Source organism: Nicotiana tabacum, chromosome 12 (genome assembly GCF_000715075.1).
Source record: "Nicotiana tabacum cultivar K326 chromosome 12, ASM71507v2, whole genome shotgun sequence".
Classification (NCBI taxonomy): domain Eukaryota; kingdom Viridiplantae; phylum Streptophyta; class Magnoliopsida; order Solanales; family Solanaceae; genus Nicotiana; species Nicotiana tabacum.
In genome coordinates this window covers 93,011,861-93,083,949 of record NC_134091.1, presented here as the reverse complement: position 1 = coordinate 93,083,949, position 72,089 = coordinate 93,011,861, and the positions used below count along the sequence as shown (strand labels likewise).

Below are 72,089 nucleotides of genomic sequence, written 5' to 3'. Positions count from 1 at the left end.
TCAATACGCAAACAGAGGACTTTTCTATACGAAATCTAATAGTTCGGGGGAAGTTTAGGCTCTTTTCCGTTTAAGAAATTACATTAGCATTCACTTTATTTTTCACAAAGAAAAATTCAAAAAGAGGGAAGTTATACCATTGGACACGTTGAATTATGACTCATTCTTGTACCCAACCAAACCTTAGGAACAATGGATCATGACTTTTTGTCACGTCCCGAACTACTCTTAGACGTGATTGTCACCAAGCTAATACCACCTATCATGCAAACCCCTTTCTCATTCGTTTAACCGTTTACATGACACTGAGAAAAAAATAAGAGCAAGTCTAAAAATATTATTAATAATTAAAGACTAAATAGTTATCAATCAATACCCTAGTCAATCGATACAAAACCAACAATCACTCAAATAATAAAACTCTATCCCAAATCCCACACTAAGACCACGGAGCATCTAATAGAGTAATGTTAGTTTAACTGACGGGTATGCAAACCCCAAAGAAAAGGAAATAACTAACACGAACTAGATAAAGCTGAAACAAGGCTTCCACGAACAATGCGGTGGCTCACCTCAGCAATAGGATCCACTCGAACGAACTCGTCAGCCACTAGCTCTATCTCCTGCAACGGTATCTGCATAGAGATGCAGGTAAGGAGTGAGTTATACGTAAATATAAACCAGTAAGATCATCGACCCATCACTTTGTATACCTCTGGAACAAATGTTAGAAAATATAAATACACCACCACAAGAACAATATACTAAACACAATAATTATACAATAACACAATATATAGGTACCAACAGAGTTAACAGCAATTAACTAACAAGAACACACATATCTCAACTCACTACACACGAAGGACTTGTCATAACTGCAATGAAAGAAATTAACCAACGCCTCTATAAGTTCACAGCGGTACCACAATGCCTCAAATATGTAACGGAGCATACACAATGCTCACTGAAGTATACACAATGGCCCAAATATATCAAGAAGCATACACAATACTCGGGTGATGTACAAAGGCATACATCCCAACATCATGGCTCACAACCGTATCAAACTATCAAATCCAACCTGATGGCTCACAGTCGTATCACATCATCAAACCCAACATCATGGCTCGCAGCCGTATAACACCATCAAACAACTTATAAATTAATATTTAGTATCTTTCATAAAATAATATATTTGCGGCTAGTTAAAGACCACCGATTCTGCCAAGCGCGTGTTTGTCCCAATACATGGACCATGAAGATAAAACATATTTTCAAAACGGACTTTAGAAAAACAAGCATCAAAACTTAAAGTCTCACTTAACTCGCTAACGGGAAGTTTCTCCAATCTTGCAACGTCTAAAACACCAATCAAACGACCACAATCTATGTAAATATTAATTAACAATGTCAATTATGACAATTGGAATTATCTTACACTTCTCATACAAAATTCAATAATTGGCTCACTAACTATTCAACTAATCGTATAATCACTCACATATGTAAAACTCGTTAACTTAAAAGGTTCCTAAGTATACTGGACTTTACGTTTTGTTAATAAACTCGTACCTATACTTGACTTGAAACATTCAAGTCTATCTACATGAATATGTATGTAACTAATCTAACACTAAGGGGTCATTTTGTAGGGCGTATAAGAATAATGCTAAATAAGGTATATTAGTAATGTAGGGGTTAATAATGCATGGGTTAGTAATGCAAGCATTAGTTATACGTAGATTATTTCTTATGCATTGTTTGGTGTGGTGTATTAAAAATTAAAATGCATTGTATAATTTTTAAGAAATTTAATTGTTTACAAAAATGCCCTCCATATTCTTTAACTTAAGAGACTTTAAGGATAATTTTGGCTTTAACCATGCTAATGCATGCATTAATAACCTTTGTATTGCTAATGCCATAGTTTTCTATGCATTAGTTATACATAGGATAATACCAAATAGAGTGTATAACTAATGTTTGTATTAGTTATACATAGGTTGAAAAAATATATCAAACAAAGCATTACTAATACACAAAGGTAATGCATCATTATTTTCTCTAACACGCTCTACGAAACGACCTCTAAGTGTAGATTTCTAACACGATTCCCTGTGCAAATCAGTTAACTCCAAAGTGCAATCTTAAAGAGCTTTTGCATAGTAGCAAGGTTTTTATTATTAAATTCCATTTATACGTACTCCCAAGGCCTCACAAGTATAAAATATTGCCATGATCACTTTGTTCCAACTCAATTCTTGTATCATTGTAAATGAATTCAGAGAAAGAACTTTTTCTTTTATTATTATTATTAGTAGTAGTAGTAGTAGTATTGTTACTTTGTTATCAGAATGGGAGCTCCATAAAATTAAAAAAACTTATACCTGCTTTGCTGCCGAAAGATACAATACTATACACTGTTTGTTAAAGGCATAACGTGATAGATGAAATATCAAAAAAGTTGCTGACTCTTTACATGCATAACTGAAGCATCTTCACCCAATTTTTATATTTTCTTGACGGTTATTTCTCCTTAGTTTAATCCAAATATATAGTTATTGGTATGAATTTAACAATATACCTTGTCAATTCCACCAAAGACCCTTTATAGCCTTTTCTTCCTACTTGCGTGCGTCGGCAATTACTTGAAGCCCTTTTCTCTCTTCTTTAGGTATTTTGCTTCTCTGTCAGAACTAAGAGATCAATTTTTACTTATTTACTCTACTCCAAACCTGGCAGCAACGTAAAATGGCCTTGGCCCAAATCTTTCGCGCCTATTATTCCAAAACTATTATATTGCTCACTAGCATGAGTAATTATAAATTATGCCCACTAACTATTTAATTAGTACACTATCTTATATATTATATTATATTTTATTCCACTAGCTTAGTATTTGATCCAATAGTTATAAATAAAATTAATTCTCCAAACTCACAGTTCAAGGAGTGTATAAATGCATTTCGGGTTATTACACTTTTCTATTGATTTAACTCTTTTTTACCGGCTCAAGTTTGATGCAGCTTGTCTATTTGCCAGGTCTTTTTTTAGTCTCCGACAAGTCATCTCGATCTTGATAGAATGTCATTAAGGATATATTAGGAATACTAAAGTTAAAGAGTGTTGCAGTTATTTTTTATGTGAGACATTAAGTTTATTAGAGTTGAATACTTTTTTTAGTTAGCAACTTACGAAAAATTGAATGCATGTATTTTCTATATGAACATTTGCGTGCTATCTAAAGCATTTTCCATAAAGCTTCAAAATTATTAATTATTGTATATGTATACGGTCGAATCGGGCATACCCGATTGCATTGGCACGGGAGTTGCCTCGAGGATAACCTCATAATAGATCGGGCTCGACCTCGAAGATAGAACATCAAGCCTGGAGATCGAAGTATTAATTGAGATCGAGGCCAGCAACAATCGAGATCAAGCATGACTGATTTCGAGTAAGGTATAATAACGGAATGGCGAGATATCAGTAACCGGTCGAAGATCGCGGCAAAAATCCCGGAACAGATCATATCAAAGCGGTTATTAGTGCCAATCATGGTATCTACTTCCGTTATTAGAATTGTACCTTATTTAGGATTCCTCTATTATATAAAGAGGGATCCCATTCACTTGTGGGGGACAATAATTATTCACTGATAAGAGTATACACATACGCTGCTTTCTTTGTTTTACTTACTATTCATCGTTGTTTGTTCCATCCTCTACTGTTCTTATTAACTAACCTCGAGACGATCTCGAATCGAGGTCGAGGCATAGTTTGCACACATGTTTGATTTATTTTATTGTCCAATTTATCTATTTAATTCGTTGTTTATCAATTGGTACTGGTTTAAATCGCATATCCTTAAAACTACAATATAAGTTTAATTGTTACTCAATTTTTAGGGAAAACAGTTTGGCACCCACCGTGGGGCTAAGGATAATAGTGATTGTTCAGTACCGATTCTGGTAAAACACATTATTTTACGCTTGTTCTTGTCAAGTATCTTTTCTTTCAGGTTAAAATATGTCAAACTCACAAAACGCATCTACACACGGTGACAATGGCCTCGGATTCCACGGTGAAAACCAAAATTTGATTGCTCCAGGAGTCGAGGTGCCACAGGCTAATCTCAGGGGAGCACCGGTTGCCAACCCAGTCGATGTCAGTTCGCATGTTGCTCTAAACGCGGACCTAGGTGCAAATCATGATGGGAGTGTACGCAGAGAAGGACGATCTAGTGGCCAAGGAACATAGGGCAGAGGAGACAAAGGAGTCAGTCTCCAAGTGATATTCGAGATGCTTCAGGCTCAGCAAGCCGTTATTGCTCAGTTACAAAATCAACATAGAGCTCCAAATAGGGTCGAGCCAGAAATTACTCGTCGTACCGAGCCAGTACCGGAAAGGTCGAATGGTAACGAATCGGGGACTGATCTTGCGGTAATGAAAATGCTCGAGGAGCTCACCAAAAGAATTGAATCAGGCGAGAAGAGAATCGAAGCCAACGATAAAAAAATGGAGACATACAACTCTCGGGGGCACCGCCAATCTTGAAAGGGATGGATTCGAAGAAGTTTGTACAAAAGTTATTTCTTCCAAGTGCGGCTCCGAAGTCTATTCCAAAGAAGTTTCATGTGCCAGAAATACCCAAATATAATGGGACCACCGATCCCAACGAGCATGTTACTTCATATACATGTGTCATCAAGGGTAACGATTTAGAAGATGATGAAATCGAATTTGTGCTGTTGAAATAATTCAGAGAGACCCTTTCGAAGGGAGCAATGATTTGGTATCACAACCTGCCACCAAATTCCATCGACTCATTTGCCATGTTAGCAGATTCTTTCGTAAAGGTACACTCCAGGCCATAAAGGTCGCAACGAGGAAATCGAACCTTTTCAAGGTAAGACAAAGGGATAATAAAATGTTGAGGGAGTTCGTGTCCCAATTTTAAATGAAACGAATGGAGTTGCCACTGGTCACAGATGATTGGTCCGTTCAAGATTTCACCCAAGGGTTGAATGAGCGGAGTTCGATAGCATCACGTCAGTTGAAAGAAAATTTGATCGAGTATCTAGCTGTAACTTGGGAAGATGTGGACAATCGATATCAAGCAAAGATCAGGGTCGAGGACAACTAATTAGGAGCCCCTTCCGGTTCAGTACATTCAAACAGGTCGGCAGTTAAAAACCAGAGGGACATCGACACGGAGCCAAGGTCGACCAGAGACCGATACCAACCATATATCACAGATCGAAGGAACAATGGTTCAGGATGCAATTCCGCCCGGAACGATCGAAGAACTGATCGAGGATAGAATTCTCGGGGACTTATGAGCAAAAGTGGTTTTGACAAGTATGCCGATCCCACAGAGGCACCTCGGCTATCATAATATAACTTTAGCATCGATGCATCGAGCATTGTATTGGTAATCGGAAGGATCAGAGATACTAGGTGGCCCAGACCCATACAAACCTATCCTTCCTAAAGAAACCCAAATTTGATGTGCAAGTATCATGGCACGCATGGTCACAAGACCGACGATCTTGCGGTAATGAAAATGCTCAAGGAGCTCACCAAAAGAATTGAATCAGGCGAGAAGAGAATCGAAGCCAACGATAAAAAAAATGGAGACATACAACTCTCGGGGGCACCACCAATCTTGAAAGGGATGGATTCGAAGAAGTTTGTACAAAAGTCATTTCTTCCAAGTGCGGCTCCGAAGCCTATTCCAAAGAAGTTTCGTATGCCAGAAATACCCAAATATAATGGGACCACCGATCCCAACGAGCATGTTACTTCATATACATGTGTCATCAAGGGTAACGATTTAGAAGATGATGAAATCGAATTTGTGCTGTTGAAACAATTCAGAGAGACCCTTTCGAAGGGAGCAATGATTTGGTATCACAACCTGCCACCAAATTCCATCGACTCATTTGCCATGTTAGCAGATTCTTTCGTAAAGGCACACGCCGGGCCATAAAGGTCGCAACGAGGAAATCGGACCTTTTCAAGGTAAGACAAAGGGATAATGAAATGTTGAGGGAGTTCGTGTCCCAATTTTAAATGAAATGAATGGAGTTTCCACTGGTCACAGATGATTGGTCCGTTCAAGATTTCACCCAAGGGTTGAATGAGCAGAGTTCGATAGCATCACGTCAGTTGAAAGAAAATTTGATCGAGTATCTAGCTATAACTTGGGAAGATGTGGACAATCAATATCAATCAAAGATCAGGGTCGAGGACAACTAATTAGGAGCCCCTTCCGGTTCAGTACATTCAAACAGGTCGGCAGTTAAAAACCAGAGGGACATCAACACGGAGCCAAGGTCGACCAGAGACCGATACCAACCATATATCACAGATCGAAGGAACAATGGTTCAGGATGCAATTCCGCCCGGAACGATCGAAGAACTGATCGAGGACAGAATTCTCGGGGACTTATGAGCAAAAGTGGGTTTGACAAGTATGCCGATCCCACAGAGGCACCTCGGCTATCATAATATAACTTTAGCATCGATGCATCGAGCATTGTATTGGTAATCGGAAGGATCAGAGATACTAGGTGGCCCAGACCCATACAAACCTATCCTTCCTAAAGAAACCCAAATTTGATGTGCAAGTATCATGGCACGCATGGTCACAAGACCGACGATCTTGCGGTAATGAAAATGCTCAAGGAGCTCACCAAAAGAATTGAATCAGGCGAAGAAGAGAATCGAAGCCAACGATAAAAAAATGGAGACATACAACTCTCGGGGGCACCGCCAATCTTGAAAGGGATGGATTCGAAGAAGTTTGTACAAAAGTCATTTCTTCCAAGTGCGGCTCCGAAGCCTAATCCAAAGAAGTTTCGTATGCCAGAAATACCCAAATATAATGGGACCACCGATCCCAACGAGTATGTTACTTCATATACATGCGTCATCAAGGGTAACGATTTAGAAGATGATGAAATCGAATTTGTGCTGTTGAAACAATTCAGAGAGACCCTTTCGAAGGGAGCAATGATTTGGTATCACAACCTGCCACCAAATTCCATCGACTCATTTACCATGTTAGCAGATTCTTTCGTAAAGGCACACGCCGGGCCATAAAGGTCGCAACAAGGAAATCGGACCTTTTCAAGGTAAGACAAAGGGATAATTAAATGTTGAGGGAGTTCGTGTCCCAATTTTAAATGAAACGAATGGAGTTGCCACTGGTCACAGATGATTGGTCCGTTCAAGATTTCACCCAAGGGTTGAATGAGCGGAGTTCGATAGCATCACGTCATTTGAAAGAAAATTTGATCGAGTATCTAGCTGTAACTTGGGAAGATGTGGACAATCGATATCAATCAAAGATCAGGGTCGAGGACAACTAATTAGGAGCCCCTTCCGGTTCAGTACATTCAAATAGGTCGGCAGTTAAAAACCAGAGGGACATCGACACGGAGCCAAGGTCGACCAGAGACCGATACCAACCATATATCACAGATCGAGGGAACAATGGTTCAGGATGCAATTCCGCCCGGAATGATCGAAGAACTGATCGAGGACAGAATTCTCGGGGACTTATGAGCAAAAGTGGTTTTGACAAGTATGCCGATCCTACAGAGGCACCTCGGCTATCATAATATAACTTTAGCATCGATGCATCGAGCATTGTATTGGTAATCGGAAGGATCAGAGATACTAGGTGGCCCAGACCCATACAAACCTATCCTTCCTAAAGAAACCCAAATTTGATGTGCAAGTATCATGGCACGCATGGTCACCAGACCGACGATTGCAGGCAATTAATGGAGGAAGTAGACCGTCTATTCAATGAGGGCCACCTTTGAGAGTTCCTCAGCGATCGAGCCAAGAATCATTTCAGAGAAAGGGACGCCAACGGGAATAATGAACAGAAGAAACCCTAACATATCATTCATATCATCATCGGTGGAGTTGACATTCCACAGGGACCCATATTCAAATGCACTAAGGTATCAATCACTAGGAAAAAATGAACCTGAGATTATGTGCCTGAAGGCACTTTATCATTCAACAACGAAGAAGCAGAAGGCATTTCTCAGCCCCACAACGACGCTTTGGTAATTTCTATCTTATAAAATAAAGTTCAAGTTAAGCATGTTTTAGTGGATCCAGGTAGCTTAACGAATATCATCCGATCGAGGGTCGTGGAGCAGCTCGGCCTACAAAATCAAATCTTGCCCGCAACTCGGGTCTTAAACGGCTTCAATATGGCCAGTGAAACAACTAAAGGGGAGATTATTCTACCGGTGAACGTGGATGGAACCATTCAAGATACCAAGTTCCACGTAATCGAGGGCAACATGAGGTACAATGCCCTGCTGGGAAGGCCTTGGATCCATAATATGAGGGCAGTCCCTTCGACTCTCCATCAAATGATGAAATTCCCGACGTCAGACGGTGTAAAAACAGTATACGGGGAGCAGCATGTTACAAAGGAAATATTTCTGGTCGATGAGGTAACACCGATATCGACACTATCAACCTCGGAAAGGTCGAGCATCAAAGGTAAACAGGAAGTCAAATAGCAATCACAGCCACTAGCCTCGACCGAATCGGGGAAGCAGGAGATAGAAGAAGAAGAGGAGGATTTTCTGACCCCTCGAACTTTTATTGTTCCCGAAGATTCTGACGCCACTAAATCAACGGTCAAAGAGCTGGAATAGGTCATATTGATCGAGTACCTGCCTGAGCGAAAGGTATACCTGGGAACGGGATTAACCCCCGAACTCAGGAAAAAGCTTATTCAATTTCTTATTGATAACATAGATTATTTTGCTTGGTCCCATTTAGACATGACATGGATCCCACCGGAGATAACAACGCATCGGCTAAGCCTGGACCCTAGGTTCAAACCGGTGAGGTAAAAGAGAAGACCTCAGTCCGAGGTAAAGCACGCATTCATAAAGGATGAGGTAACTAAACTTCTCAAAATAGTGTTTATTCGGGAGGTGAAATATCCTGAATGGTTATCCAATGTAGTTGTAGTCCCTAAAAAAGGGAACAAACTTAGAATGTGTGTAGATTATAAGAATTTAAACAAGGCATGCCCCAAAGATTCTTTTCCACTGCCTAACATCGATCACATGATCGATGCCACAGCCGGCCACGAGCTCCTTACTTTTCTTGATGCATATTCCGGATACAATCAAATCCAAATGAACCCGGAGGACCGATAAAAGACTTCATTTATCACCAAGTATGGAACATATTATTATAATGTAATTCCCTTCAGGCTAAAAATAATACAGGAGCTACTTACCAACGCCTAGTAAATAAAATGTTCGAGGAACAAATAGGTAAATCAATGGAAGTTTATATTGATGACATGATAGTTATGTCCATGCGCGCAGAGGACCATTTGGCTCATTTGCAAGAAACGTTCAAGATTTTTTAAGAAAATACAACATGAAGCTTAACCCCGAAAAATATGCTTTCGGGATCGGTTCGGGCAAGTTTCTTGGTTTTATGGTATCGAATCGGGGGATCGAGATCAACTCCGATAAAATCAAGTCCATCGAAGACATCACCATCGTGGACAGTGTAAAATCCATGCAGAGGCTAACTGGACGGATAGCTGCCTTAGGCCGATTCATTTTGAGGTCGTCGGATCGAAGCCACAGATTTTTCTCTCTACTCAAAAAGAAGAACGATTTCGCCTGGACCTCGGAATGCCAACAGGTATTAGAGGAATTGAAGCGATACCTATCGAGCCCATCACTACTTCACACTCCAAAGGCAGATGAGAAACTTTACTTGTACTTGGCAGTATCAGAAATCGCGGTAAGTAGTGTCCTAGTTCGAGAAGAGAAAGGTACGCAATTTCCCGTTTATTATGTAAGTCGAACCTTAAGAGAAGCAAAAACTAGATATCCACACTTGGAGATATTGGCACTTGCACCGATAAGCGCCTCTAGAAAGTTAAGACCATACTTTCAATGTCACCCCATATGCATATTAACCACTTACCCACTTCATAATATTTTGCACAAGCCCGAACTATCGGGCCGATTGGCCAAATGGGTCGTCGAACTCAATGGGTACGATATCAAATATCAACCCCGTAAGGCCATCAAGTCTCAAATTTTAGTTGACTTCGTGGCTGATTTTACGCCAACTCTCGTACCCGAAGTTGAAAAGGAACTCTTGTTAAAATCGGGCATATAATTGGGGGGATGGACCCTCTTCAAAGACGGTGCTTTGAATGTGAAGGGGTCCGGTCTAGGCATCGTTTTGAAGCCACCCACGGGTAGCACTATTAGGCAATCTATCAAAACTTCTAGGGTGACTAACAATGAGGCCGAGTACGAGGCCATGATTGCAGGTCTCGAGCTAGCTAAAAGCTTGGGAGCAGAAGTCATTGAAGCCAAGTGTGACTCTTTACTGGTGGTGAACCAAGTAAACAAAACTTTCAAAGTTCGAGAGGATAGAATGGAAAGGTATTTAGACAAACTACAGGTAACTTTGTACCGTTTCAAGGAATGGACTTTGCAGCAAGTACCTCGAGAACAAAACAGTGAGGCCGATGCACTTGCAAATTTTGGGTCATCGATCGAGGAAGATAAGATTAGCCCGAGGACTGTCATTCAACTCTCGAGATCCGTGATCGAGGAAGGTCATGCCGAGATAAACTCTACAAGTTTAACCTGGGATTAGAGGAATAAATATATTGAATACTTTAAGAATGGAAAGCTCCCATCAGACCCTAAAGAATCGAGGGCCCTACAAACCAAAGCTGCTCGATTCACATTGGCTGAAGATGAAACATTATACAAAAGGACATTCGATGGACCATTGGTAGTATGCTTAGGACCAGGAGACACCGATTATGTTTTACGAGAGGTCCGTGAAGGCACTTGTGGGAACCACTCCGGTGCCGAATCACTAATTCACAAAATCATTAGAGCGGGATACTACTGGGATAGCATGGAAAAAGACACTAAGGAGTTTGTTCGAAAATATGATAAATGTCAAAGGTTTGCACCGATGATCCATCAGCCCGGAGAACAACTTCATTCAGTCCTATCCACATGGCCATTCATGAAATGGGGAATGGATATTGTCGGCCCTCTGCTATCGGCCCCAGGTAAAGCTAAGTTCATTTTATTTATGACTGACTATTTCTCTAAATGGGTTGAAGCATAGGCGTTCGGGAAAGTGAGAGATAAAGAGGTTATAGACTTCATCTGGGATCACATCGTATGTTGATTTGGGATACCCACCGAAATAGTGTATGACAATGGAAAATAATTTATCGGCAGCAAAGTGACGAAATTCCTCAAAGACCACAAAATAAAAAGGATATTATCAACATCGTATCACCCTAGTGGGAATGGACATGCCGAATTGACGAACAAGACTATCATACAAAACCTAAAGAAAAGGTTGAACGACACTAAGGGGAAATGGAGAGAAATTCTACCCGAAGTCCTTTGGGCATATCGAACAACATCAAAGTCCAGTACGGAGGCAACCCTGTTCTCCTTAGTATATGGCTCCGAAGCCTTGATTCCAGTCGAAGTCGGGGAACCCAGTGCCAGGTTTTGACATACAACAGAAGAGTCAAATCACGAGGCTATGAATACTAGCCTCGAATTATTGGATAAAATACGAGAAGCCGCACTCATTCGAATGGCTGCACAAAAGCAACGAATCTAAAGATACTACAATAGGAGAACCAACCTTCACCACTTCAGAGTTGGGGACTTAGTCCTGAGGAAAGTCACCATCAACACTCGAGATCCTAATGAAGGGAAGCTCGGCCCAAATTGGGAGGGACCCTACCAAGTCCTCGACATCGTCGGAAAGGGATCTTATAAGCTCAGTACGATGGACGGTGAACAACTACCAAATAATTAAAACATATCGCTTCTCAAGTAGTATTATTGCTAAGGTATGACTTTATCCCCTTTATTTATTTATATATTCGACACTAACTCACCGCAGGTGTTCGATCGAAGACATCGAGACCTCAGGTTTTAAAGCACGCGTTGCACTCTTTTTCTCTTAGATCGGTTTTTGTCCCAAGTGGATTTTTCCGGCAAGGTTTTTAACAATGCAACAATTATGTGCTACCTGAGGACAATTCAACAGTATCCGAGGCTTCTTTACAATCAACCTTGAATATTGGGAGGCATCACCCTCGGATGTTACACTTTCAAATGGGCTAAACGGTCGAATGAATGGTGTCCGTATAGATTAGTCGAGCCCCGATGACAAAACATGTACGCATGTATAAATTATACAAAGAAGCATTCTTTGTATATCAAACATCTTGTGTCTCAAAGAAAATTTTCTACTATACAAGCTCCCTACTTATTATTTTATGAGAAATGGCTCAAGGGACAAGTGCAAATATACCTCGTACACTCGGGGACTGCCGTCGACGATCGACATATTCGAGTAATCTAAACTCAAATTCATAAGACCTAAAAGAGGCACCCCTCGATCTATAGGCCAAGGACATCACTCTCGGGGACTAACACTTCAAACAAGATCGAAGTGTTATTGGGAAATAAGACCAAGAGGCATACCCAAAGGCTACAGCCAAATTAAGGCGGCTTGGAGATGTCCAAATCCCGCAATAAAAATAGGCCTTCGAATTTTTTGAAAAACCGGTTAAAAAAGGCTACCCTCGGCAAGTAATAAAAAGGGCTTCGATGAAATCATCCCTCGAAAAACCTTAAGAGGTATCAAATTATCTTAACACAAACGTGCTAAAGCACAAAAAGCAAAGGGGTTTCAATCGACATCGAACCCTCAAAAAACCCAATGGGTAAAGAATACATGTTAAGGCATAAATAAAGTTTTTACAAAGTCTTCTAAGCCGAAAAAAGGAAAAAATAGCCATCTTTTAGAGGCCATATCGGCCCAATCTAAAGAGCCTAAGGGCCAATACACTTAGAGTTCAAGATTTTGTTCTCACTCAATTCGGACCTAAGGGTTCCACTATTCCGAGCTCAAATAAAATTGACTTGAATATAGCTCGAGGATTCATCATTATTTGATATAAAACCTTAAGGGGTCTCTTACTGTGAGTTCGAAACTTACTCGAACTCGGCTATAAAAACAGTACAATTACGGCTTCGATCAAGCCATTCGAAATCAAACTCCCGAACATATTGTTGAGCTCGGGAACTCGCCCTCGCTTAACTAAAAAACCTAAGGGTTTGTTCTACTCTGCGTTGGAGCTATTGCTCACTCGATTATAATATCTACAACAACCCGATTGCAACAAAGTTTTCACAAGGCAAAGGCAAAACAAAATTTATCATAAATCAAAAATCGGAGACGAAACGGAAAGAAAAGGATTCTTTCATATATGCAAAGTATTTACAAAGACCACACAAGGTCTTACACAAAAAGAATCCTAAGTGCCTAGTCCGCCTCAGGAGCCGCATCTTCAGGAGCTTCATCTTCATCTCCTCCATTCTCGGATCCACTCGCAGAGTCTTCATCATCGGAAAGCGAAGCTCCAACCTCGTCCTCCAAAACATTCGCACTCTCGATATCAGCCGTGAGGTTGAAGCCATGAGCATGCATCTCCTCAAGAGTCTCTCTCCGAGACTGGAGCCTAGCATGCTCGGCAACATGGGACAATCTAACCTCAGTAGCGTCAGAAATTTCCTTTGCCCGAGTGTTAGCGGCTTCAGCATCGACTCGGTAGAAAGCCACGAGCGCCTCTTCCTTGAATGTGGCCCTTGCAAGATCAGCGGCCAACCGAATCTCGAGCTCTTCAACCTTCTAGGCTCGGGACAAGTTCTCCTCCTTCACACTTTGGAGTTGACGCTTTACCGAAGACAGTTGGGCCCGAACCACATCTTTCTCCGAGGTGAGATGATCCATGTTCTGCCTCCACCCCAAAGTCTATGCCTCTTTCATCTTGGCCTCCTCACGAAGTTGCTCAACCAATTTGGCCTTCTGCTGAACCTGCAGGATCAAAGTGTTAGTCGCCAATATCAAGTTAATACATAACAAGCTCCCAAATATTTACATTACCCGTTCAATGAGCTCGGTCTGATCTTGATGAGCTCTTGTCAGCTCGGCTCGAATACTCATGATCTCCTCTTCTTTTTGCATATAGAGGAGTTTGAGGGTGTCTCTCTCCTCCGTAAGCTTTTTGAGATCGGCCTCACATTGGGCCAGCTTAGTTCAATATTTGGAGGACGCTTCTCGATGGAGCGTCGTAGCCTGTACAGAAAGGAAGGAAATCAGACTTAGAGAAATAAGAACAAACGCAAGCATGGTAACATGGGCTCACTTGGTTCAGAAGCCGTTGAGCCTCATCAAAAATGAGTGATGCGTCCAGGTCGAAAACATCATCGACCACTGCGAAGCAGCCGCGAAATATATCATCCCCTTCGGGGGCCTTCCCCACATCGGGGGTCCCCATGGACCGGGCATCTCGAAAATACCCCTCATAGAACGTGGGGCCGGGCGGCGAATCATCAATGTTAATTGTCCCGAGCGAGTCACTTGGGGCATTCTCTTCTCTTTGAAGGGCCTCAGAACTAGACCCTTCAGGCACACCCGTCGGTTGCTCATCACGGCAGGAGGCATAATCAACACTCGATGACTTGGAGACTCTGCTCGGACCTTCCTCCGAGATCACCTCGGTCTGCGGCTAAACCTCCTCGACCGTCATCGGCTCAGCAGTTCTTGAAGCTTCGATGCCTTCCCTCTTCCGAGCCACCAGCAGGTAGTTGGCATCTTTTCCCTCCTCATCTTCATCTCGTAGTGTTTGGACTACATCGGCAGACAGAACGGCGGGATCAGTCTTCGACTTTCGAGCCCTGCTTTTTTGGGGATTTGGGGTATCTAGAGGCGAGACCCTTCTCCTTTTCTTGTCTTTGGTCGGCTTCGGGACCTCCTCTTACCCAGGGGAGGCGGCCTCATGACGACATTATCTCCAAGACCTGTATGAGAAGAAATCAAATTAAAAATAAGTATTTCACAGGAAAGCATCAAACACGGACAGGGGAACTTACCATGATTTTTGGCCTCCCATCGACCCTTGGCAAAATCGCGCCACGAGCGCTTAGCATACGAAGAGGTTGAAACCAGTTGTCGAACCCAACCTGCAAGGTCTGGGACTACACCAGGAAACCAGGGGGAAGTTGCACCATAAAGAAGAATATAGACGAGAAGAGGTAAAGGAAACATAACAAGTAATCAAACGTTATCGGTGAGGTTCTACTTACGCTTCATGTTCCATTCTTCAGTGAATGGAATCTTCTTGGCGGGGATTAAGTCCGAAGTCCTGACTCGGACAAACCGGCCCATCCATCCTCGGTCCTTATCCTCGTCTATGCTCGAGAACAGCACCTTCGTGGCCCGGCACTGAAGCCTTATCAGTCCGCTCCGATAAAGACGGGGGCAGTATAGCCTAATGAGATGATCGAGGGTGAAAGACATCCCCTCGACCTTGCTCGAGAAGAATCTGAGCAAAATGACAATGCGCCAAAAAAAGGGGTAGAACTGGCCTAGAGTTACCCGGTATTGGCGGCAGAAGTCGATTATGACAGGATCGACGGAACCCAGTGTGAAAAGGTAAGTATACACACTTAAGAATCCTTTCACATGAATAGTGATTTCCTCCTCGGGGGTAGGAATCACCACCTCTTTATCCTCCCAGTGGCAGTCTTTTTTCACCTACTCGAGATCGTATTCAGATATCGAACAGATATATCTAGACATGGGCTCGCATCGACCAGGAACCGAAGAGGGTTTTTCGACTTTAAAGTCGAAAGTAAGTTCATATGGCCCGGGAATGCACTCTTCGATACGTGGCTCCATCGGTGTTTTGTCACCGGCCGACCACGATGAGGAGGCCTTTTCTTCTTGAGGAACGGTCTTTGATATTTTTGCCATTGCTATATGAGGTTTAATGAAGAAGAAGGAGAAATTTGTGTTTTAATAAGAGATTGGCAAACGGAAACCGGCAAAGTTGATGAATTTGAGGAGAATAGAAGAGCTTTTGAAGATTAGAAGAAGTTTGAAAGTAAAGTTTGAGAAGATTATTAAGGTGGTCTATTTATAATAGCCACTTTGATGGTTTGAAAGCACTGGTAGCCGACCATCAACTGGTGTTAATTAATGACCTTGAGAACTGTGCAGACGCGACGCTTCAATCACTTCTGTCGCTTACGTCACAATGTTGACGTCATAATTGATCGAGGTATTAAATCGAAGTCTCGAATTCGTTTCTTCTCGTTACACTCCAAAAAATGAGGGGACTATATGTATACGGTCGAAATCAGGCATACCCGATTTCGTTGGCAGGGCAGTTGCCTCGAGGGTAATCTCATAATAGATCAGGCTCGAGCTCGAAGATAGAACATCAAGCTTGGAGATCGAAGTATCCATTGAGATCGAGGCCAGCAACAATCGAGATCAAGCATGACTGACTTCGAGTAAGGCGTAATAACGGAATGGCGAGATATCAGTAACCGGTCGAAGATCGCGGCGAAAATCCCGGAACAGATCAAATCAAAGCGGTTATTAGTGCCAATCATGGGATCTACTTCCGTTATTAGAGTTGTACCTTATTTAGGATTCCTCTATTATATAAAGAGGGATCCCATTCACTTGTGGGGGATAATAATTATTCACTGATAAGAGTATATACATACACTGCTTTCTTTGTTTTACTTACTGTTCATCGTTGTTTGTTCCATCCTCTACTGTTCTTATTAACTAACCTCGAGACGATCTCGAATCGAGGTCGAGGCATAGTTTGCAGACCGGTTTGATTTATTTTATTGTCCAATTTATCTATTTAATTCGTTGTTTATCAATTGGTACTGATTTAAATCACATATCCTTAAAACCACAATATAAGTTTAATTGTTACTCAATTTTTAGGGTAAACAATTTGGCGCCCACCGTGGGGCTAAGGATAATAGTGATTGCTCAGTACTGATTTTGGTAAAACACAAATTAATACATATTTGGATAGTTTTTCAATTAGGAATTTTACAATAGTCAATCCATTCTTGGTGTATGAAGCTTTAGGAGCGTTTGAGTTATTATACCAGAAAATTTGTTTGTAACTGTTTATTTATAAAAAGTTGTGTTAACAATTAAAAGTGTTTTTAATATTTGGTACTTATTAACTACTTTCAATCAGCTAAAACAAGCAGGTCCTAGTTATACTTGCATACGTTAAAGCTAGGTTTAAGGTTTAAATATATCTTTTTAGAAAGTATAAAATATTAGAATATAAATTATATCCTTAAACTATTTGTTCAGAATGGAGGAAAAAAATTGATCTACGATTCGTGCAACACAAGCTTGGACTTGGTGTTCGTGTTTACAGAGTCCACGTATATATACCACATGCCTACTTCTACCTCCTAGTAACGTGTCTGTCACGTAAACATTATAGCATCAAACAATCTAAGCCAATCACCAATTCCTTTAAGTAATACATAGCCTCCTTAATCAGATGTGTACATGATCACTCCCAATTATTCCTCCTAAGAGGTCTAGCGGACGTTGCAAATAAAATCTGATTTACAAGTCCGGAGTCGAATCCCACAGAGAATTAACCTACTAATTACAACTACTAGATTTGCACGAATTCAAGTAATCAACCTTCAGAAATATTAAATAACGATTTGAATGTTTACTAAATAAGAGAAAAGTAATTAAAATGCAGTAATTTATAACTAACAGAGGAAATGTTATGGACAAGATTTGAAAAAGTCTAGGGTTATGATTTTCCGTATTGTTGGAATCCTTCCCGCTACGTTTCTTATAAATTCGCCTAAGTATTCTCTACCGATCGTGAGTAATTTGGGTGTCATAATTCTCTTCCGAGTAATTACCGCAATTTACTAGACGTATTCTTCCGAACTACGCAGCTGGCTCAAACTCACCGCTCACTAGGATCGCACTAAGGTTTCTGTAACGACCCGACCGGTCGTCTTGGAAATTGGCACCCTGTTCGGCGGCTTAAGGTCTCGAGAAGCTTCATAATGTGTATAATAACTTGCGTGTGTGGTCGATATTGGTTTTCAGATGATTCGAGATTTAATTGAAAGAACAATTCTTATTTTTGAAGCTTAAATGAAAAGAGTTGACCGAAACTTGACTTTTGGGTAGACGACTCCGAAATGGCATTTTAATGATTTCAATAGTTTTGTATGGTGATTTTGGACTTAGGCGTGTGTCCGGATTTGGATTTGGAGGTCCGTAGGATAATTTGATGCATTTTGACGAAAGTTGGAAAAGTCAAGTTTTGGAAGGTTGATAGGTTTGACCGAGAGTTGACTTTGGTGATATTGGGATCGGAATGTGATTCCGAGAGTTGGATTAGCTCTGTTATGTCATTTGGAACCAGCATCCAAAATTTGGCGTCATTCCAGGTTGATATGTTATGTTTCGGCGCCAGTTTTAGAAGTCAGAAGATTTAGAAATTTATAAGTTCGATTAGTGGTGCGATCTGTAGTTTCGATATTGTTTGATGTGATTTGAGACCTCAAGCGGGTTCGTGTTATGTTATAGGACTTGTTGGTATATTCGTACGGGGTCCCGAGGGGCTCGGGTGAGTTTCGGACGAGCTTCGGATCAATTGGAGCATTTTTAGGCGAGGCTGGTTTGGGCTGAGTTCTGGTGTGGTCGCACCTGTAGACCCCTGAGCGCAGGTGCGTTGATCGTAGGTGCGGAGAAGAAGGGGTGCAGATGCGGAACAAGGCTGGAAGGGGAGGATCGCAGCAGCAGATGTTTTGGGCGCACCTACGCAATCACAGGTGTTGGATGTTGAGCGCAGAAGCGCATATGCTGTCAGAGAAGCAACTTTGTCTGAGGCAAGGCATTTCCGCAGAAGCGGATGTCGCAGAAGTGACCTACTGACCGCAGAAGCGGGATCCCTGGGCAGAATCATATATTTCGAAGGGTTTGAGGATTTATTCATTTTTGGAATTATAGACCTCGGTTTTGGGAGATTTTTCGTGAGTTTTTCAAGAAACTCATTGGGATAAGTGTTCTTTACCCGAATCTTGTTATATTTCATGAATCCATTATTATTTTCATCATGTAATTAGTGAATTAAGTTAAAAATTTGGGGAAACTTTGTAGAAATCTTTCAAAATGTAAAATGATTATTTGAAAGAGGAATTGATATTGGAATTTGGTAATTCTTGTATGGTTGGACTCGTTATCGAATGGATGTTCGGATTTTATAATTTTGGTCGGATCACAAGGTACGGGCCCAGGGGTTGACTTTTAGCTCTTGTTAAAGATTGAAGCTTTATTATTCGGAATTATTTTCTATGAGTTTTATTTATGAATTGAAATTATTTTGGTTAGATCTGAGCCGTCCGGAGGTTGTTCCACACGAGAAGGTCATTTTAGAGTAACGGTCTAGCTTCTTTGAGGTAAGTATCTTGCCTAACTTTGTGTGGGGGAACTACCCCTTAGGATTCGAGTATTTTGTGCTAATTGTGTCATGTGAAGGCCGAGTACGCGAGGTGATGAGTACGTGCCCAAACTTATTTATGGAAATTTGACAGGTCATTGTGCTCTTAGGTTCTTATGTCCATTAAATATGAAGTTATTTTGTCATGTTAAATTCCTCATTTACTGAATCTCTTCCGTAATTGCTCCACCCTAAGTGAAGATTTGTTATCCCTTATCATTGTTGACTTACCCTTAATTGGAGTCATTGATTCATGTTATCCCTCTTATCGTTGAATTGTACTTATGTGGGATCATTGCTACACAATATCTCTTCCTTGTTGAGATATTGCTATATTGTACCATTATCTCCTGTTGTGTCTTTCCTTGTGAGTTCGTTCTTTCGTCTTTTTTGTGTTCTGGAATTCCTGAGTTGAATTACTTGATGTATTCTTGTGTTATTGTCATTGTTGTTTTGGTATTCAGGGTTATGTGGCACGAGGTTTCTTCCGTGCGGATGTTATTGTGGCACGAGGTTTCTGTCGTGCGGATGTTATTGTGGCACGCACTTTTTGTCATGCGTATGTTATTGTGGCACGAGGTTCTTGCCGTTCGGATGTTATTGTGGCACGAGGTTTATGCCGTGCGGATGTTATTGTGACATGAGGTTTCTGTTGTGCGTATGTTATTGCGGCACGAGGTTTCTGTCGTGTGGATGTTATTGTGGCACGAGGTTTCTGACGTGCGATCGTTATTATTGCACGAGGTTTCTGCCGTGAGGTTGTTGTTGTTTGCACGAGGTTTTGTCGTGCCGTTTTGATTCATTTACGATTTGAGACTACGAGGCAGTACCTCGGGAGGACTTTGTTGTCATTTCCCTTTTTTCTGTGCACTTGTCTTAGATTGTTGTTTTCTTAGCATAGTATTAATTGTCCTCCTCTATGTTGCATTATTTGTTTGGTTCTGTGTAGCTAATTTTGTTGTACTAGTCGTTGTTTCAACTTCATTGCTACTTTTATTAATCTGTACATTTTGTGGTGATCGTTTCTTATGTGCCATTCATTGTCTCTACTCTTATCGGTTGACTTGAACTGTGGTAGCACACTTGCACAAGCATACATGTAGTTAAATCACCCTATCGATTTAAGAAGAGGAATCCTGACGTTGTTGACCATTGCATGTACTCTCGTCTATTTGCCTTCTGTATGAGAGTTGTTCTCTTGGCACGAGAGTCATCCGTGCAGTTATGAATTGTAATGTGGGCACAAGATGCTAAGTGATTAGGGTTCAAGAATTGGGACCCGTGAGCTGTGATTTTGAGGTTCGGTACCTCGTGGAAATGCTCGAATAGATATGGTGTGAAAATGGTTATTCCTATTGAGTTGTTGATGGGTTTTCTTTATTTGGTTTCACTGGACTTAGACTGTGTCCAGCGTACTCTACGGTATTACTACTTGACTGTTTCCTGTTAAATAGTTGTTATTAGTGTATCATTGCAAGTATTGTTTTGTGTTTCTTATCTTGCTTAGCTTTATATTAATATTGGTTCTCTGGTAGTTCACCTTCACACTTGTTCAGGATATTTAGTCCGGCAGGTATCTTGACTGTGCCTCGTCACTACTTCATCGAGGTTAGTTTTGATACTTACTGGGTACCGCTGTGGTGTACTCATACTACGCTTCTGCATATTTTTGTGTTGATCCATGTGCCACGATTGTTGTTGATTATTAACTGTCTGGTCGAGCTCATAAGACTCAAGGTAAACCTGCTGTCGCGTTCGAAGGCCTCAGAGTCACCCTCTGATTTTGTATTTGTACTATTTAACTTCCATTTCAAACAGTTGTATTTAGAGATTTTTCTAGTAAATTCAGTAGAGCTTATGACTTGTACTACTGATTTTGAGAATTGTAAGTTGTGTAATAAGTTTCCATTTCATGATTATCAATTGTTGGTCAAATTTTTTTATTAATTCAGTAAGTGTTAGGCTTACCTAGTCTTAGAGACTAGGTGCCATCACGACATCCTACGGAGGAAAATTTGGGGTCGTGACAAGTTGGTATCAGAGCTCTAGGTTCAAACCCTCCATATTGATTCCTCACATACATTAGGAGTAATGGGTTTCAACAACTACCTAAATATGTACCCTTTTCCAAGCAATACACACTAAATAGGCACAGTCGATTGAGAGCTCTTCAATCAACCCCAATGTAAACGTAGTTGAACAAGTAGAGAAAAATCAAAGGCAAATCTATATTAAACGTAGCAGAAAATTATCCTCTAATAGGTTCCATCAAACCCGATATTAGAAAGTTTAGCTACTCATAAATGTATCAACAATCATCATGATATTCAAAGACATTAAACTACAAAGTACAGAGATAAACGGAGGTGTTTGATTCTTGCTTCACCGAGCTCTGTAGCCTTTTCTTCTCCAAAATAGTGTCCAGCCCTTTCTCAACTTATTTGGGGAGTATTTATATGTTAGGGCCGAAATCCCTCAGTCCAAATCCGGGTTGGAGTCTTTTAACCTGCGACTTTTAATTGTCGGGCTATAGACCTCGCGAAGCCAGGCGTATAGCGTGGTCAGCCTGGCTATAGAGCTGGCTTTACTTGGTCTGTAGCACGGTAAGGCAGGCTATAGAGTTGGCTTTACTTGATATGTAGCACGGTTTGGGTACTTGATGCTTTTGTGCTATTTTCTTGCATTTTTGTCCTCTTTTATGCAATTTTCATTCGACTCTTTCTTCTGATGCTCCTACATAAAACAACACAATTTAACTCAAATATCGCACAATTAATAACTAAATCAACAAAATATAGGGCGAGTAATGTACTAAAAGTATAGCATTTTGGCCGAACATCAGTACACCAAACATTTAATTATAATTTCCATGTTCCCACACGTTTCCTTTTTCCCAATCTTTTTCACTTTCATATTGTGACAAGAGTGGGTTGCTCTAGTGGGGAGCACCCTCCATTTCTAACCAAGAGGTTGTGAGTTCGAGTCACCCCAAGAGCAAGGTGGGGAGTTCTTGGAGGGAGGGAGCCGGGGGTCTATCGGAAACAGCCTCTCTACCCCAGGGTAGGGGTAAGGTTTGCGTACACACTACCCTTCCCAGACCCCACTATTGGGATTATACTGGGTTTTTGTTGTTGTTGTTGTTGTATTTGTATTATTGATTTCGATACCTATAAAATAGATATAGCAGACCATCTTACAAAACATTACTCCCGAAATACTTTTTAGAAAGAACGTAACTCCAAATAACATCACAAGTACCCCAGAAAGGATTTCTTCTTTCTGTTGTTCAACCAAACAAGTATTTGGTTATACCATTTTGTGTTCAAAGATGGTGAAAACAAGAACTAGAGCAGATATTGATTTGAGAAGAATGGGCGAGCAGCTTCAGAGACATTTAGATCGAGTGTTTAGCGATCATAAGAGTTGTGAAAGTGAAGAATCGAAAGTCCAAATCATCACGAAAGAAGAATGGGAATTGGAGTGCCAGAAAATTTAGGTCAAGAGTCTTATTGATCAAGGGGCATATGGATCATTTTACAAAGGAGTTTACGTCGCAGGTACCTTTAATGCATACTTATATTTTGTTTTTCTTGGTTTCTTAAAATGAGTATATATTGCACGCTAATTTATAAATTCACAAGTTCTACAATTCATAGTATATACTCTATGGCGTTTTTCCTATATACTCATGTTAATTCTGCTGTGCTATAAACCCTATATATACTCTTTTGTTCTTTTAAAATTTCTAGGGCCTGCCTCTGATTATTTCAGTTTATATTCATTAGGATTAGGTTTCCATAGATTTCAAGATTTGGCAACAAATCAACACAATTTGTACCGAAAATTTGTGGCTAGAAATTACTTAGCTTAATTTTTTATTTTTTTTAATTCAAACCCACCTTCCGGGTGGGGGTTAGGCATGACCCCTACCGTGTAGATTAATAACCAAAAGGAAAATACATGAACAAGAGGTAGAAAGTGCCTAACCTCTTCAAAAGATTCTAAGACAATGGACAGACCCATTGCTATACATTTAGCTATCCAAGAGATATCTTGGAGTCTTCACAAAAATAACAGCCATAAGACACTACTGTTTTGTTGAGAGTGTAACTCTCAATATAATTCTTAATTAGCCTAAGATTGCAGACAAAGCTATGTAGGATAAACCACATCTAACAAGGTAAGTTCAGAAAGTGTTTTGGCCCTAATCCTAAAATTAGGGAATCCTCCTTTGTCCATGTTAATCGTAGCAAGGGTGTAAAAGGAAGAGTAAATTAATTCATTTTGCTGTGTATGACTCATTGTAGCAAGGGTGTCCGCCACTTGATTAGCTTCTCTATAGCAATGTTAAATAGTCCAAGTAATGGTTCCCAGGGCACTTCTAATCTCTTTGACTATGGTAGCTAGCTTCCATGGGATTTTGTAGACATACTTAATCCAATACATGAGAAGTATTGAGTCAGTTTCCGGTTCCAAACTAGTATGACCATGTTGCACGCACCACTGAATTCCAAAAAGCAAGGCCATGGCTTCGGCTTCGTTGCTAGTTCCTATTCCAAAGGGGACAGAGTAAGCCATGATCATTCTTTCTTGAGCGTCTCTGACTATTCCTCCTCCTCCACAAATGCTATTTTTATGACTCCCGTCACTGTTTAGTTTGAAAAATCTACTTGCAGGTTTGATCCAATAGACGGCCCTGCACAGTTTATAAAACATCTTCTTGTCTACAATATGGGTTAGTTCAATCCATGAAAGATCATATTTAAAGTTTAAAAAATGAAGCCTAACAATAATAAGAATAGTTTGAGAGATTTGAAAAAGTAATTTGGGAAGAAAAGGTTTGATTACCATATCTACTACAACACCTAGCTTTCCAAAGTTCCCAAATAATAATTATAGGAATAATTTTTGTCAAGAAAGCAGAAACAGGATTGCACGAAGCAAAATTCCACTAGAAAGTAAGTGCATGTTGAACAGAGTGAAATTGCCCGGTGATACCAAAGAACTCTCCAAAGTGTTTCCACACTGACTTGGCAAAGTAACCATTGACAAACACATGATGAATCGATTCAGGTTGAGGAGCCCTACAATAGTGACACCTGTATTGCTAAATCTAGAGACAATATCATCATTAGGGATTCTATTAAGTAAAATCCTCCATGAGATGAATGACATCTTAAAGGGCAGGGTTTTATGCCAAAGCTTATCCAGTAAATAATTTTCATTCCTATTTTTTCTCATTATGTTCCAAGCATTCCCCACTGAAAAAAGACCTGAAGTACTCCCCGTCCAAATAGGCATGTCTTCTTCATTATTCAAATCAATCTGCATCTTGAGGATGTGATCTTTCATAAAATCATTAATGCCCCCACAAACATCCCAATCCCAAACTTGTCCATTCACTACAAGAAATTGGATAATTAGTGCCGACATTTAGCAGCAACCTTATTGCTACAACAGTTATATTATTAGCAGCGACTTTAAAAGTCGCCACAGATAATAAATATCCATATTTTCTTGCAGCTGGGCTCCTATTCACTTTTAAAATAATAAAAAAAATAAAAATAGATCTCTCTCTCCTAATTAAACACTCTCGAACAGATCGAAGAGTGAAGAACGAAAGCTCACAAAACTCGGGTCCTCTCTCTAGAAATCAGTACTCTTCTGCTAAAATCTCACCCAAATCGAAATCCCTCAAATCAAAATGTGAATGTCATTTTTCAGGTATGTTAAAATCCCTAATCTTTTCGTTTTTCTTTGGGGAAAGAATTTGCTTTGCTGTAATCGATTTCGTGGAGGTACAATGGAACGAACGATTTCTCTTCCATAATCTAACTAAAAACCTTCTTATTTTGTTACTATCATATGTCTAACTGAAAACCCATATTGATTTATGTAAGATATATTTACATTTGGGTTTTTTTATAATGATTTTGTAAGACAAAATTTTCAACATGTAGTTAGGGATATTGCTTCTATTCGTTTTTGTTCTGTTCTTTTTTCATCCAATACCTCAAACAGATCATTAATTGTACTGTGCATTCTCATTTATTTTAGGGTATATCAATGTTTTCATGAAACTGCAACAAGCCAACAAAGCCTCAGTTTTTTTAATGTGTTATTTGCTTATCATTAATTGATGAAAGAGATAAAAGTAGAAAAATTATTTCAGCGGATATTGTTTCAGCGATTTCACATTTGTATTTTCAGATTTCATCTCGAATTTCTCTCAGCCATTTGATATAATCTACAGGAATACAAAAAAAATCACACAGAAAGAATCGTTTGAAGCCTATTTGGTGTTGTTATTGTCGATTCTCGGTCTTGACAGAATCTCAACTATTTCTTTTTGTGGGTAAGTTAAAAGCTTCTTCTTGAGAGACCTTTTACATGTCGACATTCCATTCTTATTTTGTTCTTGTATGGTTATGTGCCTAAATTAGTAGATTTTCTAGGTCATGTTCTTTTAATAGTTTAAGTTTCTGCAGATTTTCTTCAGGCAAAACAACTTTTGGCTAAAATGAACATATCATGTATCTTGCAATCTTTAATGCTTTTCAAAATTTTGATGCAGAAGTGTGGCACTCTTCATTTCAGTAGCAATACTTAGCAGTAGTATTGTATAATAACAATAGTATGTTGCAGTAAAAGAATGTTTTTCCTCGTTTCAGTGAATGTTTGAATAATATCGGGAAATGCTATGGATTCTCAATTTTCTTTAAATTGATTGTCAATTAATTAAGCAGAAAATATTTACTGTGTTAGGGGAAAGTGCATGGACAAAAGAACAGCTTCTTATGTTGTCCTAAATCTTGCTTTTTGGTCCAGACAACTTTTGGAATTGTTAAGCTGCTTTTTAGTACACAAAGTCACAAGCAACTTCTGGCTTTCCTTTGACATAGATTGAAAAGTCTTAGAATTTTGATAGTAGTTGTGGTATGTCACTTGTCTTAGTTTAGCTTTGTTCTAGGTTGGTAGTCCAGCCTTTTAAGTTGCATTTGTGGCCTCATCATTGTCAAGATAATATGACTGTTTGAGTAGTAATATTTAGGCTGTAAACCAGGCTTACCTGAACCAAGACCTTTGGTTCAAGAACATAGATTGAAAATTCTTAGAATTTTGAGAGTAGTTGGATATAACAAATCTCATTATGTTCCTTATATATATTACTTTTGTCTAGCAGGGACAAGGCACTTAAACAGTGGTATCGTTCAAGGATGGTGTCGAGCAAGGAGCAGTTACAAGGCACTTAATATTTTGTCTTTTTTGGGATATGTATATGCGTACAATTACAATGCACAATTGAAGTGTCGGGTAGTATATATGTAATTGACTTTTTAGTAATGATAATATTTATAATATTCGGCTTGAGAAATTCTTTTGGTGTTTGTCAAACACTATTGATTGCTTTAATATTGATAGTCAATTGATATGAATATCTCTATATGAAATTTTAGAGAATTAGGTTCCTACAGGCATGGAAATGTATATAATTTTGGTCGTTATAATTGCTGAGAAAATAAGTTTTAGTAGCGACATAGTTTTGTCAAAAAATTAGTAATTGTTGCGATATAAAAGTTGTCACTGTAGGTTTATTTCTTTTGCAGCGACTTTAGTCGCTACAGAAAACGTTGTGCCTTTTATGGTTAAATATTTTGTGGCCACGCCTGTCGCTACTAAAAGACATTTATAGTGGAGACACAATGTTGCCACTGAACATAAATATTATTGTGGCGATGCTAGTCGCTGCTAAAGGTGTATACAGTGGCGACCCATCTAATATTTGTTCTTATGGAACAATTTTTTATAGCGTTTTTTCCAACCTTTTGTGGCAACTATGTCGCCACAAAATATATTCTTTTAGCGGCAACTTTAGATGTCGCCACAAATAACCTTCAGTTACGGTTGTGCTTGTGGTAATACAAAAGTCGCCACTGATACCTTTTAGCGGTGACTATTAGGGATTTTGTAGCGACTTTGGTCGCCACAATAAAGTTGATTTCTTGTAGTGATTGAAAACATCCTTGATGCATATTCTCCCAGGAGTAAAGTTGGAGGGGAGGAGCTTATGGAGAGGACCTAGAGTCTTAATATCACACATAGCTTTCCAATTGTGGGATTGACCCTTTCTCCATTTAACTCTAACCAAGTGAGATTTCTGACATATTTAGCTCTCAAGAATTGAGACCACAAAGATTCCATAGTCCTAAACCTCCACCATTGTTTGGCAGTGAATGTCTTGCTAACATTAGTGAGTTTCCTAAAATTAGCCCCGCCTTCACTAAAAGGGTAAGAGAGATTATCCCATGATGACCAATGGTACATTTTGGAACCATCAGCATCACTCCAGAAGAATCTATTAAGCTCATTCTCAATCGTTCTAAAAAACAGTAAGGGAGAGATTCATAACAGATAATAAATGAGAAGGCATGGCTTGAAACACATGTTTGATAAGGATACTTTTACCTCCAGCTGAGAGGAACTTATTATTCCTTCCTCTAGTCCTTGCTAGAATTTTTTCAATCATGCCTGAGTATGTTGATATTCTCTTCCTTCCCAAATATAGGGGGCATTCAAGATATTTGAAAAGAAAGTTTTCCTTCTTCATTCCAGTCAACCTAGTAGCTCTGTCTATCCTTCTTGAGCTTGCATTGGGATGTAATATGATAGAACTTTTTTGCTTGTTTATTCTCTGCCCAGAAACATCCTCATAAGTTCCCAAAGCTCTCATGATCCTCTTCAATGATTTTCTGTTACCACTGGTGAACAATATAATGTCATCTGCAAAACAGGGAAAAGGGATTATAATTCCAGTCCAAGAACGTTTTTATTTGCTTAAGCTGTGAAATAGACCATCATTTAACTCGTCTACTAGGATCTATATAAACAATAGATTAGTTTTTATGACACTTTCATCTTTGCTCTATAGCCTAAAGGGAATGTACCAAACCCTAAAATATTCCATTTAATTCTTCACAGCTCTAATGCTCATCTACAGACTATACCAAAACCCTAATAGTTTTCCTGCAACATTCTCTCTTTTATAATTTTTTCCTCCTTAAATTCAGAAAGAATATGTGACATTACATAGCCAAATTGAAAGAGCAGCCGACAAACAAAGTGTAATAAAGCTTTGTCTTCATTTGGGTCCTCTTGATGTTCAGCTAGAAAATCCGAAGTTTTGTTTTTGTACGTTATACGTTCTTTTCTAGCTAGGTTGACTTTATTGTCATTTTAATATTACGCTCTTCCAGTTAAAATACTTGATTGGGAGATGAAGATAGAAGGGCTACAGTAACGAAGGCTTTCACGCAAGATGTTTCTATATGGTACAAGCTAAATCACCCAAATATTGCTAAGGTACGTAATTCAAACTTCTTTTCCTCCTATATTTCTTCATCTGTATTTATTCCGAGTAATATTTTTCATTTAGTATATTTGGGGGCGAATTTAGAGTCGGTTCATGTGTTTCAACTTATTGAAGTTTGTAACCATCTCGTTTAAAAACTTAAGCTGTCAAAATCTAAAAGCTTATATTTACTTAATTATATAAGAACTAGTTCATCTGATACACTGTTGAAGTGTGCGACTATCTCACTTAAAAACTTAAACTGTTAGGAAGAGCGCGACATTATTTACTTAATTGTGTCTTAAACACGCATCTTCACGTATATGATTGATTTTCTCTTTGATTTTCACCTAACAAATGTCAAACCCTTTTTCTTCAGTTAATCGGAGCTTCGAGGGAGAGCGTGCCCGAAATTAAACTCAAATCAGCAAATGGCCAACGGCGTCCAACGAAGGATGGATATTGCATTGTGGTAGAATATGTTCCTGGAGGCACTCTCAAATCCTACCTCATTAAAAAACACATCAAGAAGTTACCTCTGCATTCAACTAGCATTGGATGTTGCAAAAGGGTAATACATATATATAATTATATACTTTCATCTTCATATCTGTTTAGCTTTATGAACTTCCTTCCCAAAAATCTCATGTTCTAAGACACTTATTTTAAACTGGTGCATGTACAGACCAATTATTCTGAAATAGTAACATTTTTTTTTCTCTTTATCCCTATGTAGGTTGAGTTACCTTCACTCACAGAAAATAGTTCATAGAGATGTGAAGACTGAGAATTTACTTGTTGACAAGGAAGGAAGAGTAAAAATAATAGACTTGGGAGTGGAGGCTTCTTGTCCTATTGAAATAACAGGCCAAAATGGCACCATGGGATACATGGCTCCTGAGGTATGTCATTATATGCATCTTTAATTCTCTATATTTTCCTTAGTGCGTATTCAGTCAAGTTAGTCAAAAGATAATAAACAAACTATAACTACGTACTATTATAATTTGTCTTTATAAGGGTTTTTCATTGTCCTTAAAGAAAGATACTTAATATAGTAGCAATTAAATGTATAAGTGTTTGTCCAAACTGCCATTTATAAGACGACTCACGTAATTAACATTCCACTGATTGACAGAGTAAGATTGAATTTTTTTTTTAAAAAAAATTCTTTCGTTTTTCAAAATGTCAAATATTTGAAGTTAAATTAAGATTGCTAAAAAGATAAATACTACAGATCGGAGATAGTACTATACAACGAGTGACTCGAAGATTGTATACCCCTCACTCCTTATATTTACGACGTACTTAAAGTGCTTCTATAGGTCGATGTTTTTGTTTTAATAACAAAGAGAAAAAAGATCAGTGAATTCTGTATTACCGACTATGTTTCAAGTGAAATCTCATCGTTTCTTGCCTTTGTTTTATATGTAGGTTCTTGCTTGTCTCCCATATGATCATAAATGTGATGTCTACAGTTTTGGAATTTGCTTGTGGGAAATATACAGCTGTTCAATGCCATATCCTGAACAAATTCCCCTTTCTAAAACTTCTCCAGATGTCTACAAGGTACATTTCTTTTTCACTTTTCCATATCTCAGTTGAAGCTAAAATAGCAATAACTAACTTAATTCTTCAAATTCTTAGGGTCGAAGACCTGAAATACCAAACTCTTGCCCAAGTGCCCTGGATGATATAATGAAGAAATGTTGGGATGCAAACCCCAAAAGGAGACCAGAGATGCAGGAGGTGGTTCTGATGTTGGAAGCAATTGACACATCTGAATTAGCTGCACAAAATGAAATTCAGGGTTGTTTTTGCTTGATAAGACGAAAAGGATTATAATGTACAATAGATTGGTTTTGTCTTGTATATGTTTAGGACCATTATTTAAAATTTTTATGTACAAATAATTCTTTTCAGCTTCTTGGACTGCAAATAATTCGTACCTTTGGTCAAATGTTAATAGGAATCTAGTAATGTTTTAATCCAGCATGTTCTGCGTATATATAGTGACTTGATTATTTTATATATAGGGCCTACTGCTCATATCTTATGTGCTTATTTCGGAGTTATTGTTTTACTTAAGTTTTTTCATTTATTACATCAGAGGAAAACACTCATCTTCTCTATGAGTCTTTTATCATTTGATCCAGTACCGTTCCCTTAGATAGGGAGATAAATACTGCTAAGTGCTAACTCTCAAGATTGATGAATATTGATACCTCTCGGATAGAGTACTGGAAATGAAAGATCTATGAGATAATAAACTATTGGTTTATAGCTATCCTTGGCAGTAAATAAAAGAAAAGGTGATTTTCTTGCATAATCCAGATAAATCAACTTTTATATATGAATGTGGGAGAATTTGTATGGGAAGTATGGAGTCCCTCTCCATCTTTTTCATCTGCAAATAATTTCTGATGTGAAAACACAACCACATAACTGATTGTTTAATTGGGAAAAGACTGGATATCCCAAATGAATTGGCTCATTCAATAAATATCAAGCTAGGAAATAAAGCAGTAAAAATTGCTGCATGATCCAACAGAATGTGAAGAATCTGTTGATTCATTCAGCTTAAGCTTTGACGTTCTTTTTCTTCTGTTTCGTTCAATGCAAAAGTTACATGAACCATGTGAGACTGTTTTGAGTTAGTAGAAGTAAACTGCCATACACCGAAGGGAAAAAATTGGCGATCCAGAGACCTTACATTAATTAGATGTACTTTGTTGCAGCTTCTGGTTTTAGGGGTCACTCGCTTCAGCTGATGGTCAAATATCAGTTCTCCAAAATCTTCTGCTTTTTTTCCCATGGTGGATGTTCAATTATGATTTCTTTTTTTTTTTTAAAGGGTAATAAGCGTATAATAAACAGCACAAAGTGCTGGATTTCTGTACAAATGAGCAAAAAACCAAAAGTATAGCCCTCTTCTTATCTTAAAGGGACTATGAGATCTGTTACAGTTTCTGCCTAATTTGCATATTACATTCTACACCAAAAGTGAAATAACATGATAATCTAACTAAATCCTCGAGTGGTTTTACTTCTCTTTAAAACATCTTTAGTTCCTTTCTCTTCATACCACCCACCAGATACAAGCTGGAATTGTAAACCACCAGCTATTCCTTGCTTTTTCCAATCCTTACCTATACCAACACCACAAAAGATCCTGTGTATTTCAAGGCATGAACCATTTGACTCCGGCAAAGTTCAGAAATAGCTGCCATAACTGTTCGATTATGATTTATGTACAATGTATCTATTACCAAGGGAAGTCTAATTTATTTTTCCTTCCCAGCTGAAGATCAATATCAGTTCTAAATTCTCTGCTTGTTTATGGTGGATGCTCAATATGATTTTTACACAATGTACCTTCCCCCCCACAGGGAAGGCTATAGTTCTCCTTCCCAGATTTTGGTGAGAAACCTCGATGTACAGAGAATACAGATAGCAATTCCAGAATCTCTAATTATGTAATCGACGACAGTATTAACCTTTGCAGCTATACAAAGCAGGCATTTCATGACCTTTGGTAATTAACAGTTCCTTGTCTATGCCAAAAATCTGTTACTGAAAATGCTTTAAACAGGAGCAATTACTTGTGCAGAGTAGGGATCCCAATAATATCAATCCTTACTTGCATTCTTGAATTCTTCCTCGAGTATGTTGTGGATTTTCATCCTCAAACGAGATGCTTCTTCAGGTTTGAACCACCTTCGTCCAAACTGACAATAGGAATATTTCAATTTAAGGACTGCAGCAAATATTCAAGAACTAAAGTTGGAGAAAGCTAGCAGTAAACAAAACTTATTACCATCACGAAATCCTTCTTTTTAAGCCTTCCATGAACTTCTTCCATGAAACGCTCCATAAAGAAAAGAACAAAGAGACCGCAGTCATACTCATTTCTTTGTTGTGGGACCTGTTACCAGAAAAGTGCAAGGAAAGAAGTTGTCATGAACTTGCAGACATTCACGAAATATGTACACAAATTTGCTTCTACAGATTTCACAAAATTCTCAAGTTAAATCCAGAATTGAGCAAATGTTTTAGATCCCCTCCCCCTGGTTGACTAAGATTTTTTAGGATATCCTTTTTAGGTGCCAAGGAAAAATACGAAAAAGAAAAGGAGGAAGAAACTAAGCCAGTATAGTAAAAAATTTGGAATTTTAAGATAACCCAAACCCATAAAAAAAAGATCATCAAAACAAACGCAGCCGTTAGTCTTTTTCACGGCACAAGAGAAACCATTTTTTTTCACACAAAATCTGCAAAATGGTATATACACTTACAGCTGAAAAGAATTATCCACGAACTAGAGAAACAAAAACCTTGTAATTCTACAATACTACAGGGTATGAAAAGCTAACACAACAACAACAACAACCCAGTATAATCCCACTAGTGGGGTCTGGGGAGGGTAGTGTGTACGCAAACCTTACCCCTACCATGAGGTAGATAGACTGTTTCCAATAGACCCTCGGCATCCTTCCCTCCAAGAACTCCCCACCTTGCTCTTGGGGTGACTCGAACTCACAACCTCTTGGTTGGAAGTGGAGGTTGCTTACCATCAGAGCAACCCCTCTTGTCAGGTATGAAAAGCTAAGATATCTGCATATATCATTGCTGAAACTCTGATGTAACACAGAACACATGTCAGTTTTATTAGCCATATAGATTCCTTAAAAGGAAGGTCCAACCATCCAACCGTGTCCCAGGTCATGAGAAACGAATTCCAATAACAAAAGCTCATATCCTGTATGATGCCAACCCCAACTCCCAATATCACAAGATATTGAATGGACAAGATAGCTTCTAGTATGAAAAGAATTCCAGAGACTGCTTCAAGAAAGAGATGTAAGAGCATAAGATTCAAATGAAAGAATACCGGAATGACATTTTCATCTATTCTTCGTGGAAGATTTTCCCATATTTTATCTGAAAAAGGAAGAGTTAGCACTTCTCCTTGTCTTAAGAATTTCCATTCTTGTTCCAAAAATCTGCGGGACAAAAGCCACATCTCCTTTGAGTTAAAATGAAACTCCAGGTGTAAGAAGCTTTCAGTTTAAAATGCTATCTTACTGCAAGTTTGAACAGCAAAATGGTGATAATAGAGTAAATCTCTAATATTGTAATATTGAGATTATGAAGCTATATGTACCGACCCGCATATTTTCCGCCCAAATTTGCTGCCTAAAGGGCTGCCAAACGAGCCCGCGACATATAACACAATAAAATGACCAAAGAGCCTCAATCGAAACATCCAAACAATATATAGATATCCAAGGTATGAAACCCTGAAAGAACCAGATTTTTATCCCTGCCAATTTCTCACACCAACAAGAAGTGAATAGCATGAACATAGCCATTCGAGTTGATATCTTTTCCACATAACCCCCAACTGTCACTAACTTCCCATGCAAGTTGATCATCCTGATAAAGTACCCATTTCTGACCAGCACAACTACGATACAGTAAACAAAGTAAACTAAAAGGTCCAGATAACAGCCTGTCAAGGCTGAAGAATATAGGTGAAAGAAAAGGAAACTAAGATTTGAGCTACAAGCCGACAAAGAGGGAATAGATTGCTAATGAAATTTTATGCCCCTTTAGTTCTCAGGCAGTTACAGTTCACGCTGTAATAAATTATCTATTACTATATCGAAGCATATTATAAACAAGACGAATATAGAACAAGAAGCTTCGAATAGGCCAAGTTATAGCTTAAATAATGCCAACGTTCAAAAATTATTAGTCAAAATGGTACTGACATATGCTATGTTGCGAGAAATCTTCAAAATCACTGTCGGACCCATGTCGACACGACATGGGTGTGGGTGTGGGATCCACACCGGATTTGGTCAACTTATCTTGGGTACTTTGACTATATTATATGACCGAGAAGTATAGATTGATCAGATATATGGTTTGATTATTTGTTTATGTTATATATATATATATATATATATATATATATAAGAGAGAGAGAGAGAGAGAGAGAGAGAGAGGAGAATGCTTTTCTATTACGCGAGATATCTTATGAATAAAATATAGGTGTTTATAAAGAACAAAATTTTATTAGTTTTAGTTTAATAACTTTAACTAATTGAAATATATATTTTATATGTCGTAATATACATTTATTGGTCGTATCCCGGCACCCGTATCCACACTTGGATCCATATACTCAAATCCTAAAATTTATGTGATGAAGAATCCGACCTCTAGATCGGCACCTGTATAGGATACCGCACCCGAGTCCGAGCAACATAGGGCATATGCAATATAATCATGACTAAGAAATAGTTAAGGAAAATCAGAAACAAGATTTAGCTGCAGTCATTAACTATAATAGACTACAATTTACAAGAAGTAAATCATGTAGCATGGATGTCCCATTATTTTAGAGCCACGAACACAGTTCAGCTTACTTTCTTATGGTACCAAAAAGGGACTTGCTGCAGTGGAGCCCTAATGAATCCAAGTGAAGCAAAATTGGCCCCAGTTGGTCTTCTTTATCTGGTATGCAAATTATAACCAAGCTCCAATGAAGACTACAAAAGAGAAGAACCAACAAAAGGACATCAATAGCAGCTCAATGAAAATAGTCTAAGAGGACAGAAAGCTATCTAAAATGCGCCAAAACAGACAAAAATATAAATTGGAGCAAAGTCAATGAATCCCTCTGCCAACTATGAATACAAAGATCTTTAATTTATTTATTTATTTATTATTATTTATTTATCTTTGAGAATTAACTAAGAACTCTAAGTTAGTTGACAACAGATAGAAAAGGTAAATAAATCTCAGGAATTTACCACTTTTATGGAGATATCTATCCATCATCAATAAATTATATTACCTTATCAAAAAAGTAGTTTCCTAGCTGCCTTACAATAATACAGTAGTTGCTTGTTGAACCTAGAGAAATTCTAACACTCCTTTAAACTAGAGTGCACAGGTTATATGCTCTAAACTTGCCACAATGGTCTCTTGTCTGAATATAACCAAAACGCGACAGCAAAATGAATGACATCATCGAAAACTCAGAAACAATTTTCTCCTCTTTTTTTCGGGAGAGGGGGTCCCTTTGCTGGAGCGCCACAGAAGGAGTTTGAAGGGAAAAAGGACCTCATCTGTGAAAATTAGTGTCTAAAAGCACTCTACCATTTGTGTAAACAGGGAGAGACAAACGGAATAGAGGACTTTTGCCTTTTCAAGATTTCCTACAAAAGAATCTTTTGTAAAGCAACTATACAGCACCTTCTTGCTGCAGCCTGTAAATATAATAGTTTTTATTATTAATAAAAAATATATGCTTAACCAGTTACATAATTACCTTTCACTAATTAAGTAGTCGACAAATGAGCCTTTACAAATTATTATAGATATAAAGCTTTCCAGAATGGAAGGGATGTCCTCATCAGCAAATCAGGTAGTTGTATTGCACAGAATATGGTCCATCAGGTTATAAATCTATTTGCTTCCACTACATAGATCTTATTTCGAAAATCAATTGAAATCAGATTCTTAGATTACATAGAATTTGTGCTAGAACCTTGTTTGCAATTAGCCTCACCTAAGCTTGAAGTCAGGCTTCTATGCTACTCGATCTTTCTTGACGAAGTGAATGGCATACTTAGGTCTCAGGATGAGATTTTGAAAGAGTAACCGCAATTCTTCTTTGATTCCTTTGACTTGAGACTGCTACTTGTATTTACTTTACTACTCTTTCTCTCTCAGTTGCTTCTTGAGCCAACAAAGTTTTTGCTTATCTTATGCTGATCATCACCCATGTTCTGAATATTTAAGTGTTGTATTGACCCCATAATAACCAAGCGGAAAACAGAAGAGTTAAAGCACTCATCATAGCACCTGAAGAGATTCCACATGAGCATGTAAGTCTACTTATCATTTGTTTGATGATTATAATGGAAATGTTTTTGGTGATGGGACTAGGCTGAGTATAAGGTTAATTAACTCAGCAACGCAATCACGTTATACCAGATAAACAGATACAATTACAATAGTGTGTTTTTTTTTTTTTTTTTTTTTGGGGGGGGGGGGGGATAACGCTAGCGTTCGGACCAGCTTGTATGCAACTCGACTAGACCTGCTACCTCCCACAGCACAGGTACCGAATAACTCTCAGTAAGAAGATGAGAAGAAATCACCTAGTGATTTTTGTTACAATCCCAAGATATAATCTATGTTGAATCAGACAATTTTGAGTCAAATAATTTAGTTTCGTAAATTGATAAAATTGCACCAAACTGTGCGAGAGATTCACTGTATGTTATTCCCTCAACTAATTGGGGTTAAATAGTACAGCACATGTCCTAAGAAAGGAAAGGCAATCAAATCTAATTCATGGTTAAAGGAAATGAATCACTCAAATTGATCCTAAATGATATGCTAAGTTGCTCGGACACGGGTTCGGATGTCCGACACGGGTTCGGATCCAGAGGTTGGATCCTTTTAAATGTAAATTCTAAGATTCGGGACGGATCCTAGCACAGATACGGGTGCGAGGATCCAGCTAAAACTAATTCAAAATATATATATATATATATATATAAATTATGAGAAATTTCTGGAATACTTATGTATAGGTTGTAAAGTGTGGATTTCTTTTTTATTCTTAAATTGTAGATAAGTAAATGATTGATTTCCTAGATGAAGTATGCTATTTTTTTCAAATTTACCCTAGTTTTGGTTTTGATTTCGGGAATCAAATTGTATCTCGTCTCATTTTTCCTTCCGTCATGGTCAAAGTACTCGAAATTGTTTGACCAGATCCGGTACGGATCCCATACCCACACCCATACTAGTGTCGTGTCGACATGGGTGCGGAACCTGAACTGCCGTGTCGGAGCAACTTAGATGATATGCACAATACTTACAAGATCGTAACACCCCCATTCAAGCTGATGCATACAAATCTTATGTACCAAGTAGCTACATATATAGCTTGTTCTGTGACGGGCAAGAGACTTGGTGAATTTATCTAAAAGTTGATTATTTGAATTCACGAACTTTGTAATGATGTCTCATGAGAATATCTTTTCTATGACGAAATGACAATTGATTTCTATATCTTGGTCCTACTATAAAACACTAGATTTGATGCGATGTGAAGTGCAGACTGATTATCAAACACAAGTTCCATTTGACCAATCTTTCGGTAGTTGCTTGATCATATGAGTTGACAAGCAGCCACAGTCACAACTTGATATTCTACTGCTGCACTGAATCTTGCAACTACATTTTGTTCTTGCTTTTGCAAGAAACCAAATTTCCCAAACAAGAATAAGTATCCAGAGATGGATAGTCTTTTGGCGGGAAACATGCCTAATCTTCATCTATATATCCAACAATTTGCTTTATGTCCTTGATTTTTGTAAATTAGCCCTTTACTTAGAGTAGATGTTATGTATTGACGGAAACGAATAACTATATTCCAATGACTATCACAAGTAGAATCCAAGGACAGACATACAACACTTACCGGGAAAGGAATGTCAAATCGAGTCACAATGAGATAGTTTCTAAGTTGCTCGGACTTGGGTTCGAGTGTCCGATATAGGTGTGGATCTAGAGGTCGGATCCTTTATAACTAAATTTTAAGATTCAACGGTATAGATCCAGGTACGGATACGAGTGCGGGGATTCAGCTAAAAATAATTCAAATATCTAAAATAGAGTTATAAAAATATATCCAAATTATGAGACATTATGTGAAAAATTTATAAGTTTTCTGAGAAGGAAAAAATATTGATCAAGAAGAGAATCCAAGGAGATAAAAGAAAAATGACTAACATAGAAATTTCTATATACAAGGTATTCCATTTTCTTCAATTTCACCATAACTTTTGTTTTGATTTAAAAAATTATTGTACTTGTCCTGAATTTATCCGTCAATTTTGATCAAAGTAACTAAAATCGGTTGACCAGATCCAGTATGGATCCAACACTCACATCCACACCCACGTAGTGTCGATATAGGTGTCACACCGAAAGTGAAGAGCCCGAGCAACATAGGTTGCCGCACCGAAACTGAAGATTCCGAGCAACATAGGATAATTTAACTTGCCTACCATCATCCTATATCTTCTAGGATGACGAAGGGGCTCTCTTTAATTGGGTGAAGCTTAACATTTGGGTCTTTCGGAGTATCAATAGTCCTTCAATATGATATCAAGAGCATACTTCCTATGTGAAATGGCAATTCTTGATCGGAAATGAGCAACCTCAACATCTACTAATTTTTCTAGTTAATTCAGGCTAAAGACGCGCTTAAGAAAGTAGAGTAATTAGCATCAAATTACGTGCAGACTCACACGAGGGTAACAGAGTCATTGGAGTACCGAAACTTAACTAAGATGCAAGTTGGAAGCATTTGGAGTATAGCATAATGGTCCAAAATAACAAAGGGGCTAAGAAACCGTTGAAGTGTGTAACCATCTCATCTAAAAGTTTAAGTTGTTAAAGTGAGCACACATTTATTTACTTTATGTCTTCAACACGCCCTCTCACGTGCGGGATTGATTCTCTTTTATGAGCCAAGCATGCGAAAATTCTTTTTGATATTGGGTGGCGGTGAAACTCGAATCCAGGACCTCTACCTGCTCTGATACCATGTTGAAATGAGTGACTTTAGATGAGATGGTCACACATTTCAACATGGTATCAGAGCAGGCAGAGGTCCCGGATTCGATTTTTAATGGTCACACACTTCAATATGATAAATGAAACTTGGGCCTAACTCAATCCAAAAAGCTAGCTCATAAAGTGAAGATTATCCAAGACCAAATAAGGAGCCCAGGAAATCCACACCCCACTGATGTGGGACTCAACAACCCCCGCCACGTCCAAGCTTGCAAAATGGTGCATGGACAACATAAATGGGGACCCAACAATAGTAACAATAAATTGTGATAGGCCTGGCTCTAATACCATGATAAATGGACCTTTGGCGTAACTCAACCCGAAAAGCTAGCTCATGAGGTGAGGATTGCTCAAGTGATATTAAGGAGACCACTGATTTCTTAAAGGACCAACATGGGACTCCTCATACCCCCTCACGCCAAGGATTGGACATCTAAAGCGTGGACAATTTAACATAGGGGCCCAACATCAGGAAACGAGAATTAGGATGGGTCCTGCTCTGATACCATATAAAATTAGATGCTTAGCTTTTAGGGTTGAGTTAGGTCCAAGGTCCATTTAACATGGTATGGGAGCAGGCAGAGTTCCTGAGTTCGAGTCTTACCGCCACCCATCAAAAAGAATTTCCATGTGCTTGGCTCATCAAAAAAATTCAAGCTCGTACGTGAGGAGGCGTACTGAAGACGCAATTAAGTAAATAAAAGTGTGCTCTCTCTAACAATTTAAGCTTTTAGATGAGATGATCACACATTTCAACAGAAACCAAAAAAATTGTTCCTATGTTTCCTTGCCCAAGGTCGCACGACATGACCTGGGCACGTGAAGGCCTTAGAGGCTATACGGCTGAGGCAGAAAAGTTGGAAGAGCACGCGACTTTGCGTGCTAGGAAAGAACAATCATGCGAGATGGGAGGGAAAACCGATCAGGCATGCACGACGCACGCTGCGTCGTTTGAGGCACCAGAGCTAGAGAAAGAGTTGGAAAACTAGGAAGCTCGCGCGCAATTGGTATTTGGTGATATTAAATCCTAGAGAGAGGCTCTCGGGTGGGTGCAATAAATACACATTAAAGATGAGTTTCTTGGTACATTTGTGATGAATTAACACTATATAATGTTAATACTAACAGATAATAGGGATCAAAATCCATAGAAATTACTCCAATCTTCAAGAATCACTTTCAAGCTCAAGCTAGGATTTTGACTCCAAGAGGTAATTTCTGCAGTTTATACTTGAACACAACTATGGAACTTTGGAATATAATGTGAAGTAGATATCACCATTTGATTGGAGTTTTACACCAGTTCTTGAAATGGATATTGAAGAATGAGGATTCTAGAAAGATGAATAAGGTGAATAGTGAACTTATGATTTTTGATTTGTTGTCTGGTAATCCTAATGACTTCAATAGTTTAATTATGATTAAGTATCTAATTGTATAACATGAATTACAGCTTAAAATCCAAGAAAGGTTGTTTTGATATTTTTAGCTAAGCTTAAGTCCTAATCGGGTTATATTTGAGTTGGTTGAATGTTGAAGTATACCATTTGATGTAAATTGGTTCTGTTATGCTATATTGAAGTTGTCTTGGTTGATTGGGCATTGTTGAGCCAGTTGAGGAGCACATTTAAGGTGAGCTGAGATGTACCCTCACTTAAGAGTTAAGACCAGTTTTCTCAAATCGCATGCCTTCTACATAATTGACAAAATGTCTTAAGGGTAACGTAAGTGATAAGAATGGACCTTGGGCCTAATTCAACCCCAAAAACTAGTTTATGAGGTGAGGATTGACCGATGTGGGACACAACTCAACAGTAAGCACGTTGGGACGAGCGATCATGCATTATCTATGATTGTTTGGAGTTGTGTTTTAAATGAAATATTTACATGATATAAGTGTTTATGTGAGTTTTCTAAGTTATGTTTCATTCATTGTTCACTTGAACTAAGATAATGAAGTTTATGAAGTTTTCATATGATTTCAGTAGCATGTTCAAACACTTGTATATTGTTTTCGTGATTGAGAAAGCTATGTTGAGATATGCTTGCAACGTATGAGTTATGTATGAGGCCAAATGGTGCCAAATCATGTTTCAAATGTTTAAGGAGTAGAATTAGTAAAATGAGAAGGCTGAGGCCTAGAAACTACATGTGTCGGTGTAGGAATTAAGATTTGAGTTATACATGTAGCCTAAGTTTCTCCGACATGCCAGTTTAGGTGCCGCACCCGTGTCGACACGACACCTGTATGGGTGTGGGTATGGGATCCGTACCGGATATGGTCAAACAATTTTGGGTACTTTGACCACGACTGACGAAAAAATTCAAGACGGGATACAATTTTGATTCCCAAAATCAAAACCAAAACTAGGATAAATTTGAAGAAAATAGCATATTTTATCTAGGAAATCAATCATTTACTTATCTACAACTTGAGAAGAAAAAAGAAATCCACGCTTTACAAGCTATACGTAAGTATTCCACAATACTTCTCAGAGATATTTTTATATTTTTATTTTTTTGAGTTATTTTTAGCCGGATCCCCGCATCCGTATCCGTACTAGGATCTGTATCCCCGAATCTTAGAATTTGTATCTCGAAGGATCCGACCTCTAGATCTGCACCCGTGTCGAACACCCGCACCCGTGTCCGAGCAACTTAGCATGTAGCTAGCAGCCTCATGTCAGATCCATACAAAGTTATGGTGAGACGGATCATCCAATTGAGTTGATACCCTAGGTCAGACAGGTCACACCACCCAACATTGTGGTGAGACGATTTCCCCAATCGAAGCGATATCCCGGACTGGATCATTGAGTTAGTGGGCTTACATACTCCCCGATTATTGAGAGGCTTTATGATGTGAAAAGAAAAAGTTCAAGTTAAAATTTCTTAAGTTTTTTCCAGTTTTCAAATGCTTATAAATGTTTCGATCATGCAATCACGTACTCCAAAATATCATAAAGCATATCGATCTATCCTTGGCAAAGAGCTTCACTTGTAGTATAAGGAATAGAAACAGATGACAGGGAAGTTTGTCAACTATAACGTCTTTTGGAACCTGTGATTCTTGATGCCATTAGGCTGGATTCTCAGCTGTGGTCCGCAGGAAAGTAAGGCAAATTCACAGTTAAGAGCTGCTTTAACTTAACGCAGAAGAAAATAGGCCATTGGAAAACCATTCTTCTTGCATCCTTCGGACCATTTGCTTGGAAAGGAATAAGAGATGTTTTGAAAATCAGAAAAACTATTATGTCTGTTGTAAAGAATAGGTGTCTTCACAATTTGTATTTTGGTGTAGGAGCATTGCAGAGAACCTATATCAGTATATGGGTTTTATAGAAGTTTTTCAAAATGTAACTGCAACTGCTTTGTGGTAATTTTATATGCTTTTAAGTACCTCTTCAGTACTTATTTAATGAAATTTACTTTTCTTATAAGAAAAAAAGAATAATGAGTTGGTGACAAAGAATGATAACTCAGGTAAAGTTAGGATTAGGGTTACGAGTAGAACAAATACATTACCGAGTAGCAATAGGAGGGCTCTGTGGGGATAAATTCGCAGCAGTTAAAGAATTTGGTTTCAGGCCAGGTTAGTGCAATTTTCAATGATTTCCTTTTATTTGGTAATTAAAAATGAGGCAATTCGGGTCAGGTTAGTGCAGTTTGGGGCGGGTTAGTCCGAAAATGGGTACATATGGGTGGGTCTTTTTACTGGGGACATGAGTTTTAAATTTGGCCAGGGAAAAGCTGCCACATCATTATTAAATAAATAATTTTTTTTGGGTGGAAATCGCCGTTAGTCATAAGGGTAGACTTGAGCCAAATAGAAAACATCGGGGACAATTTTAGCTAAATAGGTGGACGGAGGGTATATTTAGCCCTCAGGCTATAATTTAGGGGCAGTTTTGTCCCTTCTAGTTGGTGACAAATAATGAGAACTCCAAGTATAATTAGGATTAAGGTTCCGAGTAGAACAAATACATTACCGAGTAGCAATACTAGACAAACGACTGACTGATATAAGGTTAAAAGGACAACCAGGGACATAAAAGAACATTATTCAGAGCCAAGGAGGGTAACACATTGGCTTGACCAACTCCGGTCACCATGATCCACTGTTGTAAATAGCGCTTGCCTCAGCGCTAATAGCGTGAGGCGTAGCGATGCGAGCATCCATCGCTTTTTTCCTCTGTTACGTTGCGTTTTCAAAATAGCGCTCGCCTCTGCCTGTGTAGCGAGAGGCGACTGTAGCATCGCTTTTTTAAAAAATAAAAGAAAAAGCGCAGGGATTAAAAGAAAAAGACCCCCGATTAGGGCTGATTTCTTTCTTCTTCAAGCTTCAAGCAGCCAAGCAGACCAGCGATTTCTTTCGCCAAGTCGACCCACCTACATCGATTCTTCTTTCTTCTTCATCTCTTCTGCCATTTTCTTCTTCATCCAAGTCGACCCAGCCAAGTACGCTTCTCTTCGTCTCCCATTTATTTTTCTTTCTTCTTTCTTTGGTCTTCTATCTTCTTTCTCCTTTCTTTCTTTCTTCCTTTTTCTTCTTCTCTTCTTTTTCTTTTGCTCTGTTTTTTATCGAGCAGCACTCAACAGAGAGTAGCATTCAACTCTATTTTTGCTCTGTTTTTGATCGAACAACACCATCTATGGTGTTTTTAATTTTTGAATTGATATATTTATTAATATATTGTTGCTATTGTCGCTTCAAATTTAATATTTTATTTTTTTGTATAAATTGTCGCTTCACATCAAAAAGGCGAGCGCTTCGCTTCTCGCTTCTCGCCTCTCGCCTCAGTGAAGCAGGCCCTCGTCGCTATTTGTCGCCACACGCTATCCAAAACACTGCCATAATCTGAGATCCTTTAGTTAAGGTAGTAGTTAGAAGGGATTGGGAATAAATTAGTTAAGGTAATAATTAGAAGGGATTAGGAATAAATTAGTTAAGGTAATAGTTAGGACGGATTGGGAATAAATAACAGTAGACAAAAGAGATTTGTTACCAGAGATATAATCAAAAGAGCACTAATCAATAATCAGAGGGCCAGTGGACTATGAGATACAAGCAACACGATTATCGGTCTGAGCAATTGAAACTACCTGTGGAGATGCTTGCTTACTCGTCTAATACGGAAGGAAGTTATTGTACTCCGCCTCAGAAAGGAGAACGTCAGATTGGTTAGGTTACCTATGCACTCAGTTTGGAATCATGAGCATTTCTGGAAGGTCAACCATGTAATGAGTAACACTTCTCACGAACATGACCAATTTTCCAACAAACATTACATTTCGGCCTAACTTTCCAAAACGACCTGCACTCCAATTTCCAGTCCGAGATACTAGGATAGAAGAATCTGTCTGATGTCACTATATGACTGGATGGAATAGTAGGTGGTGCCGCAAGAGAGAACAAATATACACTAAGGAACAGCGGGACTAGCCAAAAATTGGTTATGCACCGAGTCAAGATTAGACCAAAGCACAGCAAGTGTTAGAACCAAAAACATACCACTCTAAGTGACATTTTCCAATAAAAGTCAAGTAAATGGAGAAATGTACTAAGAAAGGGGATGAATATTTTGATCAAAATCATACCAAATCTGAAGCTAAAGAAACTGATACTGGCAATACAAAGAGTAGCAGGAAAAGTGGTCAGCTAGCCTGAAAAGCTCTTAAGCTGATTTCAGCGTCTAGAATGGTAGGACGACCTGCAGGATACCCACAATTTAGTGAAAAGTAAGTTGGACAGTGATAGAGTAGCCGGAAACTTTGCCGGAAAAAAAATTGCATTCAACAAAACTAGTGGAAATTGGATGGGTGAGATCAGAATCAAGAGACGACCCTACTGTGTGAAGACCGTGACTGGAAAAGTGGCAAGAGAACACTGTATGCACCGATGCAAGAGGCGCGTGATACCGGAGATCTGATTCTAGTGGTGGTACGTGAGGGCGTGTGAACAACCCTACGGCAGCAGAACTTCTTGGATAGGGTAGCACGAGTGTTCCAATCCTACTGGTGGTGCTGTATATGCCCAGTACCCTTGGAAAGTAAAGAGACCTCGAAACAGTGGTGTAGTTGCCGAAAAATTGCTCGGCAATAGAATTTTCTCAAATGACTATTTTCTCACTAATTGCTCTGATACCATGTGAGAGAGAAGAGAAATTGAGAGAGAACTCACTGTATGTTATTCCCTCAGCTAAATGGGGTTAAATAGTATAGTACATGTTAGCAAAGGCAATCAATTTAATTACTTGACTACAGGGAGAATGAATCACTCTAATTAATTCTAAATGATAAGCACAATAATTACAAGATCCTAACACAAATAAACCAAGTAAAAAAAGCTCCAATAGTTGCGTAGTTAAGTTGAAGTTTTGTAAACCAATCTCATGGTAAAGGAAACCACAGAACTTACTCTTCATGTATGGGAAGAAATATATAGGCTTTCTCAAATATATTCACCCCTTTCCACCACCTTCTTAGTTTGAAAAATGAAGCTTCCTTTTCATTCTGCTGTAGAGAATTAGGAACTAGATTCAGATTTACTGATATTCAAATGATGTGATACACTGAAAGAACTAGGAGACGAAATGAAAATAGTATCTATTAGTTCCTTAGCATTCAGTATATATACAACTAGAAAGTCAAGAATAAATGCCATAGTTGTCCAGCATCATACATTTCACTGCAATTGTACATTTTGTCTTAAGAGTGTTCATATGGATGTGTTGAAGACATAATTAATTAAATAAAAGTTTGCTCGCTCTAACAACCATCAACATGATATCAGAGCAGACAGAGATCCTAGGATCAAGTCTCACCGCCACCCATTATCAACATAAATTCCCACGTGCTTGGCCATGAAAAATAAAGGTGTGCTCTCTAATAGCTTAAGGTTTTAGATGAGATGGTCGCACACTTCAATACGGATAATATCAAGCCAAGAAATATTAAGAGAAACATAATATTTACCCAACAATCAATCAATGTCTAAGCACCTTTTATTGGGTCATTTACCTTAAATATCTAATCTTTTCAGAAAAAATAAATAAAGACAAGGCCAATGCTCTCTTCAATCAGATGTATTAAAAGTAATCCAAATATCAACTCCATATTTGTTTAAAGAAGCTGCAAACAAGGGTCAGTACTTCATTTAGGATAACTCCACCAGGTCCAATATTACACTATAGCACATAAGACTTTCATTTGTCTTGGCTTACCCATGTCAAACATGTATACCATGGCTACTTCGTGCAGATTTTTCAAATATACACTAAAAATGAGAAAAGAAACTAAACTTATCCATACTAGATACTTGCACACACCAGGATTCAATCTAAACTTGGTAGCCAAGTCGATGTAACATAGTTATTAATATGGAAATTAGAACAAAGTTACAAGTCTTATAGCACAAAATTTATTAGCTAAATTGTGACGACCTGATAGGTCGCTTTGAGTTCTAGCCTTAATTTCCATGACCTGAGACCTCCCATAGCTTCATTTGATGTTTCTTGGTTTGCGACTTTGCGTGCGTGGTCCGTGCCGCTTTTCGAAAAGCTTTTATGTGAAATTTGGAAGAAAATAAAAAAATTTACTAAAAATGAGGCTAGAGCTGACTGCGGTCAACATTTTGTGTAAACGACCCTGGATCGGTGTTTTGACGATTTCGATAGGTCCATATTGTGATTTTAGACTTTGGCGTATGCCCGGAATTGAATTCGGATATCCCTAGGTTGATTTGACATGTTTTGCCGAAAGTTAGCAATTTGAATGTTGGAAATTTCCTAGGTTTGACCGTAGGTTAACTTTATGGCTAACGGGTTTGGATTTTGATTTTGAGACTTGGTATAGGTTCGTTTTGCTATTTGAAACTTGTCTGCAAAATTTAGTGCAATTAGGAGTTGGTTTGATAGGATTCGGATGCTTGGTTGCAATTCTAGAGGTTCTTTAGTTTTTCTTTGAAATTTCAATCGTTCTGATGTTCGATTTGTAGTTTTAGATGTTATTGTGGTGTTTTGATCGCACGAGCGAATTCATATGATGCTATTACACTTGTGTGCATGTTTGATTTGGAGCCCGAGGGGCTCGGGTGAGTTTCGGACGCGTTTCGGAGGAGTTTGGACAGTTTGAGGACTGCTGGTGTAGTGCCTGTATCTGGTGCCTGCTGCAGATCTCGCAATTGCGAGGTCTGGCTCGCAATTGCGAGCCTCGCTTTTGCGAACAATAATTCGCACTTGCGAGCATGGGCTGGGGGTTGGGACTTCGCATTTGCGAAGCAGGAGTCGCATTTGCGATGGATGTTGTGTCCGCAATTGCGACTCTGGCATCGCGATGCAGTGTTAAGTTGGGGTAGTTTCGCACTTGCGAAGAAGTTGGTTGCATTTGCGAAGGTTGGGCAGTTCGCATTTGCAAACAATTTATCGCATTTGCGACTTTTGGGCTTCTGATGCAAAGTTCGTATTTATGACCTTTGTTCCGCATTGCGAACATGAGTGGAAAATCCGCAGTTGGGTAAAGAGGGAAAAATCGGGACTTAGCTCATTATACACCATTTCTCAACCCTAAACACTCTAGAAACGATTTTTCAAGAGATATTTCTTCCCAAAATCATTGGTAAGCAACTTGAATCCACTTTCTTTCAATTCCCCATTACTTTTCATGAGATTTCAACATCAAATCTACGATTTCCATTGTAGAAATTAGAGATTTGGGTAGATTTTAGGAATTTTCCAAAATTGAGATTTAGACCTCAAATTGAGGTCGGATTTCGAAACAAATCACATAACCTGGCTCGGGGGTGAATGGGTAACCGGATTTTTGTCCGAATCTCGATTTTTGACCAAGGGGGCCCGGGGTTGACTTTTATTAACTTTTTCAAAAATGATAAAAATTAAACTTTTTTCATTAATGAGTAATTTCTAAAGCTTATTTTGAATCGTTTGATCGATAATTTGCTAGATGTGGTTGGTTTGGAGGCTTGTTCAAAAGCCAAGTTGATTGATTGCTTTGTTTGCGGAGTGAGGTAAGTGTTGTGTCTAACCTTGATATGAGGGAATTAGGACTTGTTGAACTATTTGTTATGTGAATTATGTGGGGAAACGGTATATAGAGGTGACACGTATATATGCGTTGTCTTGGGATTCAGCATGCGGGATTGAGCTAATTATTTCCATGTCTTCATTTATTCCATGTTATTTTATGTTATATGCTTTAACTGTTACATCTTCTTACTTGACATCTATACTATACTTGTTAATTGTTATTTAATTGTCACTTGCTTTAATTTGTTCATTTCTCACACGATTTCTGCTTATTTGCTACTTGTTTCTCTTGCCTTAATTGTGCATTCTCATTGTCACATGTTTTACTTGCTTTTATTGTCCTAATATTACTCAATGCACTCTATTATGTTCTATCGCTTATGTGAGCCGTTTAGCTATTCTGTACTGATGAAGGTAAAGTTTGAGATTCCGAGATGTTGGATATTCTCTATTTATTCTGTGGTTCTTTAATGTTCTTTACATTTCACCTTCTTTGTGTAGATATTTTGTAAATATTGTTGTTGAGGTTAATGATTTGAAATTGTTTCGGGATCGGGTTGCACGCCGCAACGGTATTGAACGGTATTGAAATGATATGAAGGAATACGGACAGATTATGATATGAACAAATGATGATATGGTGGATCGGGTTGCGCACCGCAACGAATTTGAGATGTTGTAATTGTTTGAGATTGTAGAGTTATCCTTGGTATTTTGATATGAGACTTGAGACTTTGTTATTCTGGGCTCTCGATAGTTGACCTTCGGGTCCGTTTATATGAGTTTATTGCTTTATTTCTATTCATGTTTTTCCGTTATTATTATTTCGTACAGGTTATTTGTGAGTGACTTGCCATAGCCTCGTCACTACTTCGTAGAGGTTAGGCTCGGCACTTACAGAGTTGTACTCATGCTACAATTCTGCACTTCTTGTGCAGATACCGGTTTTGGTCCCAGCGACGCGTAGCGAGACTGCTCGGATTCAGCTGCTTTTGGAGACTTGAGGTATAGCTGCACGGCGTCCGTAGTCCTGGAGTCCCCTTCTTTATTCAGTTTCACTGTTTATTTAGTATCAAACAGTTTGTTTTTTTATGAAGTAAGGTGTTATATTGCTGGCATCAGGAAGATGCAAATCATTACAAAAGAGGTTGGTTAGCTCCATTTACACAAAAATACAATTCTGACCAGGGAGCTAAACCAGAATCACCAAAAGCCTTTGGTTGTCAATCAAGCCAAAGACAAAGAGCTAATAAAATCTAGAAATGGAATTAAATCATTTACAGAGGAAAGGTTGCTCCAGCTATATAGATTCCTTAAGGCACTTTGCTTTCAGGTAGCTGTTGGGAGTTGATATTCCATCAAAGCATCTGCGATTCCTTTCTGCCCAAATACACCAAAATATAAACAGTTGTACTTTATTTCAGGCCGTATTTGTAGTATTCCAGATGCTCATGCATTCGTGACTCCAGATTCTGGTATATGTTTAGATCACGTCATTAAGTATTTTATCACTCTATTTCAGACTATTACAGTTTATTATTATTAACGTTTTGATTTGAATTGTTAAAACTGGTTAAGTAATTTAGCTAACGTTGGCTTGCCTAGCAAGTGAAGTGTTAGGCGCTATCACGGTCCCGAGGGTGAGATTCCGGGTCGTGACATAAGCATGCAAGAAAAAAATGTTTACTGAGAGGGAACATAATACCTTGCTCAGTACAGCCTCTTTGAGCTTCTTGTAGAAATATGTATTGAAAAAGTGATACTCATCTACATCTGCATGAGCTTTTGTCTTCTGGAGGTACCTAGAAACATGAAAATGCAATTAGGGTATAACAGATTGAGAAAGTCAGCATCAAGCTTCATCTTACTCCTTTACTGGAAACACCAAAAAATTGACCACCAAAACTTACTAGTTACTAAGACAGTTACACAGTTCATGAAGTCAAGGTTATGTTTCATTGATAGAGAAGTTCACACAGTAACACAATATCAAGCTATCATGATGATTAATAGGCTATTTAATATGATTTTTATCTTTTGAGTGATCATTTGTGACTCCAACCAATTGAAGATAGATTCATATGAAGGAAACAGTTTAGAATTGAAGATGTCAATAGTAGATGGTATTTAGAAGATATATTTAAGGAAAATTCTTTTACATACAAATGTAATTTGTATTTAGTCACCTAATGGGAATTCTTTTCTCTGCGCCAGGAATTAAGAATAGTACACCAGCAACGGTAGCCTTCAGTCTTTTTTATTATCTCTGGAATAAGGAAACAAGATTCAAGCCTAGGAGCTAAAAGGACATTCCAGTGCACTAAGCTCTCTATGCTCGAGGTCCTAGGAAGGATTGGACCACATTGGGTCTGTATATGCAGCATTACCTCGCATTCTGCAAGAGATTTTTTTTACAGCTTGCACTCGTGACCTCCTTGTCACACGTGGGCAACTCTTACCGGTGCCAAGCTATTACTACACCAAATATATTTTTTTTAACAAGCAGCTACTTCTATGATATTAAAATGCTATGACAGATTGGAAACACAACTAACAATAATGCAAGTGTCACTAACTTCATGCATTCGAGAAGTCAATTTTTTTCTATGAAGACAGAAAGTGAAAAGCTATATAAAACAGCTCCTTAAAATTAAGTTCGTAAGCAATTTATATTAGTTATTAGTTAGTAGGTAATTATTGGTATACCATAAATATTTTCAGGCGGCTAACTAGCAATAGTATTAAATGATTGCTGATGTTGGAAAAGGCAAAACGATATTACTGCGATACCCATCAAATTCAAACACAAGATTTCAGAAAAACTAATATTACATTACATGACTGTGTCTGTATATGCATATGCAGACACACACCAACATAGCTAAGCTATATAATAGACATTATACTAGAAATTGCTGTAATGAGAAACGCAAGTTAGAAAAAAGCTCGATGTTCAAAAGGTGGTTATTTTCTTTGGAACTTACATCGATATTCCTTAATTTCATTCCTCTTTTCCTTTTTCTTAGGGCATACCTGAAGCAACCTATTCCCAGTAGATGTCTAATCTATCTATTCATTGATCAACGAAGTAACTACTAGACAAAATCTTTTTGTAACTTACCGGATGTAGAAATTCATTATCGTCGATGACAAATATGCTTCAGGTGCAAGAGATTCCATGTCCGAACAACAAATTTCAACTGATTCAGGATCAACCCTATTTTAATGGTAAAAAGTAAAGAAACACCAAGCAATAAAAGAGAAATTATATGCCCAAGGTAATAAGTAATGCATACTGGATTAGTAAGGTTGTCATTCACGCCATACCGTGAAGGATAGTAGATCTTGGTTGCATTTCTGCTGGAAAAGAAGAACATAAGAAATATCAACAATTGCTTACGAAAACTCAAATCAGGAGCTGATATGTCATTGTGAGAATAAACATACTAATATATTACCATTCAACAACTTCGTCCATTCGCTCTGCCGCTTTATTTGCACCAGGTTCCTCCTCATCCACAAGAACAACAGCCTCCCCCTAGGGAAATAAAGAACCATATGACGAGAAAGACCACATTAGGAATAAAATATAAGCTCACGACTTCCAAGAGAATGAACTACATTTAGGGGAAAAAGAACAAATAAAGCACGAGAGGCTACAGCAATTCATCATGTCCCTCCCCGCAATGTCTTAGCAAACTTTCTTTTTTCTTATTTTTCCTACTTTCGGATCATTATACCCTAGCAAACTTTTAACGACTACTGAAACAAGAAGAATACGGAGGGACTAAGCGGTTAAAGTAATAATAAGCTCATCAATCAATGTGTACCTACTGCAACTAGCCACCCCCACCCCGTGAAGGAGGAAAGAAAACGAGAGAAAGAAAGAGGTAGTTTTGGTAGTTGTTCGTTTGATCGTGGATAAAACACTCTTGTGCTAGACAAACTTACACCAACAATCAGTCAACCCATGCGCCAATGAATTAAAACCCCCAATGCCACAGGAACTCTTACAGCTCAGCATATGCGGCAAGAATTGCTCTGGAACAGAAAATCAGAATATATGCACTGAAACAACCATTTGAGGTCTTTAGTAAGTAGATATTGCTAATCCACCAAAGGACTTAAAGATATTGTCAGAAACCCAATAGCAGCTCCCAATATAGTGACAAAAAAGTAGTACCATGCCTACACGGAAGTAAGCCGGAATGGGATAACAATGATATGGGGGAAACCTTACATTTGCATGCCTTTTAGTATGTGAAGATTGGGCTTGAGAGGCTTTAGTCCTGAAAAAGAAAAAGGTTAAATCACTCGCAAACATGTTTTCCTTGAGTTTCATTATTTATAACATACTAATAGATACAAATAGCAGCCAAGGGGAGGCAGGAAAGCAAACGAATAATCATAAAAAGTAAAAAATACATGGCTCATGCATGGTATTTTAAGCAAACAAGTACTACAAATAATGTCTCAATGATAACTTGAAAATCACATGTGCTTCTTTAGAATATCAAATTACTCCCTCTGTCTCATTTTACGGACACACTTCCCATTTCAGACTGTATCAAAGAGAATGGCACATTTCTATCTTTAGAAACAATTCAACTATAAACTTCGTATTTTACCCTTAATGAGATGATTTATAGCTACACAAATGTCTATGACTTGTTTTAGACCACAAATTTTGAATGTCTTTTTTTCTTTCTTAAAACTACGTGCCCAGTCAAACACCGTCACATAAAATGGGATAGAGGAGTAATATTATGAACAAAATGATCTCCCCAGTAACTTTGGACTTAAAAGTTGGAATTCAAGTAGGAAAAAAGGGAACAAAGGAAAGAATTACAAAGAGGTGAGTGATTCAAACGCCCTGGAAAAAGTGCACATTCTCTCAGCACAGGTTTGGCTCGATAAGGGATGGGGGAGTATAATCCCCCTACCTCTTAACCACATTTTGGTTCATTTTTTGGGGGATTCAGATCATGAACCCCAATTGGTGTCTGTTGTTTAGGTAAATAACCCATCTGGTCTAATGAATGGATTAGCTATCCCATGAGGATGCAGGATCAGCATTCCTATGTGATTGGGGGATGGAAATCCTATCGTCCCCTAATAAGGCATAGATTTACGTTTTACTAAGTGAAACACACTCTCCACCTCCAACCTTACGGTTGTTGGTTTGAGTCACCATGTTACCATATCAAAAAAGAATTAGGATAGTAAGATAAAAGAATTTGTTAAATCTCTTCCACGATCATCTGAAAACAACAATCCCCAATCTCCTCATAATAAATCCTTCACCAATCCACTTGTAAGAATCTCCTCACGAGAGTCTGGAGGTACTTTTAATCCACCTTATCATATTCGTGCACCAAAATATCATTCCTATATTCGGGCATTTAATCGTGTAGCTCTAGTTCTGTCTAGTTCTCTGATAAAAGGAGTATTGTCCACAAATATTGTTGAATGAAACTGAATAAGAAATATCAGTGTAGAAAAGGGTCGGGAGATCAATGATAAGGAGTATTATCCACAAAGATTGCTGAATAAAACAGACTAAGAAATACCAGTATACAAAAGTGATAGCGAGATCAAAGATTAGGCTGCAGGAACTTTTCCTCCTTTTTCTAATTGCTTGGGAATAACTTCTTTTTCCATGACGCTGGAGTCTGTGCCAGCTTGCACATCTCAACTATTCTAATGGGTACCTGCTGCCTCTCACCAGTTGTTTAGCCATAAATTTTAAAGGACCTAACGGTTTGCGTTGTAAAGGACCTATAACTCTCCAATTAGAAATTACAATTCATTTTAAACTTGCAGCAGATAGAGTGTAGCTAAAATGGACAAGGATAGTTGCAGAATAAGAACTACGAGATCAGATCTGGTAGCTACTATGCAATCACATAATCATAGAAATGAACATTGTTCTGCGAGATATATCAAACCATTTCTACACCCATATGCTCTTGTGCATGTCACTCTACAGCGACTCAGCAAGTACAACTGCTGAAAATAAATAAAGTCATATTTAATACTCCATATCTCAAACTGAAAGTTCAGATTTCTACTTTGGGCCATCTGAAAACATTGTCCACCTTCTTAAAATAGAATACTTTGTCACGGTCACGACTCCTCTACATATTTCACAGCAGGACATAATTACAAAGTAAAAACAGGAGCAGCTTTGAAACTTCCATTGCTCTATACTAAAAATTAGTGGACCCATCTTTCACAATGAAACCTAATTCAGTTACCCTAATTCTTAGTGAGTGACAGCTTCCGGTAATAACAAGATAATAACAGCAACAATAAAGTGATATAACAGAAAAATAGTCTAAGAAATTTAAGTGAAATAGAAGAACCCAAAAGAAAAGACACATACTTCTTCGAGAAAGAGCTGGCAAATTTTTCTTCAGAATAACGAGTAGTAGAAGAGTCCCTTCCCTTAAGATCAACATTTAAAAAACTTTCACCTTTGTCTACAGGAAACTTATAAGGTGCTTCCTGTGACAACAACTCTCGCTTGTGTTTTCTTTGTGAAAATTGCCTGTTTAGTGTCCTTTTGTGGTCACAGGGATTCAGAGCATATACTTCTTTTTGGAAATCATTGGCTGTCTTTGAATCTGCCTGCTAATCAATATACAAAAGTAAATATAAATTAATGGTAACTCCAAGCAGAAGAAAAATGAGTATAAGATTGATATTGTACTTTTGCTTCCAACTTGTTCGAGAAACAAGCAGCAAACGTGGACTGCGGAGAGGATATAGATGGTGAAGCCTGTGGCTCGAAGTCATCATGTGCACCTATCAAGTCGCATCCAACTTTCAGGCTGTCCTTTTTGAAGTAATAACTTGAGTAAAGCAACTTAAAATGACAAATAAGACAATTCTGATTTCGTCGGTACGGTATTTAGACATTTCGATTCGGTATTTTCGGTATTCGATTTCTTAAAATGCAATATCAATACTGTACCTAATTAAATTTGGTATGTTTCGGTTTTTCTTCTTTCTGTTTCGGTTTATTCGGTTTGGTAACTTCACTATTTTCTCTTGTCCAGCTGACTGTAAAACAATAATAGCATTCTAGTAAATTACTCTCATGATTAAAATTTTACGAAATGCAGTGAATTCACAAGCACGAAAATACCTACAAGCACACAATGCTAGAAATGGAACTGCGAAATTAACCAAAGAGGAACAGAACAAAAGTCAAAGTCAAACCATTTGGGAAACGACCCGCTGCCGTCGTTCTAATTCACCCTCGTGCAGTTTGACATTTTCCCTAAGCTTTTCACCTCCATCGCGTAACCTAGCACCAATGGTGCCGGACAGAGACCTTTTAAGCCTCCTAATTTTTTCGTTCAATTCAGTATTTGATAAGTTGGAAAGTCCTTCTTTATGCTCCTCTCCGTCCATGGCGGAGGTAAGCACCTGCTCCGCCGGAGGGTCTTCGTCGTCGTTGATTATTATTTCGCAGTCTAGAGAAAATCTCATAGGGAAGAGCGGGGAGGTGGGCGAGGGGTTACTTGTCAAATTCTCTACTCTGCAACTATTTTTGTACTAGTTAATTGATCCGCGGTAAAATATTTCTTATTGTAAATTTAGTTGATATCAAATAGATATGCAAAAGTGAAAATATCAAAAAATATTTAATCTTGAACAAACATGCAAAAGAATAAAAAATCAAATATATAATGGAGAAAATACATGTGGAAGAAAAAAAATAAGAAGACAAATTCTAATAGGGATTGACATTGGGGGAAGGGAAGCTATCCCTTATTTTTTAGAGAGAAATTATGTGACATAAGTCTTCTCGTCCGTGCTTCTTCTTTAAATTCTATTTAGAAAGCACTACAACTCTTTTTAATTAATATCTTCAAAAGATAATAATTTTATTAACACATGGACGGACAATTATTGAAATGAATGCATCATTTATAGAGTTTCACACTAAATGTACTTAAGATTATATTTTATTTCCACTTTGTAAAGGAAAATAAAAAGAACAATATAAGAGATAAAATCAAAAGATTTTCGGTATTATTTAGTTAATAATCATGTAAAGACATCTTTTGAATGTCAGTTATTAGAAGTAATTAAGTTATTGAATATCACAAAAAGTCATCATAGCATTTCTTCATATACCTATAAAGAAAATTGTTTAGAAAACAAAAAAACAAAAAATCTTACGAAAGATGGAAATACAGTTGGTAGAATTTGAGGGAGCAATATCACAAGAAGGCATCACGCATTTCCTTCAAGTTCCCAGAGAAACAAAAAAGGAAATGCATTATTTTCCTATTGAATTTTAAAATATTTCATTGTATCAAGTATAAAAAAAACTTTACTTTAATGTTTAACAATAATAAGCGATCCATCTTTATTAAATTCAACTGGAACCGGAATAAGAAAAGCTTAACAGTCATAGCGAGTAAGTTCCATTTTTTCTTTTCCTTTTTAGCAATAAATACAAGTTTTGTCAGACTTAACGAAGATTATAAATAAATAAAAAAAGAGTGTAAAAATAACAAAAATCCTAAAATCATACTGCATTTATGGGCATACTAATATGAGTTCCTACTATGAAAATGAAAAAATCCTTAAGTAATGAAATCAAAAGAACATGAAAAAAAAAGAATTTCATATAATCATTGTAAACGAAAGAACAACACCCAATCATGTCAAATATTACAATCATACATAATGAGAGTCTAGGGGTGGCAAACGTGCAGGCGGGGCAAATATTCGCGGGTCGAAAACGATAATTCAAAAAACGGATAAATTATTCGATCCGACCCGTATTTGAAACGGATAAAAAATGGGTTATCTGGCGAATAATATGGATATCTATATTATCCATGGCTTCTTGAATATGATCACTTATGGGGGAATTTTTAGTCTCCCAAACTTGAGGAACCCTCAATTTGAGGCTTTATAAATGTAAAAGTTAAACGCATTAGTTATCCATTGGTTATCCATTTCCTAAGTGAATAATATGGTTTTTATCCATATTCAACCCATTTTTAAAAAGTTCATTATCTAACCCATTTTTTAATGAATAATATCGATGAATAACTATTTTCTTTTACCCAATTTACCTCCTCTAAATGAGACTATTGTTGAAGTGAAGCCTCTTGTATATGAGTGTGTCAGTGTAATTCTACTTGTAAGTGTCCTTGCGGTATCAAGTGCATACTCTTTAAATGAATGTATTTACAGCCGATGTCCGGTCACGTTTCTGAAAAATGACTCGTAGCCTGTACAATGAAGCTTTTTTTTTTTTTGGTCAAAAGTACTTTTATTCAAAAATTAAGGTGTTTGGTCAAGTTTTTAGAAAGAAAAAAGTAATTCTGAGAAGTAGAAGCAATTTTTGAGAAGCAAAAAAAAGTAGCTTCTCTCCAAAAAGCACTTTTCATTTTTGCCAAGCTTCTCCAAGTAAGTATTTTTTTTTTCAAAGTTGAAGTGTTTGGCCAAGCTTTTAGAAAGAAAAAAGTGCTTTTGAGTAGAAACAGAAGTAGTTTGGAGAAGCAAAAAAAGTAGTTTCTTCCCAGAAGCATTTTTTTTAGAAGCACTTTTGAGAAAAATATACTTAGAATCATTTTTTGAAAGCTTGGACAAACATGAATTGTTGCTTAGAAGTGCTTTTCAAATTAATTAGCCAAACACAAACTGTTTTTCACCAAAAGTAATTTTGAAAAAAGCGCTTTCGAAAAAAAATACTTATCAAAATAAGCTGATTTTTTCAGCTTGACCAAACAGGCTATTAGAAGCAGTTTTTAAAAGCTTGGTCAAACACTAATTACTACTCAAAAGTATTTTTTAAATTAATTAGTCAAACACAAACTATTTACCACCTAGAGTAATAACAACAACAACTACCCAGTAAAATCCCACTAATGGGGTGTGGGGAGGGTAGTGTGTACGCAGACCTTACCCCTACCCCGAAGGAGTAGAGAGACTGTTTTCGAAAGACCCTCGGCTCAAAAAAATAAAAAGACAAAAGGACAAAAAGGGAGACAATATTAGTATCACAACAACACTCGGAACACCATGAAATCTAGAAGTATTTACCCCCTAGAGTACTTTTTTAAAAGGTACTTATTTTTTTTTTTTTGTTGAGAAAAGCACTTTTTAAGCCAAACAAGCTATCAGTTCCTTCAGATTTCCTGTTTAAGGTCATCTCATTTTTTTTTCTTGATGCTACTGTGCTTCACACCATTTTGATCCATTCGTTGCCTTCTAAAATAAAAAATTCCATAATATAATTATGTGTACTATAAGCCCCTGTTTGCCTATTTCTCCCCCAGCCACCTACCCCAAAAAGAAAATTTAAGAAGGGTAAAAACAGAATGGTCAGTTATAAACTTACAAATGGATGGTGAAGGTGTGTGCTTTAGCATGCTCTCCCAAAATGCAATGAACTTGCAGATTTGTCTTCATTGTAAAGTCCTTCTACCATGGGTGTTGTGTCGAGTGCAAGTGAAAACATTACGTAGAAATTTTTGCTTATAAAAGAAAATTCGAGATTTTGACAGGAAGATTAAGGAAATATAACCAAGTTATAAAAGATTTTTTTTTTAATTATTAACTTGCATACCGTGAGTCCGTGACTATTCATTTTCCGTTATAATTTTTCATTGCTCACAATGTTTCAGTTTCATTGACCGCACAACGTTTCAGTATCTTTCTTTATTACAACAATAAACGCACAATCACAGGGAAGAGAAAAAGAATCAAAAAAGAAGAGGAAAAAAGCAAAAAAATGAGAAAAAAGATAAATATATTTCTTTACCAAAGAAATGTGCCATGTCAGCACTTATTGTCACACACATATATATATAGAGAGAGAAATAGGGGAATTATTATAATGAAAAAGAAAAGGCTGATATAAGGAAAAAATATATAGAAGTAAAATGTAAAAGTGGTTTAGGTCACCGTGTCATGGATATAGTAGAAATCGGACGCTAAATTTTATCTTTTTGTCACCTTGTAATTTGTTTTTTCCTAAAATCTCCAAAGATAATTCTCACATAATAACCAAAGGTGAAATTCATGAAAATGATCAATATAAAAAAATAAAAAAATAAAAAAATAAAAAAGAGAGATAGATAAAACAGTACAGTGGTATAATAGGATATTGTAGAAAACTTGTAGAAATTTGAATAGAGTTAATCATCCTCTTCCTTTTTAATCTTACTGGATAATTTTTTGAACTGATCAGAGGTTAAAATGATTTTTTCACATAAACTCAGTACTTTTACTGTCAAAAAGATTTTGCTACCATGAAAATTCCAATAAATTCATGCGGTAATTTTTTATTATTTTAATCATATTGAAACTTTTCATAGTTTTATTTGTTTCAAGAAAGGAAAAAGATGAAGACATTAAGATTAGAAAAAATACCCCAACCCATCAAGCTCTTTGTTTCCCAACTGGCCAACTTCATTTCTCATCCCTTTCTTTGTTTCTTCTTTTCTTTTTCTTCTTTTGGTAACTATTTGTCGTCCCTCCAGAGGTTATAATACGTTTCATCGGACGAATCGCCAACCTTCATCTCCATTCTCACTCCCTTTCTAATATATATTGGAAGTTTTAGTAACAACTGTTAGCATGCAAATACAATTGATTAGGGATTACCCATATGAATCTCAAGAACCTACAAATGTTTTTGTGGAATAATTTGATGCTGGTGCATTTCACTCTACAAGTTCTATACTTTTCAAACGAATATATCTCTTAGGTTTGTATATTCTTCGGGTAGCGATGGCCATAGTTTGAGATTTGCCTCATCGCAGCAAGAGGGTGTATGCATACTTTGCAACAAAGAGGAAATTTTTGTTACTCGCACTCTGTTAGCCTCTCGGCTCGATTAGTCGAGCATGGCATGGGCGTGATGAGGGATTTACATGATGGACCTCGGCACGGCCCTATGATGGCTGTGGCATCATGTTGACAAGACTGTCTGACATGGGCAGGTTTTGATGGGCATGGGCTATGGCACGACGACATATTCGCTTGGGTGCTAAGACATGACAAGACCATGGCATTGGTGTGGACATGGCAAGGCAAAGGCAACAGGTAGAAAAAGCATAGCAAGGGTTGGAAAAGCTAAGGTAAGCTAAGGCAGGGCGTGGCAAGGCAAATGGGCGCGGGCACGACAGTGTCATAGGCGAGTTGGGCATGCAACATAGGCAGACATACGCACAAGGCATGCTACACATTGGCATAGCGCGAAGGCATGACAAGACTTGGCATGTTGGCGCCAAAAATCAAAGGTTGCGCCCATGTACCACGCATATGCAAGGTAGTTGGGCGGTTACCTGATTTCCAGCAAGTGGGTTGTGCGAGTTTTAGGGCATTTGTCTTTTGAAATTCGAATGTTTGAAATCCTAGTTTAGGATAAGAAAGATGCCAAAAACGTGTGGCTATATGTATAGGCTTGGTAGACTTGTCAAAGGCATAGTTGGATGTCTTTGTTGTCTATCTTTTCGTAAGGTTGTTTCATGTGTTCTTTGTAGCACAAGTTATAATACAAAGTTGAGAAGTGATTCTTGTAAACTGTGTGCCTTGTCTGATTTATGTGCCTTTATATTATAAGTGTCAAATCAAAACGTGAGGAAAAAAGGAATAGGGCTAAGTCATTTGTGTGTGATTGTCGTGCAGAGTCAAACCGGAAAAAAAAATTGACTCTGTAACAACTGGTATCAGAGCAACGTCGGCAAGATTTTGGAATTATCATGAATGGAAATGCAGAACTTCGTGAAAGACTTCAGAAGTTGGAGGCACTAGTGGGAATAACTAATGACGATGTGGATCTGGCGGATATTTTGACGCAGATCCATGGTGTTAACTCAGAATTTCAACACGTTCATGAGAGTGTTGTTACCAACTGGTAGAATTGCAGGCTTTTCACAAAACTACTGCAGAGCAGTTGAAAAATTTATAGAAGGAAAACGAGGATCTTAAGACGGAAATTCAGATCCTTCGGCGGGCTGTTGCAAATGTGCCCCAATGAGGTAAAGAACACACCAAAATTAAGATACCGGAGCCAAAGGCATTTGATGGCGTGAGAGGCGCCAAGGAACTAGAAAACTTCTTATGGGAGTTGGAGCATTACTTCTCTACTGCTCACATCCCAGAGAAGGACAAACTGACCACGGCAGTGCGATATTTCAGAGGAGATGTAGTGTTGTGGTGGCGTTAAAAAATTGCAGACGATGAAAGTGCTGGCAAACCCAAGGTTGATACTTGGGAAAAACTCTATGACGCGCTGAGGGATAAGTTCTTTGCCTAGTAACCCGTCTTGGGTTGTTATCGATCGCTTGAAGTGGTTGAGGCAGATTGGTTCTATTCAGGACTATGTGAAAGATTTTTCATCCTTGTTGCTGGACATCCAAAACATGTCTGATGAGGATAAGCTGCATAATTTCATTTCCGTAATGCAAGGCTGGGCACAAAACGAAATCCGTAGGCAGAAAGTTAAAGATCTTCCTAGTGCAATTGCGGCAACGGAAGTTTTGGTGGATTTTCGCTCAACCGATCTAACTTCTGATCTTGCCATTCTTCTAAGCTAAAGAAAAAAGAGAAGAGTAAGGACAAGAAGAAGGACAATCGGAAGAAAGATGGAAATGACAACGACAAAGGGAAGATGGACGCTTCATCGTCAAAAACAAACAGGCCAACGGGTGGTGAAAAGGTTTGATGGACATGTAAAAAACCTGGACATCATGCATGAAACTTTCCAAATCAATCAAAGATAAATGCTCTTTTTACTGAAGAGGAGAAACAAGGGAAGGGATAGGAAGTTGCTGCTTATGTGAATCCGTTGTGGCTATTGAACACTTTGGCTTGTGTAACAATGGCGGATGATGAAGAAAATGCTGCCAAGGAAGAAGTTGCATAAGTGAATGCTATAAGGGATGATTTGGCTGAAGCTTATTCCACACTAATATATGTGGATCTGAAAATCGAAAATAAGAGTGTCATGACCATGGTTGATACCGGAGCCACGCACACCTTGTTGCCTCCAGAATTGTTCAAGAGTATGGGTTGCAAGTGACAAAGTGTCCAACGAAGATGAAAGTTGTGAACTTAAAGGCGCAACCTAGTTATGGGGTAGCGTTAGATGTCCCGATGATATTGGGCCATTGGTCTGGAAAGTTTAACATGACTGTGGTGCCATTGGATGACTTCAATGTATTGTTGGGAATTGATTTTCTAAAGAAGAACAAAGTCGCTCCAATTTCTCATTTGGATGGACTTATGTTCATGGGGGAGACAAACCCGACTTTGTGAAAGGTATTCGGCCCTATGGGGATGAAAGAAAGAATGCTGGGATAGCTACTTTGATTTCTTCCATTGTATTTGAGAAAGGCTTGAAGAGGGGTGAGGACACTTATCTCGCTGCACTCGTTGAAGTCAAGCCTGATGTGCAGATTGAAGTCCCAAATTATGTTGTAGATTTGTTGAATGAATTCAATGACGTGATGCCTCCAGAATTGCTGAGGAAGATACCACCAAGGAGGAAAATTGATCACATGATTCAACTTATTCCTGAAACATTGCTGCCTACGCGACCTCCTTACCGCATGTCGCCTATAGAACTGACTGAATTGAGAAAGCAATTGTCTGAGTTGCTTGATGTTGGGTTGATTCAACCATCGAAGGCTCCATATGGTGCTCCTGTTTTGTTCTAGAAAAAGCAGGATGGTACGCTGCGGATGTGTGTTGACTATAGGGCCCAGAGCAATAACTTTGGGTTGCCAAATCGTGGGAAGACTTCTTAGGATTTTTCTGACCTGTTCTCCGCTTTTTATTGGTCTACCAAATGACTTTAAATCTCTAAGGATTTTGCTGAATCTGGAGACATTTCCTCTACTGATTCCCCATCCTTCATTTGAAATAATTCATAGTCCCGAACAAGAAGATTGATCCTTGTTTATTTCACTTTGTTAGTTCCTTCATACGTGACCTCTAATTTATCCCACATTTCCTTAGTAGTTTCACAACTTGATATCTTTTCATATTCTTCTCCACTGATAGCATTATACAGCAGATATTTTGCTTTGGCATTCACTGTTGTGACGGCTGATTGTTCATCAGTGTAGTCATCTAAGTCAAGTGGATCAGTTGATACTTTGACTTGACCATTTTCATCTTTCTTTGGCGGAATTGGAAGATTTTCCTTTTTGATCACGCGCCAAACTTTAATGTCATATGACATAGTGTATGTTTCCATATGTACTTTCTAGTGAGGAAAGTGTTGCCCGTTGAAATATGGAGGTCGTACATGAGAGGTTCATTCTTGAAATAGCGCTCCAACGACTGTGTTTGATCCCATGATCTTTTCCTCGCAAAGTTTGTAAGCCTTGCTCTGATACCAATTGGAAGTATAAGAAGGGGGGTGAATTGAAATCAATTAAAATATTGGTTGACTAAGTGTGAGTTTAGTCGACTAGGTTTTGCACAGTGAACAATTTCAGTAGGAATGAAATAAACAAACGGAAAGGTAAAGAAGGTACAACAATTTTTATACTGATTCAGTACTGTTGTGGTACCTACGTCCAGTTCCCTTAGGTCACAAGGGTTCTCTTAGATCTTTGATAAAGGATTATAATAGTGATGGTTTTAGTACGTTCATCATCAATGATATTCAGCAACAATGATTTTTGTAATGTTGACACAACTCTCTTTTTGTGTTCTAACTCTTCCTATATTTTGTGACACTTGTAGACTTAAGAATACAGTGTTTGTACTAAGAACTAGAAAGGCTTAGAAAACAGTTTGTGTAGTTGCATAAATCTTCTTCTTGAGATTGTCCGTCTTCTTATAGGAGAGTTTGAATAGCCGTTGCAGATTGATTTTTGATTGATGCACAGAATCCTCTAAGATATTTGACCCAAGGGGTGCCTCCGAATCTTGCATGTGAGATGGGATGGATTTGTTTATGTCCTTCCCTTTTCATATCCAAATTTCAGGGAGTGATTTGTGGCTTTGATTTGGTTGATCAATCTTTTGATTCTAATTTAGTCCTTGAAGTATGGCCTGATATTCTCTAGCAGCTGCACTTGATATGTTTCCTTGTTGAGACAACCTCGATATCCTTTAATTGAGACTAAAGCGTCTGGATTGATTTTGTTCCCTTTTTGATGGCTTTGACTTCCTTTGATTTAGCATTGTTCATGTTGCCTTTGATCTCGTTTCCACTCTGATATTCTTTCCTTTGAACTTCCTTTGAAGTAGTGCTACTTTTTGATTTCCTGCAATCAAATAGATACGATTAGATTTGTACTATTGTCATCATTGAAACTTAGATGTAATAGCTTAAAGACTATGAAATCACTATTCTATATCATCTTGGGAAGGCCAATATGGTGGCCAATCCCTTGAGTCAAAAGGCGGAGAGCTTGGGCAGCGTGGCATATATAGCGGCAACAGAGAGGCCACTAGCCCTAGATGTTCAGGCTTTGGCCAACCAGTTTGTTAGATTAGATGTTTTGGAGCCCAGTCGGGTTCTTGCTTGCATGGTTTATTGGTCTTCTTTATGTGATCGTATCAAAGAGCGTAAGTATGACGACCCCCATTTGCTTGTCCTTAAGGACACGGTACAACACGACGATGATAAGGAGGTTTCTATCGGAGATGGCAGTGTGTTGCGGATGTAGGGCCAGTTATCTGTGCCCAATATGGATGGGTTGCGTGAGTTGATTCTTGAGGAGGCTCACAGTTCACGTTACTCCATTCATCTAGGTGCCACTAAGATGTATCAGGATTTGAGACATCACTATTGGTGGAGGAGAATGAAGAAAGACATAGTGGAGTATGTAGCTCAGTGCCTTAATTATTAGCAGGTGAAGTATGAGCATTAGAGGCCAGGAGGTTTTCTCCAGAGACTTGAGATTCCCGCATGGAACTGGGAGTGTGTCACTATGGATTTCGTTGCTGGGCTCCCACGAACTCAGAAGAAATTTGGCGCGGTATGGGTGATTGTGGACGAGTTGACCAAGTCGGCTCATTTTATTCCGGTAGTGACTACCTATTCTTCAGAGCAGCTGGCTCAGATCTATATCCGCGAGATTGTCTGACTTTAAGGCATGCTGGTATCCATCATCTTTGACCGGGGCACGCAATTCACATTGCATTTTTAGAGAGTTGCTCAACGTGAGTTAGCACACGGGTTGAGTTGAGTACAATATTTCACCCTCCAACGGACGAACAGTCCAAGCGCACCATTTAGATATTAAAGGATATGCTTCGTGCCTGTGTTATGGATTTTGGGGGTTCTTGGGATCAATTCTTGCCACTTGCGGAGTTTGCCTACCACAACATCTACTAATCGAGTATTCATATGGCTTCTTATGAGGCCCTACATGGGAGACAGTGTCGTTCTCCAGTTGGTTGGTTTGATCCGGGAGAGGCTATGTTGTTAGGCACGAATTTGGTTCGAGATGCCTTGGAGAAGGTCAAGTTGATTCAGGATTGGCTTCGTACAACCCAGACTAGACATAAGAGTTATGCCGATCGGAGAGAGAGTTTTGCTTCGGGTTTCGCCCATGAATGGTATAATGAGGTTCGGGAAGAAGGGAAAGTTGAGCCCTAGGTATATCGGACCTTTTGAAATCCTTGAGAAGATTGGTGGGGAGGCCTACAAGCTTGCATTGACACCTACTTTATTTGCGGTTTATCCGGTGTTCCATGTTTCTATACTATGGAAGTATCATGGTGATCACTCTCATGTTTTAGACTTTAGACAAGGATTTGACTTATATTGAGGAGCTGGTGTCTATCTTGGACAGAGAGGTCTGGAAGTTGATTTCAAAGAACATTGCTTCAGTTAAGGTTCAATGGAGCGGTCATCCGATCGAGGACGTGACCTGGGATACCGAGGACGACATGCAGAGTCATTATCCTCATATATTCATCACTTAGGGTATGTCCTTATGCACGTTCAAGGACGAACGTTTGTTTTAAGAGGGGGAGAATGTAAAGACCCGACCAGTCATTTTGTGTAATTGTACCCCGTTTCCCCTTTTAATACTTCACACATGTGTGTTTATGGTTTTATGATTTACGGGTTTGGTTAGTTTTGTTTCGGGAAGATTTCGGGCTGATTTGGACCCTTTGACTCTTGACTTAGAAGCTTAAGTTAGAAATGTTTAAATGTTGACAAAACTTTGACTCTTGTGAAAATGACCCTGGAAGGGTGTTTTGATGGCTTCTATAGCTTCGTATCGTGATTTTGGACTTGGGCGTATGCCCGGAATTGAATTCGAAAGTTAGTAGGTTGAATGTGTTGTTTTGCCAAAATTTGGTAATTTGAAGTTAAAAAGTTTGATCGTAGGTTAACTTTTAGCTATCGAATTTGGAATGCGATTTTGGGACTTGGAATAGGCCTGTTATGCTATTAAGAACTTGTCTACAAAATTTGGTATCATTTGGAGTTGAATTGATAGGATTCGGACGCTTAGTTGCAATTCTAGTAAGTTCTTGAAATTTACTTTGAAACTTATGCATTTTATTGTTCGATCCATAGTTTTAGATGTTATTTTTGTTTTGATCGTGCAAGTGAGTTTGTATGATGTTTTTAGACTTGTGTGGATATTTGGTTTGGAGCCCCGAGGGCTCGGATGAGTGTCAAACATGTTGCGGAATGTTTTGGACTGAAAAACAGGATCTGGCGTGCATCAACCTCTGGTGTCGCATTTGTAAACACCAGGTTCGCAATTGCGAGCTTAGCAGGGGGCCTCAGGTATCGCTATTGCGATACATGGCTCGCAATTGCGAAGTAGCTCAGGTAGAGGGGTAGTTCGCATTTGCGACAAAACAGTCGCATTTGCGATGGAGACAGGCTTCGTAAATGCCAAGCCAGAGTCGCAATTGTGACCTCCTCATAGGATTGACAGTGCCGCATTTTCGAAGAGTAATTCAAAATTGCGAGGGATGGATGTCGGGATTTCATCTTATATTCTTTCATTTTAGAACCCTAGACTTGGTGAGAGCCGATTTGGAGAGGGGAGTTTCACCTACAAACTTTGGGTAAGTGATTCTAATCTATTTCCAACTATAATTCATCAATATATCTTAGATTTTAACATTAAATCATTTGAATCAAAGTGAAAATTAGTGAAACTCTTTCAAGTTTTTGAAAAAGAAGAATTTGAGTTTTAAGAGTCGATTTGGACTCGAATTTTGAAACTAATCACATATATGGACTCGTGGGGTTATAGGTAGTCGGAATCTACCCTTGGACCCAGGTTTTAACCAAGCGAGCCCCGGGTTGACTTTTTGGGAGAAGTGTATAGATCATAGATTTATCTATTGTAATTGATTTCCCTTTCATTGTTTGATCAAACTAAGTCGATTTTGGTTAGATTTGAGCCGTGTGGAGGCGAATTTTAGGGTTGGCCTAGTTGAGGTAAGTATCTTTCCTAACTTTGTGTGGGGGAACTACCCCTTAAGATTTGGGATTGATTATGTCATTTGTAATATGTGAAAGTCGTGTACGCAAGGTAACAAGTGGGTACAAATGTTATATATGGTATTTGACAGGTTTAGGCTAGTTAGACTATTTCTATGCTTTAATTGAATTGTCATATCATGTTCTAAATTCTCATAGTCAATCTACTCTTACTTGTATTAGTCTATCCTTACATGCCTTAAATGACTTGTTAACACTTTTTCTACATCTTACTGGATATTTTGCTCTTACGCTTTAGTTGAAATTGTTGCCTCTTCCATTATTACATGTTATCTCTTCCATTGTTGATTTATCATTATTTGAAGTCATTGCTACATGTTGCCTCTTCCATTGTGATTTATCATTATTTGAAGTCATTGTTACATGTTGCCTCTTCCATTGTTGATTTATTGTTTGACGTCATTGTTACACATTGTCTCTTCTATTGTTGGTTTATTTTTATTTGAAGTCATCGTTACATGTTATCTCTTCCATTGTGAGTTATTATTATTTAATATCGTGGTAACACATTATCTTTCTTATTGTTGCGCTGTTGGTGTTGAAGTTATGAAAGACGTTATTATATTGAGGCTAAGTGTTAATTGTCGAGATATCTTTCTTGTTGAGAAATTTACATTCATTGTTATTGTTGATATTCTTGTACACATTGTGGTTCAGCCATAGGCTATTATTGTGGAAACATTTATATTGTTGATTATTTGCAAGTTGTGGTATATGGGCACTTGTGGTGCGAGTTGTTATTGTGATGTGATATTGATGCACATGCGGTGGTATAAAGATAGGGGTTAATGTGCATGAGGCAAAATAAGGTGGGACTTATGTGCGTATTGCTTGTAAGGGATTTACTTGAAGCCACGCGGCGTCATAAGGTGGGCTAAAGTGCGTGTAGCTATTTCGGGAAAATGTTTTCAAAACTATTTAAATGTAACGCTCACGCAGCGGTATAAGGAAAGATTGTGATTGAAATTGAAAAATGTGAATATGAGGCGATACCTCGGTTGTGATTCTTGTTGTTTACGAGGCGGTTCCTCGATTGTGATTCTTGTTGTTTACGAGGCGGTACCTCGGTTGTGATTCTTGTTGTATACGAGGCGGTACCTCGGTTGTGATTCTTGTTGTATATGAGGCGGTACCTCCTTGGTGATTCTTGTTGTTTATCTCATGTTGTAAAGAGTTATTGGTGAAACACTTCTTGTTGCTTTCATTCTTCCTTGCCTTATCAGTTTGGATCCGTATTTGATTATGGTGGTTCTCTTTAATTTTTTCCCTTATGTTATCTCTATGCTTACAATTCCAGTATTAGACTATGCTATTGACTTGTTTTGTATCAATTATTTCTCCGCCTTCCATTACTTCTCGTTATTTTGTTTATATTCTATTTATTATGTCCTAGTAGGTGTCTTGACCTGGCCTCGTCACTACTCTACCGAGGTTAGGCTTGATACTTACTGGGTACCATTATGGTGTACTCATACTACTATTCTGTACATCTTTTTGTGCAGATCCAGGTACGTCTGCCAGTGCCAGATGCTAGAGGTTGATTGAGTAGCAGCATTTAGAGACTTCAAGGTATACCTGCTCGACGTCCGCAGGCCTCAGAGTCACATTATGTTTTAAACATATTACTATTTACTTCTTGTTGTACTAGGGATTTTATAGTATACCCGTGTAGAGCTTATGACTCAGTTCCACCAGATTTTAGGAGTTATTATCAGCTGTACTGTTGAGTTCTATTACGATAGTTTAGATGGTTTAAATTTGAAGTTTTATTATTATTTTCGCTATTTCTCCATGCATGTTAGGCTTACCTAGTCTTAGAGATTAGAGACTAAGTGTCATCACGACATCCTTCGGTGGAAACCTTGCGCGCATGTCTACCAATGTTGCATGCGCAACTCGCCCATGACCCTACCTTTCCCGTGCCCATCTGCCTTACCACGCTATGCCTTAGCTTGCCTCAGCTTTTCCAGCCCTTGCTATGCTTTTGCTGCCCGTTTCCTTTGCCTTTCCATGGCTACGCCAATGCCATGGTCTTGTCATGTCTTGGCACTTAAGCCAACATGCCGTCGTGCCACAACCCATGCCCATCAACACCTGCCCATGTCAGTCTTGTCAACATGATTCCACAACCATCATAGGGCCGTGCCGAGGTCCATTAAGTAAATCCCTTGTCACGCCCATGACATGTTCGATCAATCAAGTTGCGGAGATCACAAACTTCCTCCTCCAGATGAGCTCGTTGCCCTCGACGAGGCAGAATCCAGATACACCTTGATTTGATCCTGAAATTGCCATTGAGACGGTCCTTTATCCCAAGTTGCATCACACCCTTCTTTCCCGTCATTGAACCAGGAACTCTGTCCGTCTGTTCTTTTTTCTTTGACTCAGCGTACGGTGATCCAAAATCTTCTCAATAGTCTCCTCATATTGTTGCACTCTACTGGATGAGCACATTTTGGCAACGCCCTTATAGGATCCTCAGCATCTTCATGAAACTGTTTCAGGAAACTCACATGAAAAGTTGGGTGAATTTTGATACGTTCCGGCAGATTCAGCTGTTATGCCACTTCACCCACCTTCTTTACAACTTCAAATGAGCAGTCATACTTTGGAATCATCCCACGATGATGCATCTTGCTACTGATTTTCTTCCAAATCTGTGGAGTAAGCTTTAGCAACACCTTGTCACCAACATTGAATTCCAAAGGCCGCCCATTTTTGTCAGCATTCCTTTTCATGCTTTTAGCCGCTCTTCTCAAGTTGTCTCGCACCTCAGCCAGCATCTCACGCTTGTTTCGAGCATATATATATATAGGCAGTAGGACACTTGCCCCCTGATTTTATTTGAGCAACTTCTAGCGGGGTGTCAGGCTATCTTCCCAACACTATCTCAAAGGGACTCATTTCAGTTGCCGAAGTCATGTGCATGTTGTAACAAAATTGCGCAGTCTAATAACTCAACCCAGTTTCTGTGATTAACAGTCACATAATGCCTCAAGTACTATTCATGTAGATCATTGATACGTTTGGTCTGCCCGTCGGTTTGTGGGTGATTGCAGTCGAGAATTTCAAATCAGTCCCCAAGAATTTGAACAAAGCAGTCAAAAATCATCCTGTAAATCTCGGATCCCGATCACTCACAAATATCCCTTGGAACCCCAAAATGTTTCGCAGCATGCTTGTAGAATAACTCTGCAGCTACTTCAGAAGAACAAATGGTTGGAGCAACAACGAAAATCCCATACTTTGAGAATCTGTCTACCACCACCATAATTGATGCTTTGCCATCAAATTTTGGAATCCCGCTGATAAAGTCCAAAAAACAGAAGCCCACAGACACTTCGGAACTGGTAGAGGTTGTAGCAAACCAGCTTCTCTCTTCCGTTCAGTTTTGTCAAGTTGGCGTACAAGACAAGTTTTCACATAGGCCTCAACGTCATCTTCCATTTTTGGCCAAAAGTAATTCCGAGATAGCAATGCCAACATCTTTTCAACACCCGGATGACCAGCATAAGGAGTATCATGCATATCCTTTAGAAGTGAACGGCGCAATCCAGCACCTTGAGGAACCACAATTCTCCCCCTTTTGAAGTGCAGCAGACCATCCTCGATCCAATATCGCCTAACGATCCCATATTTCACTTGATCAATTAATTTCACATACAATGGATCATTTGCAACACATAACTTGATTGTATCAAGAAAATCAGATTCAATTTGAGTGAGCGAATAAATTGCAGCAAATACCTCTTTGTGACTAAGTGCATCAGCAACATTCAGCTAGGAACGCTTGCCATCGGGCCTGCTTCAGACTCAATTTCTGTTGAGTTTTGAAGTAGGTATTAGCCACGTTGTCCGTTCGCAGTACAAACTTTGTTCCCAGCAAATAGTCTCTCCAAACTTGAAGGCAATGAATTACTGCAACCATCTGTTTCTCATGTGCAGAAAAATGTTGCTCCACAGTGTTCAACTTTCTGCTTTCAAATGCAACCGGATGATCCTCATAGACCAACACACCGCCAACAACATAATCTGAAGCATGAGTGTGTACTTCAAATGGAAAATCAAACTATGGCATCTTTAAGATTGGTTCGG

At 38.5% G+C, this 72,089-nt stretch overlaps 1 protein-coding gene, 1 long non-coding RNA gene and 1 pseudogene across 5 annotated transcripts; 2 read left to right on the top strand and 1 right to left on the bottom strand.

Annotated features, from left to right (window-relative positions):
- Positions 1–24,978: 24,978 nt before the first annotated feature.
- Positions 24,979–26,828, top strand: LOC107816934 (uncharacterized). The gene is made up of 3 exons (XR_001655070.2): positions 24,979–25,174; positions 25,704–25,805; positions 26,634–26,828. It is a non-coding gene; the product is annotated as an uncharacterized LOC107816934 (long non-coding RNA).
- A 1,351-nt stretch (positions 26,829–28,179) lies between these two features.
- Positions 28,180–30,675, top strand: LOC107816929 (serine/threonine-protein kinase 54-like; annotated as a pseudogene).
- A 991-nt stretch (positions 30,676–31,666) lies between these two features.
- Positions 31,667–56,156, bottom strand: LOC107816932 (ubiquitin-like-specific protease 1D). Of its 4 annotated transcripts, none has more exons than XM_075226703.1 (13): positions 55,739–56,156; positions 54,900–55,147; positions 52,755–52,803; positions 51,973–52,052; positions 51,842–51,874; positions 51,636–51,731; positions 50,220–50,316; positions 45,889–45,983; positions 35,234–35,356; positions 33,691–33,802; positions 32,617–32,724; positions 32,440–32,527; positions 31,667–31,948 (listed from the first exon to the last, which is right to left on the bottom strand). In XM_075226703.1, exons 1-13 carry the CDS (start codon positions 56,009–56,011, stop codon positions 31,821–31,823), a joined length of 1,530 nt encoding a protein of 509 aa, XP_075082804.1. In that variant the 5' UTR covers positions 56,012–56,156; the 3' UTR covers positions 31,667–31,820. The 4 variants fall into 4 exon arrangements, with proteins under 4 accessions (XP_075082804.1, XP_075082802.1, XP_075082803.1 ...); XM_075226701.1 differs by having other exon boundaries at positions 45,889–45,986; positions 55,739–56,152; XM_075226702.1 differs by having other exon boundaries at positions 45,889–45,986; positions 54,900–55,144; positions 55,739–56,152.
- Positions 56,157–72,089: the final 15,933 nt, after the last annotated feature.

Excerpts from the sequence above, each read along its gene's own strand:
- LOC107816932 (XM_075226701.1), bottom strand. The coding sequence starts at position 56,011 with ATGAGATTTTCTCTAGACTGCGAAATAATAATCAACGACGACGAAGAC. Across the intron at positions 45,987-50,219 it reads AAGAGGCTGTACTGAGCAAG|CAGAATGAAAAGGAAGCTTC; the intron begins GTATTATGTTCC and ends AATTCTCTACAG. Across the intron at positions 32,725-33,690 it reads TAGATGAAAATGTCATTCCG|GTCCCACAACAAAGAAATGA; the intron begins GTATTCTTTCAT and ends TTCTGGTAACAG.